The following is a 71,190-nucleotide window of genomic DNA, read 5'->3' as shown; positions in this document are numbered from 1 at the left end:
CGCACGGTATTTATGGCCAATCTGAGAAAGTCGTGGTTTTCATTAAGCAAACTTGATGTTACAATGTACCCAACCTGCAGACATTTACGACAGTATTAGAATTCCTTTGGTTCAATCCATATATTTTCTCCGCTAGGTGAACATGTAAATGAACTGAAACGACAATTCACAAGAATCAAACACACAACACAGTAAGAAATCATTATAAAAAGGTACATCAACGGAAAATAATTAACCTGTTTTTCTGGATACTTTGGAGCAGATATAAGAGAAACAGCTTCCATGTGACCAAAATCCACATCATAGCCAAGCATGTATATGTAAAGCATTTTCCAAACATATTTCTTTTTCTCATACGGAGACAAAGCCTGAAGATATAATAGAAAATTAAAACAAATAACTTAAGAGGCAATACTATAGACAGTTAAGTTTCTTTAACAGCAAGCAACCAAAGAAGTGGATACCAAACGAGCATATATTTTTTATTTGCCACTAACAAAGATATATGTTAGAGATATAAATACAATATTAAAACCGTAAACGGGTTTTCAACTAGCAACTCGAGTTTTTGGATATTCATGATATGATATCGAAGTCTCTATGACCAAGTGGTACAGGCTTTAATTCTTGTTGCCCCTATTGGTCTATTCTGATAAAATCTGAGTTTTAGCACCATGGGTGTATCTCCTCGCTTCACATTCAAAAGATTCCCTCGTAAGGTGCCATGTTACAAATATTGTATAAAAACCATTTACGTGTCTTCACTTACAACTTAAGCTTTTGGGATGATCCGTTCATGGAAAAAAAAAAAAAAAACACACATTACCAGGAAATGTAAAAAAAAAAAAAAATTCAAAAGTCATTAGTTAAAGCTAATTAATTTCCCCAAAGAACTTCCAAATCTCCCCCCTTAAAAAAACCAATAACATAAATAAAAAGTAAAACATATAGAAGAAAAATCAAAGAGACCAACTTGGTTACTAAGTGTTACAATTGTAACAGAAAGAAGGAAAAAAGACCATCCAATTTTTAAAGACGGGAAACTTTTTTTATGCATATATGGGGGGCTGCATTTAATGTCAATTGATGATTCATAACCCTCTCATGTGCATTGTCTGTCTACCATACTACTCCTAGTCCAATCAAAAGAAAGAAAGCAAGCTTTACACTTGAGTAGATATTGCATGCTAGCTGGTTTGTACCCACACGTGTGGACATGAAAAATATCTAAGGCTCACACGTTTAATGCAAAAGGAAGGCAGCAAGGATAGTTCTTTCCAACACACTATGAATCACTTCTCTGCCTATAATAAATACACATGCACACAACAATGGAAAGATACCAAATTTTGAGAAGCAAAAGCATTGCATATCAAATACTCCAAAGCTCCCTTTTTGTTCCTCGTTTAGATTACCAAAGATTGCTCTTTTGTTTTGAGCTCTCTGAGTAAAGCACAAATATTTTATTTGGTCCAAGCAGGAATTTATTTCTTATTTATTATTTGGTCCAACCAAAAATTCCTTCTGATCCTCCTTTACAAACCAAAAATTCACCTTCACCTTCACCCTTTACTTACTCAGAAACCATTGTATCTGATCTTCATCCAAATACTACTTCTCAACATGACTTTCTCTCATAATCCCCACCAAAAAGCACTACTACTTATGCTTCTACCAAAGCCAAGACATTTGAACTATCGTACAAACCTAGAAGAACTCTATCCCTTGAGCCATCACAACTTAGAAAATTCATCAAACTTTTTTTCCAAAACCCAAAACAACAATTCACCTACTTTCTTAACAAATCAAAGCACTGCTTTCTTATCCAAAGTCACACCAATTTTGAAAACACAGATATGTGCATCACAACTTAAAGCAAACTTACAGATGTGTTGCGTCTTATATATGCCAATAGGTATAGCTATACTAGTAATAAGAAAGGATATGCTGTGAAAGTGCACATATCTTTGGGTTTTAATTACTAGAACTTTCGATTCATTTTATTTTATCTTTTGAAGTTTTGAACAAATTAATCTTGTCCTTTTTAGGTGCATTCTATAATATTTTATATTAGAGTATGTGTTTGATAGCATATATGTGCATGCTATTGCTACCTTTGTTCTAGAGCGTTCAGTTATAACTAACTTAACGCTCGAGAACAAGAAGAACAACCAATAGTAGCATACACAATTTTGCTACCAAACTCACATACTTTAATATTTTGGATATTGGACATAGTTTACAGAAAGAAGTATTATCGATTGCGGATGGAGGACCATGGAAAAAAGCAAAAAATTAGCCATTTCAAGCCGCCATACAAAGCGATGGTGTCGCCATCCTTCACAAATTCTCTAAGGCAGTTGTTGAAAAAATCCTCCACCGCAATCTGCTGCGGCTGATATTTGACAACACCGGAAGAAAGAGAAATTAAAACATTTTACTCAAGTCCACTGTCTTATCCAATCCAATGATATACATTCATGGAGAGATCCCTATTGATTTAATCTAAGTTTCTTTGTATTCAATCAAGTCTTCATAAATGTTTTAATCTTTTTAGGAATTGACCAGTTATAAATTTACCTAGTAGAGAGTAAAATTGGAATTTTTTTAAAATAAGAAATCGAAATATGTATGTGTGTAATTAAACTATGTCATAACGTAATCATTAATCGTTGTCATAGTAGTCAATCTCGGATAGCGGCGCGTAGCGGCCGACCTCAAAAGAGGGATAGCGTATGCAGTATGACAAATAGCGGTCACCGATATTTGATTATTTTTTGAACAAATTACGAATAATGCTATAAAGTATAAACAAACTTGTATATTTCTAAAATAAAAAACATATATTTAATATAAAATTAAATATAACATTCAAATCTCACGAGACATTCATAAATCAAAACAACAAAAAACAAAAGATAGAGGAACAAATAAAAAAAACTTATAAAACAAGAGAAACCATAAAACGAAAGAAAACATAGGAAGGAAAAAAAAAAAACAGAGAAACCATACAACAGAGTCAATTTAGAAATTTGGAAACCATACAAAAGGTTTTAAAAATAGGCTCAATTTGGAAATTTCCATCTAAAATCAAATAGCGGCTGCTATCTCATTCTGCGCCGCTACGACGATTAGCGTAGCGGTTCGCCACCGCTATAGTGCTGCAATCGGCCGCTATCGACTGCTATGATCGTTGCAAATGGAAGATGTTTATCAACCAAACATATTGTCAATCCCGTTTTCCATTTGAAACGGACGTTCAACCCTTTAAACGTAAATCCAAACATGCTCTAAATGATCTAAGTTTCATCGTATTCAATCGAATGTTCTATATTTTTTAAAAAATTTGTTAGGAGTTGACCATTTATAAGTTTATCTAGAATGTAATATTGAAATATTTGTGTAACTTAAACTAGGTCATACCGTAATAAATAATTTTCGATGATTGTCGGTTAGCGAGCATGAGGAACTTATTGAGAGCATAAAATAATGTATGTCCCTAAAATAAAAGCTAAGAAATTAATTATTGGGTTTTAGGAACTACAGTCTACCTATCGTTTTTTTAGATATCATAGTATAGCTATCGATGCATTCTTTTATTTCCCGCGGTAAAAATAGATAACTTGAATCTATCTCCAGAACAAAACCATATCACTTGCAATGCATTTAATTTAAATGTACTGAATCTGTTGAAACTAATAAGTGCAATAAGATTTGGAGAAAATCAAAACTATGCTACTAAAAATGTCTCCTCTAAACCCCTCTGAAATCAATTCAGCTAAAGCTTCTTCCACAGAATCATGACTACACAAATTATCACGATTTAGCTTTTTTTTCCCCTCATACCAGTATACCAGCATAAAATCAATGTTCATGTGATAGTTTAACTCATCGTATACGAGTTCAAGTACTATTGAAGGTTCCATCATCGAAAAGCAAGGTCAAAATGTAAGCTAGTTCCATCAATTTTCATAAATCAAAATCTCGAATTTGAAGCATAAGAATGAGACAAAAAGGTTCAATTGAAGTGAAAAATGAAATGAAAAACCCTAACTGACCTTTTCGTTTTTGAAGCGAGTACGAATATTGCCGAGTTCTTTATCAACACGAAGACGCTCTTGTTCTTTGTTCTGGCAATTGCGTATGTCGCTTATAAACACGGAAAGTCCTCTCATCCCCGACATCGCCATCGCCGATGCCGAAACCTTCTTCTTCTTCTTCTTCTTATAGATCCTTCTATTCTATTCTATGTAGATCCCAAATAATAAACTCGATTAGAAAGATTATTACAGATCCAACACCATAGAAATGAATGGTTATGGATCTTTCACTACTCTGAAAATCGAAACGGAAAATCAAAGAGAAAAACGTTGAATTGTGAGAGAAACAAGAGAGTTTGAAGAAAGAGAGAGAATGTGAATGGAGTGAAAAAAATTGAAACAAAAAGCCCTCGCGAGCAAAGCTTCAATTTTCTTTCTTTCTTTATTTTACCATCTGGAAATTCATTTTCATTTATTTCATCATTTCTTCTAATACTTTTCTTTTCTTTCACTAATGATTTTAATGCTAATATTTATATTTATTCATTACTCTTTTTTTTTTTTACTACCTGGTTCATTTTTATTTTTTGCTATTTTTTTATTCTTCAGGTTTGGTGTACAAGTCAATGGGTATGTTGTGGACACACACAGACAGGTCAAAAAGTCATATTTTTCATCCATTGCGTGCTCCTTCCTTTACTACCCATTCACTTCAACCAATCACATGCATTCCATTAGCCATCATTAGGTGTCTTTTACTAACTTATTTCATATTCTAATATTGAATACATGATAAACCAGTTGATTGAAGATGAATTTATAATTGATGGATGAATTTATAATTGATGGATGAATTAGTTTAATGTGTATTATTTGATAAAATCAATGATTAAACTAATTTATAAATATAAAATGACATAAACAAAACATATTTAATTAATATATTTAGTTTTTTTTAAAGTAAGACTACAAATCTGAAATTGAGATAGAAATAATAACATGTAAGCTTTAAGTCATATGCTACTTCATTTAACTTATCAAAAATAATATAAGCTGGCTAAAATAAGTTATAAGCTCGTGAAAAGGTAACAATTACAAAATAGATAGATGAACTTATGAAACATAAACTATAAACTCAAATTTAGAAGGTTGGTTTAGCTTAGATTATCATAATCATATTTTCCTCCGGAAAAAGTCAGATAAATATATGAATTAACTATTTCAGCACAAGATATCCCTAGATAAAAAGATAACTGATACAGAATAAAAGCATCAACCAGCCACAAGCTACAAAATTGGACAACCACAAAAATCAAGATTATGAAACACGCAAACGATTCAAGGATTAAGTCATCGATGCTTCAAATCGTAAACAAAATTAGGTTATTCAACATTTAACCGCCATCATGAGTAGATTTTGGTTCGATCAATAATTTGCGACTTTGTTGGCCACTTATGACCAAAAACCGTGTTAGTTCTTTCTTTTCAAAAACATGTTCTCGTAATCATGTTAAGCCACGGTAGACTTATCAAAAACTATACCTTGTGATTGTTTTAGTGATGGGAAAACCATTAACACATGTTGACTTTGAAGCTGTAATTCGTAGCTTTTATCTTTTTATCTTGAAATACCACGAAAATGCGCGGTAGCGGTGAACATACATATGATCAATCATACACTTTTATACATAAAAATAAAAAAAAAAATAAAAAAAGTTTCTAGAAATGGGATAACCTCCAACAACTTTCATAATTCAGATAGATTTATTTCAATGTAAGAGGTTTAATATGTGTTTTTACATGAAACTTTATATAGCTTTTTTTTAAAATAAATATACGATGTCTAGCAAGTATTAATGGGGCAAATGTTCACTTTCAGCAACAAAAGAATTTATGTCCAAACCCATTGTCTTTTTTTTGGTGTACTCTAGACCCATTGTCAATACAACTTAATTTGAAACATGCGATTTTATCACAAATTTTTTATTTAAAATAAGCACAGATTGATCTATGTCTATCAAAGTCCTCATCGTTGTTTGCAAACATGTAAATATATCAGCGCACATTGGTTGCAATAATTAGAAGCCCTTTTAGAGTGAGATGGAAGTGAAGGTGGCCATTAATCGCAAAATATTGTAGTTATACTTTTGTTTTTCCACTGATATTTTTAAGTAAATAATAGGTAATGTTTTTCATTATACGTAATGTTGAAAAATGTACTTATGCTTACCTGAAAACATGTCCAACTATTGGTGGTTGGTTCTTTAAAAATTGTTGAAGGTAAGCAAACATCGTTGGATAACATGTTATAAGAATGGTGTTTAGAATTCAAGCTGATATGATGAATTTGAAAAGATAAGGGGGAAGGACATGATCCAAGTTACACATTTGTAGCAGTGTGCTTAAGAGAAACATTAAATGAATTTATACAATGAAATTTTTAATTTATTGCAAATAATGTTAGGACAATTCATTAAGAAAAAAGTATTCAACAAAAAAGAATTTGAGTCATTAACTACAATATAAATTAGTCTCTAAGTTGTAACTATCAATTGACAAATGTAAATATTGTTAGGTAAAATATTTGTGTTGTCCCTCGTTCGAAGCAAATTAATATGTTCTGTAAGTATATTGTTTTTATTTTAATAAAAATGTTGTTTTGTATTTAACACTAAACAATCTTTTTCAAAAGAATTTAGCACTAAACATGTTAAACATAACGTGCATCCTTTGTATATACTGAAGATTAAATAATGGAACTAGAAATAATCATATTACATTTTAATAAAAAAAATATTGTAAAAGGAATTAAGATGAATAATTATTAAATTTTTTAACTAAAAACAAAAGCTAATCGTCATTACCACCATAGAGAATTTTGAAAATGTTCATTGATTTCGTGAAGCCGCACAAAGCTTCAAACATTGTAATAAAGAGTTTTTTATTGTTTTGTCAATGGTTGAATTTAAAATATATCATCATTTATATTCATACTTCGGTGCTACTATGTTTTTCCTTAATGCAACAAATTCTCCTTTATTTATATTCATAAATATTAACCGTAATGTATACTCCCTCCGGTCCTATTTACAAAAGAAATTTGGGTCAACAAAAGTTAATGTATCTAGTTAAAAATTCAGTCCAAATACATTCATTTTTATTGACTTAACTTTCTCTTATAAATAGGACCGGAGGGAGTATTACATTAATGCAATTTTATTTTATGATTTCGTTCAACCTCTTATTTATCTTGTTAACCATCTGTTTATTCAAATTCATTCCTCCAATTAGTCAATAGTTTCACTCTATAAATTGTTTTAAGTTTTGACATAATCAGAATGTATTTATAAACATTCACAATAATAATGACAGATGCATGAGAAAGTCTCAATTGAATTTATTATATTCGATTATACTTCACTTTGAGTATATCAGCCATAGTGTTATTGATACAACCATATCTATTTGTACTAATGTTATTGTATATTCTTTATTTTTGTTAATATAAGAAGGATATTCAAAATCTCGACTTTGAGGTTATTCAAATAAATTATTTTCATATTTTGATGGTTGAGTAACACTTCATGTATCTAACGTGATGGTTAGGTAACGCTTAATTATAAAATTTATTTGGTTGACAAACAATATGTTCTTTTAAATTTTGTATATAATAATATAAAATACCAATTACACAAGACAATTAAGTATTGTTTGTAGAGCGGTTGCGTATGTTTTATATATTTATAACAGAATAACATTTATCCATTTCTTTCAACATCAAGTATCAATTGATAAAAGTTAGTTAAAGTTTGTTAGATATTTCTCTATATGTTTCTTCAAATTTAACACAAAAAAATTAATTTAAACAGCGTTGAAAAATATATTTATATTAGCTGATTTTTTTTAACAAGGTGTCACGAACGTTTCGAACAAGTCTTGCCTCTAATTGCAACCCAATATTTAATTTTTAAAGTTTATCGATCATAACTGTCAACTCCTCTACTTTTTCCAACCATCTGTTCACCTTTAGATCCAAATTTCTTTTTCAATTAGGTTCCTTACTCGATTCACTTAGAATATCGAAAGATTCCCATTTTTAGAAGTGGTTTCAGTTCTGTATCTAGCTTCTTTACCTGTTTTCTTTTATTATACTCAACAATCTTGTCATTCTCAAATTTGAGTACATCTAAACATTTGCATAATAGATCGACACTTTCATCCTCAACATGCTTAGATGAAAATCATTCGACCATTGAAATCGTCTTCCCAATTTTGTCTAGAATAAACAGTTCCATTTACATATTTGCTTCTTCCAATTCATTTTCAAATAATTGCTCACAGAGTTATGCATCTTTATCTTTGAATCCAAATCAGAAAATATTGGACACCTTTTAGGCTACCATTCATCTAAACCACATCCAATTAAAAAGGGGCGGTGATCTGACGTTGATCAGTCGAGGCCCCACACTTTTATATCATTAAAGTAATCCAACTGTTCAACGTCAACAAACACTATGTCTATGTAACTTGTTGAATCGTGAGAATATTAGTTTCCATTGCAGAAATCAACTGCATACATACTACTTGTGTATTTCTCGAAGTCCATCATACCTCTTGTATTGCGTCTATTGCTCGTTCCCTTTCTTTGAACATTTTTTAAAATCTGGTTAAAGTCACCAAATAACATCAGCGGATGACGTGACGACGCTAACTTCTACACAATACATCTTCTTTTTTTCATGCTTAGATTGTGGCCCATAAACCAACATAAATGTAACATCCAAAAGTTTTTCACCTTGCAACACACCTTCAACAAAAATCCATTGATTTATGTTATCCCTCCTCGATGCATTGAAAAAGGATAAAACACTATTGAATGTTTCAATCAATCCAAATTCAACATGCTTAACTTTAGACAAAACACTTTGGATTGTATAGGATTTGTCTTATTTATTAATCCCCTAACATTCCAGAAGAGAAACATCATATCTGCAACAAACATCAATCACAACTTTTAAAAAAAAAACTCATGTTACATCATACAACTAGAAAACATGCTATCATTAATAAAAACAATTTATTTACAATCATCTATTACAGAATAAAACACAAATACAAATTAAAAATCAAATTTATGATAAGATCAGATACACAAACACAATTGTTTTTAGTTTGCGACAAGAACTTCTATATGTATTGTAGGATTAACCATCTGAAACGTATGTTCAATATTAGAAATCTTGAACATACAATCAACCACAAACATAAACACAACTGTTTTAAGGTGAAGTGGTGTCTTATATGGTCTACTCTGACGACTACTCGAACCTTTTTCTTTTTTGAAGAACGACTACTTGAAATTTAAAAAACAATTATAAACATAACTCCAATTGAAAAAACATGGATTTCCATTCGCTGAATTGACAATCATAACATATTAAACCTTATTAACAAAAAATTGTCTTTCTATTCACCTTTTTTAACAAAATCTCATCGAAAAAGGATATATACATGTATTTAAACGGTCATAAAAAAGGATATAGTCCAACACAAAATCCATGACTATTTTAATTCAAGTATAAATGTCCGAAAAGAAGTTTACTTCTTCCATAAAAAACCAAAAAGAAGTTGGCTTCTATCCAAACTTTTCTAATATAAATGTCCAAATTACACTTTGCTTATGTGTCTTTTAATAAAGATTAATAATATCATCAACTTTGCAATTGCTTATGGTGTAACTCTATGCAGACTTTAATCCGTTTATATTCTCATTCATTCACGTTTTGCATCCACTTTCCTGCCCCTCTATATTTCCTTTCTAATGTAACTCCTATACTCATACCTCTCTATATTTCATTACTTATTATCATTATTGTTATAATTGATAATTGATGGTTGCTGATATTATTATTGGGCTCTTAAATTACAATAGTAATAATTGGTGTCTCTCCATATGTAGTAACATCCAATCTTCATAATGTGTATTATTATTTTCCATATTCATAAAGACACTCCTAAAATATATATTAACATACCAATTATCACGCTCCTGCTCAGAAATCACTCTCATCACATGTGGTTTATGGGATAACGCAAACTTGGTGTACACCAGTGATTTCCTCCTTTTACACTTTAAAATATGAATCAAGAACAAGGTATTAATATTCTTCACATTCACACTGTATGGTGCAAATATCTTTATTATCTTAATTTGGGCAACAAATAATAATGTTTAACTATTTACCTTAAGAGTATTTGTTACTCTCTCCGTTTCACGATTCAAATGCCAAAAAACATATAAGTACTATTGATAATTAAATCCCACAATTTTTAACATTGAAAATGATCATGGTACTCTAATAAATTCTTTGCATATACGGTGGAAAAATGCGAAAATAAATGTTTAGCCTTCTAAAAAATCTTGCCATGCATTTTTAGGACATTGGGTGTTTGAGCCATTTAAGTGTCTTTTCGCAAAGAAGATAATTTTCCTTTAGGTTATAGGAGAAGTGAAAGTTTTACACATAGTTTAAGTTTTTTTTATAACTTTCACATGTGCATGAAGAAACACTTTCTGCACTACGAATTTAATTTTTTTCACATGTATCCATATGACACTGACAATTTTAATTAAAGTAAATACATTTTATGATTTAAATATTTAATGTACTTTTTACTTATTAAATAAAATAATTTAATTTGTATTTTTCTTTTAAACTAAAACCGAGCGTAATTAAATCAAAATTTTTAATAGAGTGGATTATATCAACATTTACTGTTTCTATTCAATTGTATAAATGTTGTTATTGTTTTTATTATTAAATTCAAATCTATATAGATTTTTTAGCATAACGTGTCATTGTACAATTTAATTTACAAACAATTCTTCGATTTAATAAATAAATAATGTTCAAGATTTTTAATAATCTTTGTGCGGAAAAAATATATGCATTTGGATGAAATATACACATTTGAAAAAATATACTACTCTTCTTTCTATTTCTATCATTTTTGTTCACAACATATGGATATGCATGTGTAAATGGCGAGCAAAATTACAAGTCAATATCGAGTCGTGATATTACACGTTAAAAGAAAAAGTGAGCAATATGTTGACTTACGTCTTTTATCTTCACTCTTTTAAAAATAAATCCACTCTTATTCGAGACAATAAGTGCAAAACCATTCTTTGTAGTAAAGTAGTCAATGATCTTCTTTTATGAAAATGATTCAGTTTATCACATTCTATTTGTATCGTATAATTTAAATATAGCAAAGATAACGAATATTGCTGTAGCGAAAAATCACAAACAACAAATGTTTTGTTTTAATTGGCTCCTTGTATGGTAATCGTGGGATGACTTTTCAACTCACTCTTCTTTGTATCTGAATACATGTACTATAATGCGTCACGATGCTTCTCATGAATATACGCTTCGCAATAAATAGCACTCCTCTTTAGTTTATCCAACGAATTGGCTTTGAAGTAGTATTAAGTGACATATATTTGAAAGTGTGACTACGATGCAATATTATTCAAAGAATAATGCTAAGTGCAGAAAAAAACAAATTATAAAATTATAGAGAATAATTTCACGCTCTATATATACATTCATTATTCACTTTTTTTTTTTTTTACAAAATGTCACTCCCTTCATAATGCAATAAAATAAAAATAGATATGAACGTGTGATGTGTAACACCCCGTTTTCCCAACATGAAAATTTCATTTAAAATCAGAGTATTTTGATCACAACGGAATGTCACATACTTCAATTAAATCATAAAATGGATAATAATAATTATCCTTCAAATTCAACATCATGAAAAATCTTAAACTATTGCAGCGGAAAATAGTTCAACATTTGAAAGTCTTGGCACGCAGGCCTTATTGAAAAATCTCATAAATTAGTTCATAAAAGAGACACGTAAGGAATAGAAGTAAAAGCAAGCCCCCATCCCGTTACGTATCAGAGCACCTAGACACCAACTGAGAGTCCACTCATGAACGCCTCTAATCTTTATTACCTGCACATTACCCACGGTCGAGGCAACATATACGCAGAAGGGGTGAGATTTCATAATCAATACATTAAGCATATAATCCAATAAAATGCATTTAACAACTTAAACATTAATAACATATCAACAATTAACAATTAGCATAATTTTTCATTACATAACAAATACAATCATCAATACCATTACTAATTCTCATCACAAATCATAATCAACTTAACGCTCAACTTGACGACACAACTCATCCTTGACCATGCAACTCTATCAACTCGACAACATCTTGACAACTTAAACATCATGAACCTCTTGATATGCAAATGCATTTGGTACCAATACAGAGCATCAAGCTCCCAACCAACTTATATGAGCGTAATTAGGCTCTTCAGGGCATCAAGCCCCCAACATAGTGAGCAAAAGCTCCAGGGCATCAAGCCCTCACCGATCATGTGAATGACTAAGCATCCCAGGGCATCAAGCCCTCAACCAACTTATATGAGTATGCAATGGACTCAACTTCCAACAACTTAGACAACGACGTGTACAACTCATACGACTCATAATCATGGACAACTTCTTAAATTCCAACAACATAGACCGACTCATGCAACCTCAAGACACTAACAGTCGACAACAGAAAAACAGCAGCAACATACAACAATTAACAACGCTTGAATGTGTTAACATTCACATAAGGAATTAATTACATCAATATAAATATCATAAAACATCATCATAGCATTCATGCAGCAACACTTCTAATTTTCAGTCACCATAACAGACTTCTGGAGCTTATGAAAGCATCCTAAACAGCTCTCTAACTTACTTCTAAGGTCATCTCAAGACTACACGTGCGAAAGGATCGCATCGGGACAATTTTGGGCAACTAACAGCTTAACTCGCAGTGGCGAGTAACTTCACTCGCACTGGCGAGCAAAGTGTGCATTCTGGGTTCCTACGTATTTACTCGCAGTGGCGAGTTATTCTGCTCGCAGTTGCGAGCTCACAGGTCACTCGCAGTTGCGAGTTGCATTGCTCGCAGTTGCGAGTTCTGGGTTCTAGCTCGCAGATGCGAGTGTTCTTGCTCGCAGGTGCGAGCGATGAATGTCAGTACGGCCAGAAACCTAAAAAATCACAACTTTTCACCTATATTCATGATTCCTTCATCCAAATAGCATCTAATTATCATCTTAAGTCATATCTAAGGTCTGTATACTAATTTTGCATCAATCTAACATCTGTTCTTGATTTATTCATCAAAATTGATCCTAAACCTAATTCTCAATTCTCACCAAAACTTAACCTAAACATGCTAAATTCATCCTATAGAATTATACCCTTAATAATATTGGAAATTAGTCTCACCCTTACCTGGTTATGATGAAATCGCAGCTCTCCCTCTGGTTCTCCTCTTTTCTGACTTTTCTCCCTTTTTTCTCCAAAAACGTACGTATTATGTTTTCTAACTTTTGTTGTCTATTTATCTCTCCTAATTACTCTTATCACTACTAATTGCTCATCTCACAACACAGCCCAATTTTTAATATTTTTATTTTATTTATCAAATCTTATTTTATTTAATAATAAAATAAGTCATAACAACATAACAACTTCATCACAACAAAATATCCCTCATAATTCAGTTATAAATCATATAACCCATTCAACTTCATAAACCATAAAATTCACACATATCAGTCATGAAAATCACGTAAATCATATATATATAATATATTTTTAAATAATCGAATAATTAAGACGGGCGTTACAACTCTCCCCAACTTATAGAATTTTCGTCCTCGAAAATTTACCTCAGATCAACGATCCTCACCCTCCGTCTGAGTACCAGATAAAGCAAACACCTTCCCACTAGCTTGAGCCTTCTTAGGTTTCTTGCACTGTGAACCCATGTGACCTTCTTCATTGCAATTAAAACACACCACATCATCATGCTTACACTCTGTAATAGTATGTCCCTTTCTACCACAACGAAAGCATCGTTTCACCTCTCCAGTACAAGCATTACGCTTATGGCCCTTCTCACCACATGTGTAGCAAACAACCTCAGCATTAGTATCTTTCCTTCCCGGTTTCCTTTCATCATTCACCCTTTGACTATCCTTATCAGCAGGGGCATTGTAAGGCTTATAACGATTTTGTTGGTTCTTACTCTTCCGCTCATTCCTGATCTTGTAATGGGTTATAGTATCTTCTTCATAAATTCTGCAACTGCTCACCAGCTCGGAAAAATTACGGATCTGCTGATATCCAATGGCCCGCTTGATCTCAGGACGTAAGCCATTCTCAAACTTAATACACTTAGAAAATTCAGCAGTCTCAGCAGTGTAGTGTGGATAAAACTTAGCTAATTCCACGAACTTAGCAGCATACTCAGTCACCAACATTTCACCTTGCTTCAGCTCAAGAAACTCAATCTCTTTCTTCCCGCGAACATCCTCCGGAAAGTACCTGTTTAGGAACTCCCTCCTAAACACAGCCCAAGTAACGACCGTATCATCTTGCTCTAAGTTAGGTAGAAGACTAACCCACCAGTCATCAGCTTCCTCAGATAGCATGTGCGTACCAAAACGCACCTTCTGATCATCAGTACATTGCATAACTCTGAAAATTCTTTCAACCTCCTTGAGCCACGTCTGTGCTCCATCAGGGTCGTACCTTCCTTTGAAAGTAGGAGGATGATTCCTCAGAAAAGTCTCCAACATTCTCACATCAGCATTAACACCAGCACCAGCATTTGGTTGTTGTCCTATAGCTTGAGCCACGGCTTCCAAGGCAGCAGCCATCGCAGCATCATTTCTTCCAGCCATTCTAGTTCTCTTATAACAGATAAGATTTGCAGCTTCCAGTTTTCTTCACTGCGCAACACACAACAATTAGAATAACACAATAAGGGTATCCTAACTGTTAAAACGACACAACTTGACTCACTACTTGGCCGGACGGACCGACCTGCTCTGATACCAATTGTAACACCCCGTTTTCCCAACATGAAAATTTCATTTAAAATCAGAGTATTTTGATCACAACGGAATGTCACATACTTCAATTAAATCATAAAATGGATAATAATAATTATCCTTCAAATTCAACATCATGAAAAATCTTAAACTATTGCAGCGGAAAATAGTTCAACATTTGAAAGTCTTGGCACGCAGGCCTTATTGAAAAATCTCATAAATTAGTTCATAAAAGAGACACGTAAGGAATAGAAGTAAAAGCAAGCCCCCATCCCGTTACGTATCAGAGCACCTAGACACCAACTGAGAGTCCACTCATGAACGCCTCTAATCTTTATTACCTGCACATTACCCACGGTCGAGGCAACATATACGCAGAAGGGGTGAGATTTCATAATCAATACATTAAGCATATAATCCAATAAAATGCATTTAACAACTTAAACATTAATAACATATCAACAATTAACAATTAGCATAATTTTTCATTACATAACAAATACAATCATCAATACCATTACTAATTCTCATCACAAATCATAATCAACTTAACGCTCAACTTGACGACACAACTCATCCTTGACCATGCAACTCTATCAACTCGACAACATCTTGACAACTTAAACATCATGAACCTCTTGATATGCAAATGCATTTGGTACCAATACAGAGCATCAAGCTCCCAACCAACTTATATGAGCGTAATTAGGCTCTTCAGGGCATCAAGCCCCCAACATAGTGAGCAAAAGCTCCAGGGCATCAAGCCCTCACCGATCATGTGAATGACTAAGCATCCCATGGCATCAAGCCCTCAACCAACTTATATGAGTATGCAATGGACTCAACTTCCAACAACTTAGACAACGACGTGTACAACTCATACGACTCATAATCATGGACAACTTCTTAAATTCCAACAACATAGACCGACTCATGCAACCTCAAGACACTAACAGTCGACAACAGAAAAACAGCAGCAACATACAACAATTAACAACGCTTGAATGTGTTAACATTCACATAAGGAATTAATTACATCAATATAAATATCATAAAACATCATCATAGCATTCATGCAGCAACACTTCTAATTTTCAGTCACCATAACAGACTTCTGGAGCTTATGAAAGCATCCTAAACAGCTCTCTAACTTACTTCTAAGGTCATCTCAAGACTACACGTGCGAAAGGATCGCATCGGGACAATTTTGGGCAACTAACAGCTTAACTCGCAGTGGCGAGTAACTTCACTCGCACTGGCGAGCAAAGTGTGCATTCTGGGTTCCTACGTATTTACTCGCAGTGGCGAGTTATTCTGCTCGCAGTTGCGAGCTCACAGGTCACTCGCAGTTGCGAGTTGCATTGCTCGCAGTTGCGAGTTCTGGGTTCTAGCTCGCAGATGCGAGTGTTCTTGCTCGCAGGTGCGAGCGATGAATGTCAGTACGGCCAGAAACCTAAAAAATCACAACTTTTCACCTATATTCATGATTCCTTCATCCAAATAGCATCTAATTATCATCTTAAGTCATATCTAAGGTCTGTATACTAATTTTGCATCAATCTAACATCTGTTCTTGATTTATTCATCAAAATTGATCCTAAACCTAATTCTCAATTCTCACCAAAACTTAACCTAAACATGCTAAATTCATCCTATAGAATTATACCCTTAATAATATTGGAAATTAGTCTCACCCTTACCTGGTTATGATGAAATCGCAGCTCTCCCTCTGGTTCTCCTCTTTTCTGACTTTTCTCCCTTTTTTCTCCAAAAACGTACGTATTATGTTTTCTAACTTTTGTTGTCTATTTATCTCTCCTAATTACTCTTATCACTACTAATTGCTCATCTCACAACACAGCCCAATTTTTAATATTTTTATTTTATTTATCAAATCTTATTTTATTTAATAATAAAATAAGTCATAACAACATAACAACTTCATCACAACAAAATATCCCTCATAATTCAGTTATAAATCATATAACCCATTCAACTTCATAAACCATAAAATTCACACACATCAGTCATGAAAATCACGTAAATCATATATATATAATATATTTTTAAATAATCGAATAATTAAGACGGGCGTTACATGATGCGTTGTCATTATAGTTTTTATATATACCAAAATTATAAACATGTCATCAAGTGTTTAATTAGTTAGTATTTTGATCCTCCAATATGTCTTTAGTGTCTATTTAGTTGGTTATTTTGATGCTCTAATATGTCTTTTTTTGGTCATTGTGGTCTTCATTGTGTTTTTAGTTAGTCAATTAAATCCATAAATTTACAAACAAAAGAAACACCAAAGATGTACTTACAATTTTGATACATTGAGAAAGTAGAATGAATTCGACTCAACATTCAAAGACCATCCAAATAAAACGAAAAACAATATCTTAAAAAGAACATGAATGTGATCTTGATCTTACAACGGTGACATACTTACAATTTTGATACATTGAGAAAGTAGAATGAATTCGACTCAACATTCAAAGACCATCCAAATAAAACGAAAAACAATATCTTAAAAAGAACAGGAATGATCTTGACCTTACAACGGTGACATGATATTGTTGTAGAAACGTTGTGGATGTGAACGTGGCTAAATTGATTAGTTGTAGTGTAACATATGTTGAATTGCTTATTAGTAACTCAAAAAAGAAAAATGTGTGTGTGATGTTTGTGCACTCGTGACAGTTCGCGGGATATATCCTCATTATATATTGCACTACTACTTAAATGGTGTATAAGGTTTTCATGTAAAAAAAAAAAGTACCCACGAATTGCATGACACCGTGTAATTTTCAGCAATCAACGGTGTTCGTAAAATCATAAAACATTGTTTGAATTTTAACCACGTTACATTGAAAATGGAAAAAAGAAACATGTTTGTAAATTTTACAAATTATGTTGTGTTGATTTTTTTTTGAGAGTGTAATGTGTTGATTCTCAATATTACTCCCTCCGTCTCTAAATTATTCTCAATATTTTTTTAAATTATACTTGTTCGTTCTTGAATTTTCATCAATCAATCAATTTCTCTTTGAACTAATTGAAATAGGTAGAACATTCCTTAATGTTTTAATGTTCGAACAATTTAGTCCTCCGTCAAGTTGGCCATAAACTATGCTGACATGTGATGTTAACTTATAACATTATAACATTGAATGACATTCAAGCTATTGTGATTAATTCAAAAAAAAATTGATCGATTGGTCAAAATTCGAGGATCAACAAATATATTCACTCGAAAAAGATGTATTGATGCTAAGTTCTTCATTCTTGAAGATGATACCAGAGAGGTAAACTAATTTGAGTTAATTATTTTTTGACAAAACTATTTTTTGTTAATTATTGTACATTTATTATGTATATACTGATGTATCCAAATGCAATGGAGCTTATTCCAACTTCCAAGTAGCAAATTCTGAAGTGAAACAACACTGTTATTTTATTTATCCCACCAGTGCAAGCAGCAACTAAAAAATGGTAAATAAATAAATTGATGGTAAAATAATTAGTAATTACACCAAATAATTAGCCTTTTTGTATGAGTATTTATTTAGTGTTAATAAGTTGAGAGACAGCTGTGTGGGATCATAATAATCATAGAAGCATCGTGTTCACAGCTAGACTAGACTAGACTAGACTGGCCCCCTCTACTTGCCTTTATTCCTTAATTAATTTTTCTCCTGCTTACATTTAAACACTTCCCCTGTGGTGTGCTTCTGAATAGTAGAAGCATTAAAAACGACCAATTGCTAGTACTTGACACACCACCAGCATGTAGGATTATTGAAGTGGAAACTTCCTAAAATGCCACTAATTCCTTACTTATACTATTTGAAAATACCACTAAATGAAAGATAAACTACCTAATATGGGTTACTTAGATTATTTCCATTAAAAATGCTGTGATTATAGGATCCATTTTGTCTTTCAGGGGAAATTATTCGAAAGTGTATTTTCAAACATTATAAAACTAACTGTTTTTCTATAATATATACACTCAAGTTTTTTGTTGATAGACTATATACACTCAGGTTACGCAGTGCACTAAAATATATGGGCATTAACACCAAGAAGAGCTGATGGAATTCTGCTCTTCTCCCAACACGTTTTGCTCACTCTCAACCAAACTTCCCAAAATACTTATGCGTAAGTTAACTCACGCTGGGTATAACACCCGCTTGAGTTAAAACATGAAAAAAAAATACATGCGTGAGTTAACTCACGTTGAGTATAACACCCGCTTGAGTTAACTCACGCAGGTGTTAAACATGAAAATACCCCTGTGTGAGTTAACTCACATTGAGTATAACACGTGTGTGAGTTAACTCACGCAGGAGCATTTTCGGAAGTTTGGTTGGGAATGAGCAAAACGTGTTGGGAGAAGAGCAGAATTCGAACTGATGAAGCTTTCAAAACTCAAAAGTCAATTTCTAACGTTTTATCTACGAGAACTTCTTTTCCGACCCCAACATGTATTCCAGAAAACTGTGTTTCATCCGTTTGACAATGTACTTGCAAATATGTGGTTTTCAAGAAAGAGTAATGATATTTATACAACAATTTTATGGAGGATAAAAGTAGCTCCATGTACCTATAATGCAACGGTCCCGAATTCCTTTGCGGTAAGAAATCATGGACGTAGTCACACTACCATAGTATCAGACAAAATGAATTCTCCTAGTCAAATGCTTCTTCAAAAAAAAAAGATTACTAAAATGAATTCTCAACAATAAGATATTAAATATCAGACAATTTCAAGATAGCACCACTCTTGATAATTTATGTCAGTTTATGAGAGTAATTGCTAATTAACTAATATATGAGCAAAGTAACAAAACTTAGTTGATCATACCACTTTCCTTGTCAATAGAATATAATTATGTCTAGAAGTCCTAACTCAACTGGAAAATACCGAAATTGCAAGGTCGGACGTCATGACCCGGGTTTGAACCCGAGACCTCACAGTTGTGTGTGAGTTTATTTTAGTGGATTACCACTTCATCTAAGACAAAAAAAAAAAAAAAAAAAGAATATAATTATACATTACATTGAATGATACTGAACAAAAAGCCACATGAGTGAAGGGCTATGGTCCTATTCTAATCCCAATAAAGGCTGCCCAACAGATGAAAAAAATGATGGGAGCTTCACTTCTTGGGTAAGAATCTTCCATTTTGGACAAGAATGAGCAAAACCAACTTTGGATATAACTTTCAAAAAGGCGCAAATCGGTAGTGCAGAGAAAGGTGCTTATTGTACGCCGCTCAACTTGGCCCAATCTACGAACTGCATACCACCATAGATGTTGTTACCAAATCGCACACCGACAGTGAAAGCCATTGCAACAAGTGGGACCTTCTTTGCAACTGGAGATGCTTCAACGAGGCTTTCCAGTCCATTGATAATTTGATACCGAGTGTTGGATGACACAGCGAGGAAGAAACCTGATAAAGAGAAGGAAAATCAATTAGGCAAATTAAGCATACATCACAATAAGTTTATACTCTATAACATTGTTTCCTAATCCACCATTTGTTTCCTAATCCCCCATCGGATCAGTAAATACTAAAAACAAAGCATAAAAGACTGGAGATAGAGATTTTGTATGACAGTGCAAGACATACCCCAAAGAGCAGCACTTTGTAGAAGAGGAGGAATAGGTATGTCATCTTCAGATTTACTAATGCTCCTGTATTTTTTATATGAAGATTTACATTAATATTTTACAAAAGGAAAAATTATCCACGATAATAGAAATAAAAGCATATTTATATTTCATTCCACAATTTTATATAACAAAAAGAAAATTTCAGAATTGATGAGAAAATAATGCAGCCAAAACCGTCAATAAGACATATTTGTAATAAAATCATACCTTTTGGCGTTCATGATCATATTTGCAATTCCTTGACCAATAATACCACATCCAAAGCCAACAGATCCATACAATGCACCCTGAACACACAAATGTCAATAAACTACTGCTGGAAAACCAAAGATGGCACCATAGCCAAAATCAAAGCAAATGAAAGCTTCTATCAGATGCAATCAAAGTTTTATCCTACTATTGTTGGATTTTTCACATGACCAATATTTCATCACACAATTAAATACTTATTTATCAATTTTAAGATTTATAACATAAGGCACCTTGTAGAAGTATGTGGCAACGCGCTGCATCGCAGAGAATTTGCATCCTGGTCTTTCAGCTTCGAAAACACTGCATTCAAGTTATAACTTAGTATCACATTGATAATATTGAGTCAACTAAAAATTTTGCTAGACACAAATGAAGGGAAAGAGAAACTATTCCTAGGAATTCCCCAACAATTATAAGAATACAAGAAATTTGTTAGGATATAGAACATTGGATAATTAGAGTAGTTAATAGTTAGTTAGTAAGTTGATAAGTTTGTTAGGTAATTGCTAAGAGTCGTTATTTTGATTATTCTTGGAAAGTCTTTAAACAACCCTTAATTGGTAAAGGAGAGGGATAGCTTTGACTAATAAAATCTTGTGACTAGAGAATTAACTAGAGTGAAAGGAGAGTGCTCCTTTGGAGTAGCCTTGTGTGCAAGGTTATCATCTTCATTAATTGTATAGCTTTTGTATCTTCCTTTTGAATCTTTCTACACCAATAAGAAATCCTTCATTTGGTGACGTTGACGTTGCCCAGAAAAATAATTCAGCGTAGATGCAGCAAATTTACAAATCTTGAACGCTAAATATTGTTGACATTGCTAAACAATACACTCTGAATTGAATTCACCATATTTTCTCCCTTTCTAGAAATTGATCATCTGGTTGCAGAAGCAAAACATGCATTTGAAATACGGTATGTCAATCGACTAACCAGCTAGCTCTCACAGAAACTTGACATCGTTCACTCTAAACCACCCAATCAACAAACCACAAATATCAATTGAAACGAGCTCTAATGTATCCAGGTGGTTGAGACTTAAGATATTGCACCAACTTCACCATGACACCTTTTAAGTTTAGGGAAAAAGAAAGAAAATATAGATGAAGTGTGTGGATTGGATTAGAATAACCGACTGAGTCCAGAACAGGGTATCAAGACCATTTGGAAGACCAACAAAATGATAAAATAATATCTGAATATGTGGCCTCTTTATCAACATAGCCTTAGATACAATGCCCATTTGGAAGCTCATTAGCCTCCGATATAATGAGTATCCTCCACCCTATTTGAGGTATCTATAATCCTTTAAACTTGACTACTATAGTACACTGCTAAGACTGACTTTGGCATCAAAGTGTCTTTTGCAGGTACTTCCCCCTCCAATCGGCACCACCATTGCAGTGGAGACGACCAGAACCAGCGAATCCATAACCCCCTCAACCTTTACCGAGTAATAGAATATGACATGTTTTCTGATGAGAAAAATGTGTATCAAATCACGAGTCTTTCTAGCTTTATTATCAAAAAGGAAAGGGCAAGTGTAAAAACATTGCAATAAAAATTAAAAAGGAACGACATCATCCTTATTCGACACAAATAAATGCAGACACTAACCTGCTAGGAAGAGCAGCACAAGCGTGTTGAATGCGTCCAAGTAAACCTTTTGACAAAGAAGGCTTGCCGATTCGTGCATAAGGTGCCAACAGACCCACCAAAGCAATGTCAACAACCACACCAACAAGAAGATCAGCAGCATACAACTCAAATTCAGCCCAAAAATCCTTGCCTCTTTTCTGAACCTCCGCAAAGGTTGCACAACAAGAGTCTATAACAATCTGCACATGCCAAGTCAAGGAAAATCAATTTGGTCACCATGTCTAGGTCCTGTTTCAAATATGATATATATTGCTTTCATACGCTATCCTAGAGAACTTATGAAAGTAAGCTAAAAATAAGCAGATCCAAATGGACCCTGAGTGTGTATTTGATTTTACAATGAATATCATCAGAACTGTTTTTCTCTGTCAAACTTGATTTTAACATAAGATACATATATGTTTGGCTGGTGTCAGTTAAAACTGATTTTGCCTCAGAATCCCGGTTTAACAATATGTGATAAAAATCAACTTTTGCATTGATTTAAACATTTTAAGTAAAACATCAAAGCTTTCAAGAGTATAAACATCTACACATAAATCAATTGTTTCCAAACTCAATTTTAACCAGATAAAATTTACAAAATGAAATCACAGCTGACAAATGTATTGGTGCATTTGGTTGAGTACATATCATGAGGTGCATTATTGATCCAATTGACAATGCATATGGATTCTTTTCATGTATCCATTTCCCATCCAATGAGGCAGGACATTGTCCTTCAAAGAAAACACATGTTATATATGCAATAATTTCAGTATTAACTTATTCATATTAGTTTTCCAAAAATTTCGCCAAAATATGTACCAAGGCTAAGGTCGGAGTGCATCAACAGTCTATCTCTATAGATCTTGATTCCTAACTCTTTAGGATATCTCGCCTAAGTCTTTCGTTAAGAAACAATTACCTAACCATGTCTCACACGTGTAGACAAATTGTTTTGATGATTAATATGTCATCCACGTCTTATACCAGATTAATATAAATACTCCCACTAACCTCCTTGGGTGCACAATTTTTACATTTGTCCTTTTAGATTGGCTTATTTGAGTTTATCTACTGGGTCTGGGATAGCTTACGAAAACAGCTGTGAGACTGTTTGGGAGAGCTTATGAAAGCATCACATAGCTTAAAATATGAAAACAATTTGACTATATTTTATCTTTGTCATAGAAATCACTTATACATAAGCATTTATATGATAAGCGCTGATAGCAGTCCTTTATCAAAAAGCGGCTTATTCTCATTCAGCAAAAAAGCTAAAAAGCGTATGATCGTAGATTCATAGAATCATAAGCATAACCATATTGTGACATGAATGCAACAAACAATTTAGACAGAAAGAAAGCAATCAAGCAACAAACCTCAGTTCCAACTTTAAAGAGAAAAGAAGGATCCGCCAACATTCGATTTCTCAACATAGAACAATTCTTCATCAGAAAAGACAATGGCCAAGCAGAACCCTACAAAAAACCAAAATCCAATAAAATAATCAAAATTCAACAATAAAAAAACTTAGAACTTCAAAATTAAAAATGAAAACTTTTCGTAAAACCCACTTGTAATTCCAAGTAACGAAGAAGAAACATTTGACGAATGCCAGTGACTCTAGCAGCTTCTTCCATATCAGAAGGTAATTTAACACCGCGTGCTTCAACTTCTTTCATCACAGCTTCAAAATTCAACAATGGTCCAAACTCTTCATCACCATCTTCTTCTTCTCCTTTCCCTCCACCATCGCCGCTTCCTCCTCCGTTGAAATTGTCTCCGCCACCATCATCATCTCCGCCGTCGTTGCCACCAATTTGGGGATGATCGGATTTGGAGAGTTGTAAAGGGGAAAGAGGGTCTTGATTGATGCAATGGATTCTGAAATGATGGGTTTTATTGAAGAAATTGTTGTTGAGGGTGATGGAACAGAATGTGTTAAGAGAAGGAATAGTGTTGGTGTTTTGGATTGTGTTGGAAATGGTGAAACTGAGTGAAGAAGAAGAAGAAGAAAGTGTCATGTTTTTTGTTTGTGCCGTCAGAGGTAAGAACAGTGTTTGTTTCTGTGAGGGAATGAAACAGAAGAAGAAGAAGAACAAAATGAAAGTGAAAAGTGGTTTGTTTTTGAAAGACACTAACATAGGAAAAAAGACAACTACGTTCCAAAATATTGAGAAAAAAATAAAAAGAAATTCGTCGCCTGAGAGATTCGAACTCTCGCGGGGAAACCCCATGTACTTAGCAGGCACACGCCTTAACCACTCGGCCAAAGCGACTTTGTTGTCTATGGCTCTCTTTTAACAAAATATATTATCTTTTATTGGTATATTTTTAAATTAAAGAAATAAATTTAAATCAATTCGTTGATACTTTAAAAATACAAGTGAAAAATACATGGTTGTAAGTAATCAATAATTTGGTGAGTGGTTCAAGAAAGAGATGCTCTTGTAGATATTTGTACAATAATATTTGTTTGATTGTATAAATGTAAATATTTAATTGAGAGAGTTTGGATTGAAATAGATAAGGATACTTTATTTATTGATGATTAAGTTAAATTTGGAGACTTTTGTTTTTGAAATTTCTCTCTATCCATTGAAAATCTAATTCGAAAATCACACTACTAAAACTCAAGTTACACAGAATCAAATTTCCAACATGAAATGTGTGACATATTTTTTTTAAGAAGCCAAACTAGACCACCAAAATTGACACTAAAAAAAAAAAAATTGAATTTGAGACCTTAATAGGAGCACACTCCAAATTCTCAAGTCAACACCATCAGACCATATGTATGACATAGCTATTGTGATTTGTTTCGTTCCAACCTCAAGTACGCCATACCACCTTCCGAGGTATTGTATGTTTTGGGTGTAATCCCTTTACAAATATGTCCTTTATGAAAATGCGCCTTGTAGGGTTGAAGGTGTTGTTTATAAACAATCATTAATCTCAATTCTCATGCAATATGAGACTCTTAGATGAACATGATTAGTCGCCCTCCAATCGAGGCTAAGGGAGAGTTTGTAGGTCCGATTCTCACAGACGGCACCACTAATCCTTTCAAACCTAAGAACTTTGTCCTGAGAAGGTGTTGGAGGATTAGAGATTGTGGATGCTGATCTCTAGTTCTATTGAGGGAATGTTGTACTTGTAAACACCCTGATGATCAATGATGTGATCATAGACCATGAGTTAGGTTTTCTAGTGGGAGGATTAGGGTTTTAAGACCCTAAAACCTTGATTGGACAACTGTTTCAGAGGACAGCCGTAAACAAATCATGGTGTGATCCTGATATGACGATCATGGTTTGATTAGTGGCCCTATTTGAGACTGCCTTTAGTGCAAGTTCATATTGTGGTCTATTCGAGAGCTAGTGGCTTAGAGCAACACGCTCTATTAATGGATTGAGCTCAGACTCAGTTTCAAACAATTATCAATTTCAATTGTCCAATCTAAATCAATGAAAAAATATATTTTAAAATACTTTAATGAATGCATAGTTTAAGTTATCTAATTTAATGGTCGAGGCTATCTACTATGTACACAGTACAACTGTGTAATACAATTGCAACGGTACAACTAGTCATCTAGATCCAAGTTACACTTCCGGTACAAAGCAACCAAGATATTGAATGCTTATTCTTCACAACATTGAACAATATGAATGAACAAGTACGTATACGCTATGATGAAAGTTCCATCCTCGTCCCTGAAATATTTAGTACCTTAGTACAAGTTCATTTTTTTTTTAATAGAACAAATTCACATTTTTTAATACAAAAGCCTAAATTATTAACCTTTGTAAAAATAAACTCTTAATTTTATCTAAAAATGTAATCTCTCTTGTCACGGTTATAACTTATAAGCATAAGTACATAACATCACACTTATTTGAAAAATTAGTTCAATGCAATTTATCTTTTTGGTCTCGAAAAAATATGTGTATTTTCAAAACATCACTCACGAGAACTTGTTCCATAAGAACAAAACAAGTCATTTGAAAATAAAACATACAGTGATTTTTTGGAGATATCACCAAATATAGTGAAAGTTAAATTTGATTATATCTCAAATCATTCAATCATAAATATATTTTTTTCTTTATACTCAACTTCTGAGAGAGTATTTCTGGACCACCAATTATTCTAGAACGATGCAAAAATCTGGGAGTATCAGTACAAATGTTATCCACTAACCAAAGTTTAATTAATAAATAAATACGAGAATCAACTAACATCATAAGCTCAAAATGCCGACCCTAACATGGCCAAGCAGAAAGACCAATTGCCAACTAGCATACTACATTTGCTTTTGTCATTTACAAAGAAATTAAACTTGGGTCACAATTATACATATAAATTATAATAATGCAATATCTTTCATACATATGTATGATTGTAATTTGTTGAGCGTGTAAAACTTTTTATACTAATAACACTATCAAAATCAAACTCTAGAAGAAAAACTAGTATCAGAAAATTACATTCATTTAGGAGCTACATGTGAAAATACATGGTTGTAAGTAATCAATAATTTGGTGAGTGGTTCAAGAAAGAGATGCTCTTGTAGATATTTGTACAATAACATTTGTTTGATTGTATAAATGTAAATATTTAATTGAGAAAGTTTGGATTGAAATAGATAACAGGATACTTTATTTATTGATGATTAAGTTAAATTTGGAGACTTTTGTTTTTGAAATTTCTCTCTATCCATTGAAAATCTAATTCGAAAATCACACTACTAAAACTCAAGTTACAGAGAATCAAATTTCCAAAATGAAATGTGTGACATATTTTTTTTAAGAAGCCAAACTAGACCACTAAAATTGACACTAAAAAAAAAAATTGAATTTGAGACCTTAATAGGAGCACACTCCAAATTCTCAAGTCAACACCATCAGACCATATGTATGACATAGCTATTGTGATTTGTTTCGTTCCAACCTCAAGTACGCCATACCACCTTCCGAGGTATTGTATGTTTTGGGTGTAATCCCTTTACAAATATGTCCTTTATGAAAATGCGCCTTGTAGGGTTGAAGGTGTTGTTTATAAACAATCATTGATCTCAATTCTCATGCAATATGAGACTCTTAGATGAACATGATTAGTCGCCCTCCAATCGAGGCTAAGGGAGAGTTTGTAGGTCCGATTCTCACAGACGGCACCACTAATCCTTTCAAACCTAAGAACTTTGTCCTGAGAAGGTGTTGGAGGATTAAAGATTGTGGATGCTGATCTCTAGTTCTATTGAGGGAATGTTGTACTTGTAAACACCCTGATGATCAATGATGTGATCATAGACCATGAGTTAGGTTTTCTAGTGGGAGGATTAGGGTTTTAAGACCCTAAAACCTTGATTGGACAACTGTTTCAGAGGACAGCCGTAAACAAATCATGGTGTGATCCTGATATGACGATCATGGTTTGATTAGTGGCCCTATTTGAGACTGCCTTTAGTGCAAGTTCATATTGTGGTCTATTCGAGAGCTAGTGGCTTAGAGCAACACGCTCTATTAATGGATTGAGCTCAGACTCAGTTTCAAACAATTATCAATTTCAATTGTCCAATCTAAATCAATGAAAAAATATATTTTAAAATGCTTTAATGAATGCATAGTTTAGGTTATCTAATTTAATGGTCGAGGCTATCTACTATGTACACAGTACAACTGTGTAATACAATTGCAACGGTACAACTAGCCATCTAGATCCAAGTTACACTTCCGGTACAAAGCAACCAAGATATTGAATGCTTATTCTTCACAACATTGAACAATATGAATGAACAAGTACGTATACGCTATGATGAAAGTTCCATCCTCGTCCCTGAAATATTTAGCACCTTAGTACAAATTCATTTTTTTTTTAATAGAACAAATTCACATTTTTTAATACAAAAGCCTAAATTATTAACCTTTGTAAAAATAAACTCTTAATTTTATCTAAAAATGTAATCTCTCTTGTCACGGTTATAACTTATAAGCATGAGTACATAACATCACACTTATTTAAAAAATTAGTTCAATGCAATTTATCTTTTTGGTCTCGAAAAAATATGTGTATTTTCAAAACATCACTCACGAGAACTTGTTCCATAAGAACAAAACAAGTCATTTGAAAATAAAACATACAGTGATTTTTTGGAGATATCACCAAGGTGGCATTTCACGAAATATAGTGAAAGTTAAATTTGATTATATCTCAAATCATTCAATCATAAATATATTTTTTTCTTTATACTCAACTTCTGAGAGAGTATTTCTGGACCACCAATTATTCTAGAACGATGCAAAAATCTGGGAGTATCAGTACAAATGTTATCCACTAACCAAAGTTTAATTAATAAATAAATACGAGAATCAACTAACATCATAAGCTCAAAATGCCGACCCTAACATGGCCAAGCAGAAAGACCAATTGCCAACTAGCATACTACATTTGCTTTTGTCATTTACAAAGAAATTAAACTTGGGTCACAATTATACATATAAATTATAATAATGCAATATCTTTCATACATATGTATGATTGTAATTTGTTGAGCGTGTAAAACTTTTTATACTAATAACACTATCAAAATCAAACTCTAGAAGAAAAACTAGTATCAGAAAATTACATTCATTTAGGAGCTCCAAACTTTGCATCTCCAATATTCTTTCTTTTGATCACAACAATGACCTTCACAATTGATGTCTAAAATTAACAATTTACACTGCCAGTATGTCAAAATGAAGAATGAACCTATGTGTTGATAAATACAAGGGCTAATCCCCACACAAACAAAACAAGACAATATGTGAAATTGCCAATGAAAAATGTACAAAGAAAAAACCAACTTTACATGAGGGAAAGAAATGGAAAATGTTCACATATGCAAATTGCTTAAATAAAAATGCATAATGGATCATGAAATTAACATTTTCCTTCTCTTTCCCACGTACAAAAAAATTTAAACCACACAACACTTTCATGTGTATATATGAATAAATGAAAATAAAGAGGAAATATGGTTTCTTGATTCTCAAGAAAAACTTTCTGTGTGTCTGGACTTATGGGAACGGCGTGCCCGCTCGACTGATGCTCTTGGTGTGGATACAGAACGATCAAGGGGTTCAGGTTGAGCATCTGAAAATCTAGGAACAAGCTTGCACCCGAGTTTTCTTGCAAGTAACCGAGGAGAACCGCGTGCACTGTGAGATTTGGTCACGGTTTTCATTTCCTTTTTTATTTTACTGAATTCTTCTTCAAGTTCTCCGACTCTAGTACTCATTCTATCCATATCCACCTTCAAACCCTGATTTTCGCGCACAACAGCAACCCATCCGTTTCTTTGTACAATTTCTCCAGCCGTACCACCTCGAGCAGTCGATCGAGCAGGAACTGCTGGAGCGCTTTCGCCATCCAAAGCATTGACACATCCGGCTAATGCTGTTCTCAAATGCAGCTGTTCAAAGAATAAGACTTGAAGAACAACTCTGAGGGGTAACCTATCATTTTGAGATGCATGAGCACATGCATGGATTGAGAGTTTTTGGTAATCAATGATGTTACATATTTCTTCTTTCTCGTTATCAGAGAGCCAAGGATGAGCCTGCAAAGTGTCGTAAGCATTCATCAAACTAACAATTCATGATCACAAATAAGCAATCGATCGAGAATGTAGCTCAGGAAAATCAAACCTTGAAATATATGTCTAGTGCTCGGTAGAGTCCGTCATGCAATGATCTCGATGACTCAGGAAGGGCTTGTGCAAGAGCACGTAACTTTTCTGGTTTTAAATTAACATCAGACGCAATTTCGCCAATATAGCTATCTATCAACTTCGCAACTTTCCTTAACGATTCAGACGACGATGATGCTTGCGGATCAAGCGATGAAGGAGAAAAGGCAGTTAAATTTGATTCCATAAGAACAAAATGATGGACAATATGTTCAATACAATCTGTGTTATACAATGCATCAGAATCTGCATAAGCAGGAATGAGAAGACTATCTAATGTTGCAAGTTCCAGTTGCATCCCTATTCTTCTCTCCAAAGATTCCTGGCAAGCTTGATCAACATTCAATATCGAAGCTACACGAAGAAGTCCGAGTAAGAAACGGCAAAAAGATTTTCCCTTCTTTTGAGGAAGAAGTTTCTCAATGCTTTCCAAAAGAACCCTCTGATCAACGGCAGCACTAGCAGGCGTCAAACTAAAGCTTGCAACTGTTCTTGTTTTGCCACCTTGTCCACCCTGCCACCGACCAAGACCTGGCAAGTGCTTCCTAGAATAATACATTATGGCACCTGCAAGGCTTTCGGGTCTCATACCTCTCGCTCGCATCGTTTTAATAAGGCTCTCAAACAATCTCACACTGAGATATGAGATGTCTTCAAACCACCACTCGGATTCTGAGGTCCGAATCCTAGCGCCGGTATTTATACCATTCCAAAGAATGCTTCCACCAGGGCTTTGAAAACTTCCATACATCATCATCGGCCATCCAAATAAACTCGGGTCCGTGCAAGCCATCATAGATAGAGCGTTTAAACACTTATCCACTAAATGAAGATTTTCAGCTCTTGATAGAATAGGCTCGGAGCTTTGGAGAGCCAAAATACAATCTTTCCAGTTGCGCAATATATTTTTATGGAAAAAGCTCTCTGACTTTGTCAACAAGTTGCCTTCTTCGTATTCGTCCGTCATTTCAAGGTATTCTGCAGCACAGTGGACTAATACTACATTTTTTGCTGTCAACTCTACACGAAACCCGTAACAGAATTTGGCCACAATCAAGAATGTTTCAGGACCCCCAGGAAATTCTTCCAGCACCACTGTCAGGTTCTTCTCATAGGTATTCTTGGAATCTTCATAGGTACGGGATATTTTTCCACATCTTGAAACAAGAGGAAACTGCAGTTTCACGGCATATCTTATTCAGACTCCAAGACAACATTTCACGTAATTTATCATATCAAAGGCATAACAGTACAACTATCGCATACAAAAGATCTGTTTTGCGAAAATTCCCCTTATTTGACCGTGCAAATATGCGGGAATTCAAAATCGAAATAAAGAGAAAACCAGCCTCCAAATAAATTTTCTCCAATATCTCAAAATATTCTTTTCCTTTTAATTGTAGCCACATAACTTCCAAAACAGTAGATCAAGTGAACTAAATGCATTTAAAATGTTGGCTTCATCATTAACTAGACAATTAAGAACTAGCAATAACATAACTGCAATGAAGTAGAGAAACTTAATTGTGATCTCTAGTTAATGAGGGATTCATAGTCTCTACAATTAAATACGTATTTAATTCATATACACAGCAAATGTAAAGAGTCAAAAACATTTAACTTTAATCATAACTGTTTATAAAGTCACACGTATGATTGGTTGTGATGTGCAGACAATATAAAACTTTTTTACATCAATAGGGTTAGAACAAATCAAAATAACAGTAAAATAGGTCCCAAAGTAGGAGCAGATTAATTGGTTTGAATCAAACTAAAAACAAAAGAACAAAAATGAATAGGTTAAACTAGAAGCACAAAAGAAAAAAAATCCCAACAACTACTCCACTATCAAATTATCAATAGATTATTAGTGAAAGAAAAGGAACAAGAATGATGAAATGAAAGTGCATACCTTGTGAAGATGGAAATTGACACCATCAATTGACACAGTAATATCACTTGGCAACCCAGAATCACTAAACCTACCAAAACAAAATTCCAAAAAAACAGGAAAAAAAAAATCACATAAAAATCTATTTTAAAACTATAAAGTTGCATGTATGACTTGGATTCCACTAAAAAAAATGTCATTTTCTTACAAATTCAAACTGATCATCACAGAAAATGCAACTGAAAAAACCAATAAATAATTCATGTAACAAAAAAATAATAAAAAAAGTTTAGAGAAAGAAAGAAAATACCAGTGATGACCTTGAAGATGAAACCCAGAAAGCTTCCCAGGTGGAGCCATTTTGAAGCAAAGGAAATAAATACCCTCCTTTTTCTTTTTTTTAACCAAATTTTTGAAATTCAGTTAAATACGAATCATTTTTCTTGACCAGACTTTACTTACTTTCCGACCGAATACTCTCAGTTACTCTATCATCATGGTTGCTTACAAATTATTATGTATTTTTTTTAAATAAAAAAGGATAAAAAAAAAGTATGAATGAAGGGAAGGGAAGGGAAGGGAGAAGAAAGGAATAAGAAGGAGAAGAAGAAGAGAGACAAACAGCGACGTGAGGGTTACTATGTGTTATGTCTTTATACGAAGAAAGAAAAAAACACACAAAGTGTGGTAGTAGTTGTAGAATACAAAGAAATTAAAAATATAAGAAATTGAAGAAATTGGAAAATGACAGAGTGATCACGACGACAGAAGTGGTCGTGGTAAAGTAAAGCAACGTTGGATTAAAACAGGAGCACCACTGTCTTAAACCAAACCCGCTTTTTAGACTCACTATAATTATAATGCAAACGTGGCTCATTTGAAGTTTGATCTATACATTTTACTAATGTTTTTAAACGGCCATTATAACTACTAACTATTTAAAATTTGTTCCCTGAACGCAGTTAATTACTGTCACGTCACTAATTAGAGATGAATGGTTAGTGATTTTACCTTAACTATAGGATACATAAGAAAGATGTTTGTTAGTGAGTTATGAATGAATATAAATGGGGGGCAGATAAGAAAGAGAACATAGAGGAGCTTCACTAACATTAATGACATTTGTATTGAGAGTGTGATATCATTTGTTGTCCCCCTTGCCATCTCATTCATTCTCCACTAGCTCCTTAACCCTAACTAAAGGTTGTTTGGTTATTCTTTTGGTTTGTGCACAACAACTTTGCTTCTTTAAATTCTAGAGAATCATGGTCCAACCATAAACACGCGTGGTTTTGATCCTCCTTAAAGAAGAGTACCTTCCAATATGGGCCATGGGGTCTTGTTTTGTGGTTACCGTTGTTAGGTGGGTGTTGGACCCACTTACTACTCATAAACTAAGGTAGCATTTGTCCTTTGAGAAATTCTTAACTTTAAAAGGGAGAGGTTAAAATTTAATAAACAACTTCTAGTTATGGGTCATTCATTTTACGTATGTAAAAAGTTACTCAAAAAGTTACATTTGTTTCGACCTCATTAATATTGCTTTATTATTAAGTGTCATGCCAACAAATATACTAATAGCATTCTTTACAAAATATACTTTATAAAATGAAACTTTGCTATTCTGTGAATATAACTTAGTTGATAAGATCATTATAGTATGTGTGAAATGAACAAAAACTCATTTATAATAGGATAGAGGAAGTAGTTGGGTGATCACAAACTATTTTTTTTTAAGACAAATGAGATTTGTGTGATAGAGAAGACGACTTTACCTTAAAATGTCGGAACAATACTTGTTGTAATAATTTTTATTTTGACTGAATACTTGTCGTAATAATTAAACCTTCAATTAAGTGCAAACTTACTACATGAAAACATTCTCATTGGCGCACTTGAAGAGAGAGTAACTAGATCAATGAATCACTACACAAACACGGGAATCACACATAATGACACTTGCACTTAAAAAATTCTAATAATTTACGAAAATATTTTTTTTTTAAATGTAATCATCTGCATTGTGTCGGTGTAGTATGACAGTAACGCGTGTCAAATACTTGACACATTTTTTATCTGAAGTGTGGGTAGACATAGAAGTGGATAAACGATATTAGCTATAGCTTATATTTTTTTACTTAATTACATTTTAAGTATGTTGTTAGACAAGAAAACCGATACACTAAAACAACAATTATGATCAAAATGTGAAAGACTACATTGAGCTAGTTAGATATGACATTGGAATGGCAGGTGAAAGATGATGATTAGGTATGATGGAAGGGAATACATATGCAAGAGTAAAATAGAATATTTAGAAAAAGAATATATGGAATAGAAGGTAAAATAGATGGGTGGGGGTGGGTTGGGGGATAAATATAAATCAATTTATAAGTGTTTCTTTAACCCCAAAAATATTCTCTATTTTGTAATGAGATATCATCCCCTCTCCCTAAAATTTTAAAATAAAAAAATAGTAAAATAGATAAGGTCACTGCACTAGCAATTTCTTATGAGATTGCTCCACACTATATTTGTTAGTACTATTTTAAAAACGTTTTTTTTAAAAGAAATTGTATTAGTGTTTCTTAAAGGAGAAAGTGTGGAGACTCGGTTGGATCCCTAACAATTTTCTCGATGACCAATTTAATACCCGACAGAAAATAATTTTTAAATTAATCTTTAACATTTTTATACAAAAGGTAAACTAGCATCCACTCCACCTTATTACAACAGAGAGACTAATTTATCTCTAATTTAAAAATATCATTGACTAATCTGATATTATTTTTTTATTGAAGATTAAATTAAGTCGTAGGAAAATTGCCAATAAATTGGTCCTTCATTCAAAGAGAAAAGAGGATGTGTATTGTTGGTGTAAAATAAAAATTTAGTACTTTGAATTGTGTGTGCAAAGTGGACTGACATAAACAAATTTATGGGTCTAAATGGAATCCCAACATAAATTCTATGCAATTAGATATACTAATTGGAATCCCAAAATAAATTCTATGCAATTAGATATACAAGTAATATAAGATTGATCTCCTTCCTCTAAAAAAAAAAAAGAAGGATGGTCTCCTTCAAAAAAAAAAATTGTAATAAAAGTTACTATACTATTAATTTTTTTATAAAGAATATTTTATTTATATGTTAACAAGATCATTATGCTAAAATTATTTTATTATCGATAATTCTATATGGAAGTTTTTTTTTTTTAAGAAAATTTTATATGGAAGTTAGTAATGGTAATTTCATCAATTTTTGGCTTGACTTTTTAATTCGTGGTTAGTCTTCCCGATATTCCTGAGAATATTCATGCTAATTTGACAACTAATTTTTTTTCTTTTGTCCAAGATAGTTGTTAGCATTTCTTAGGAAAAAAAAATAGTTGTTAGCATATCCATTTAATCTAATCTAATCCAAGAAATTCCTACAATTTTGGATGAATTGAAGCGTGTTCATATCTCTCCTTCTCCGACTTTGAATTATAAAATATGGACTCGCTCTAAATCAGTTTTTTTTCTTTCTTTTCTAAAACTCGGTATCCAGTCCAACAACCGACTAATTCGAGGGGACCAATTCCCCCGTCCACTTGTGGGGCCCATTTAAAGCCAAAGCAAAGTTTTGTATGAACTTGTCCACCGAAATTGGCAGCGAAATCGAAGCTGAGACCTTGAGATGAGCAAACTGCAAGATCTCAAACCAAACACTAGGCCAACCCCAAATGAGTTTTAAATTGGAATTCTTAATTTTGAAGATCCTTATGTATCCTTTTGTCGTTCAACAATTGAAACTATGGATCATCTATTTTTCTCATGTCCGTTTGGTTACCATATTTGGAACCGATAAATGGTTGTGATGGAATGAAATTTTGCCTCGAATACGAGTGAAAAGCTTTCTAACTTTAGACTTGATTTGGATTCTACGCATTTTACAACATTTTAAGAAGCTGCAATTGAAGTTTCCTACAGCTAAATAATTTAAATAAAAATTATAAATAACTCATTCTTTGTCTATTTCATTTGTCGACACACTATACATGTCTCTTAGAGGCATCCAATGTAAATGTATATAACACATCAAGGAAAGAAACAAACAAGAAAATGGATGACTAGAAATTTTGGAATTACAATGGTGGAGCCAAGTGCTTAGGAATCCAGATTGTGGCTTACAACCATCCATAATCACTATACTAAGAGTTCTATTAGCCAGAAGCATATGCACTTGTATATAAACATTTGTTGCATTGTTTATGTATCTACATTTAATTAACATTACAATTATAATAATTAAAAAAGTAATTGAAAAAGTGAACAGCAAGAAGCACCCGTGGCCTAATGGATAAGGCGTCTGACTTCTAATCAGGCGATTGTGGGTTCGAGTCCCACCGGGTGTGTGTCTTTTGCTTCTTTTTTCTTTTATATATTGAACTTTGCCAAGGGAAAATAGTGGGTTCGAGTCCCACCGGGTGTGTGTCTTTTGCTTCTTTTTTCTTTTATATATTGAACTTTGCCAAGGGAAAATACGACAGTGAAATTTGAAGTTAGATTTTAGAATACATGTTTGTTATTTCTTCATTCAGTTTTGATAAGTGTAATTGCTATTAACTAAACTGGATTTATGTTTTGAAATTTCACTATATTATTTGTCACATGACTCACACCAACTATCACATTTTGGATCACAAGTCAAACGAACAAAAGGACACAAAATGAAAGGAATGGAAAACAAGACTTAAACATGGAACAAAGACAACAATGACTATTTATAAAGCTAACGAAAAGAAATAGAAAAACAATTTCAAAACCCACGGACTTAAAATTAGGACCGACAATGAATCGAATCAACTCGAATATAGTTTGAAGTTTGACTCGACAGTTAATCCATTGAACTTGGTTAATCTAACAAGTTGAACTTGAGCTGAAATTAAGATTGTTAAGATTCATGAGTTGACTCGATTATATATATAATTGATTTTACATATTTAAAGACTCCTCTAATGCTTTACAGGCGTTTAAGAATGCAGTTGCGGTCTCAATTTGTCTTCGTAACCGTTGGCACAACTGTTTTCAGTCAGGTATCCAAGTTGTGTCCTCTCATATTTTTCGTGAATGCAATGATTGCTTTGATAAGCTTGCAAATCACGGACCCTCGATTCAGGGTGCTTGGTGATCGACTAACCTTTCTTTAGAGACCGTTTTGGTTGGCCTACCTATCAATTTCCCTAGTTTTTTTTCTTTTTCTTGTGACTTTGAGGGTCAGGACTAACCCCCCCTCTTTTGCAGATATTTTTCCTCCTTTTTAATAATATTTATTTTATGAGGTCGGCGGCAGATGAGGGGGGATTCTCAGGGGTGCCAACCTATTGGGATGTTTGAGAGTTTCCTGGATGCATGTCCCCCTTGATTCAGCTAAAAAAATTAATCGCTTTTAGTTAATTTTTTAATCTTTTATATTTATCAAATTAATTAAATATTAAAAAAGGTTTCCGTTATGTGAATTACTTCATTTAATCTTTTTTATAAGAGACAAATGAGTCCAACATGTATTCAGGGTGTTTGGTGATCGACTAACCTTTCTTTAGAGACCGTTTTGGTTGGCCTACCTATCGATTTCCCTAGTTTTTTTTTCTTTCTTTTTCTTGTGACTTTGAGGGTCAGGACTAACCCCCCCTCTTTTGCAGATATTTTTCCTCCTTTTTAATAATATTTATTTTATGAGGTCGGCGGCAGATGAGGGGGGATTCTCAGGGGTGCCAACCTAATTGAATGCCCTTTAGAAAGGCTTAGGCGTCCTTCAGAAGGGCTCATGAGGCCTAGGTGCGTCGCCTCTACTAGCTTCTAGAAGCATCTAGAGCTTAGTAAAAAGACTTAAGGCCCAGCTTGCTTGGGGCTTAAGTCACGTAAAAACAAGCCCACAAAGGGCTATAAATACCCCTCTTGGGATCATTCTCAAGACATCAGATAAACAGTCTAAACCCTAGATTCTAATATTGTACTCACTGCAAGTACATTTATATTTTTATTAAAATTAGTACTTATGCATTATTCCTTTATGGAATATTATGTATTTCTCTTTGATTTAATTTAAGGCGACGAATAAATTAAATTTGTAATATTTAAAAAAAAGTATGATTTTTTATCTATTATTTAAAAGTCAAAATCAAGATATACATATACATATACATATATATATATATATATATATATATATATATATACTAATTATTAGAAAAATAGGATATATATATATATATATATATATATTAAAAAGAAAATAAATATGTGGTCAATTGTTAGATCCTAAAAAGTAATATAAGAACACAAAAATGGTTCTTACATTGGAGTAGAAATGAGTTATGGTTCTTAAATCCTATCTGACATCTACAGACCCACAAAAAATAATTCAAGAAATTTTTTTTGGTTTTAGCATTGTAGATGCTCTTAGATCTCTTCTTCCATCCTTATCATGGTTCAAAACTACATCTATCTTTATTTTTAACCTTAATTTATTTATTAAATTAAAAAAAAATATTTATTAGCACGGAGACAAAGTTGAAAGAGAATTTCTACCATATTTTTATTTTCAAATTCACAAATGACAACGAAATAACAATTACTTCATATTTCCTTAAAGAGAAATGATATTTGAACAATTATTTTTTACAATTTTTGTAACAACTTTCTCTCTTATACTCACATTATGTTTTTATTTGCTCTCTCTATTGTTTGATTTTTGTGTCAATATCTCATTTTCTTTATAAAATTTTGATTGTCTCAAAAAATTATTATATAAATGGATGTTAAAATAACACAACTCTTCCTTATATATAAGAAAATATGGTTCCTAAAATCTCATTTGTATACTACATGGTTAGGAGCAAAAAGAGCACGTGGTTAAAACCTAAAGTAACAAGAAACAGTAAGCAGTTGCCCATAAGTTAGGCACCTATTGTTCTCACAAAAGACTTGAGAATAAAACTGGAAAAATGTCAAATTTTGTTAACTGCTGCCAATTATAATACTGTAGAACTATTGTAAAATATAGACCGAATTTCTATTATTATATGAATACAAAGGGGAAAAAAAAAGGCATTGAAGCTGAGATGTAAATTCATGACTGCCTCCATTTTAAATCTCTTGATGTTTTAGCTTTTCAATTTTGTTTAAAATCTTCTTTTAAAAAAATTGTTTAAAAACTATTGATGTTTTGAAATTTAAATGCTTTATTCTATTCTTCAACTATACACCTTTAGTTGAAGAGAAAATTAAAATATTGCAATGCAATTAGAGAATAAAATATAGATATTTGAGTCTAAACACATATCAACTTATAATTTCTTAATTTATGTCACTCAACCTTAAATTTAAGAGATATGAAATAAAATAAGTGCTGAACTAATTTGTGGATACAATTGTAATTGTAACTAATCGTATATTAAGAGATTTTTTAATGTAAAAGATTGATTTATAGAACTAAAATTGATTCATTTTATTATAAGTGTTAGTTAATTTTATAACTTACTAGTATATAATAAACCGTGCTTGTTGATGAAGCTGGGACAGCTTAGTACAATGCGTGCAAGAGTATAGTTAGCAACCACCATCATTTTGTTACTAGTATATAAATGTTGGTCAATTTTTTAGTTATGGGAAATTTATTGAATAATCCAAGAACATTGTATTTATTTGCTTCTCAAATTAGAGTAAGCTTATTGTATGATGAAAACTACACTCACCCATACCATTTAACTTCATTCTTCTAGCTTTCTCAAATCATGCTTTCATGGGTATGGTATCTTGCATCTAAAGACATTATAGTAAATTCCCTTTGAGTTACTACCATTTCCACAAAATTGAGTGGCATTAATAAGATTATAGCTAAGATTGTTTATTACTCCAAACTAAAATTGGTTGGATGCTTGAAAAAAAATATAAAAAATAAAATAAATATTGGTTGGATACACTACAAAAATAAGAGTTTAAATTTTGCCAGCGATATAAGAATCTTATTGTTGCACATAAGTGTTCTTTCAACCTTGAGATATTCACGGTCATGTTAACAAGTGCCTCCGGGGCACTGGTTAAGGAACTTAAAAAAAGGAAGTTTTAAAATGAAAAAAACACTTTTTATGCTTTTGAAAAGTTGACAGCACAAGTACCAATGCAATACTTACTACATTTGATTCCTTAACCAGTGCTCCGGGAGCACGGGTTAACATTACCCTTACCCTCAATTTATATGCATTGGCGGTGTATACAAATTGATCTCTTAAATAAAATACACTAGAAAAATTATTGTTTGTTACCAGAAAAAGGTTGTTTATTAGCACATCCACTTGTCAATTTATAGTTACATAGAATAATGTAAAGCATGCAATCTCTATTCAAAATTTGCCAAACGTAATTAAACAAATCATCATTGATTGGTTTTTCAATTTTGACTTATGCACCATTTAGCAGTAGTAAGGTTGAAGTTTTAACAGTGAAGTTGAAGCATTTATAAGACTCTGGAAACTGCAACCTTTGCTACACACTGCAGGCTACAGCTTTAATGCACAAGACCACCTTTTCCTCAGATCATCACTTCCCAATACTTTAAACCAATCTACAAAACCTCTCTTTCTCTCACTTTCTCTCTGAAAAAACTCATTGTTGAAAAAGATTTGAAAGAGAAAAAAATGGAGCATTCAACTTATAATTTCTTGACATTTTTGCTTCTGTTTGTAGTGTTCAATGTGGTTAAAGGACAGCCTCTTGTTCCTGCATTGTTCATATTTGGAGATTCTGTTGTTGATGCAGGAAATAACAATAACTTATACACAATTGTTAAATCAAATTTCCCTCCTTATGGAAGAGACTTCAACAATCAAATGGCAACAGGAAGGTTTTGTAATGGAAAACTTGCAGCAGATTTTACAGGTAATTTTTTTCTCCTTCTTTGCATGCATGTAGTTACGTTCAATTTTTTTCATATTATAAAACAATAATGACCTAAATAAGGATATGATTTTTGATGAGTTTTTTTCATCCATTACTGCAGCTGAAAACCTTGGATTTACTACTTATCCACCAGCTTACCTCAACTTACAGGAAAAAGGAAAAAACCTGTTAAATGGTGCTAACTTTGCTTCTGGTGCTTCTGGCTACTTTGATCCTACAGCCAAGCTATATGTAAATATATATTTTCATGTTATTTTTTCTACTTAACTTTGATCATATTGGTTAATCCTAATTTGTTTTCTTCTTTTATTTGTTCCATTTGGGTCTAGCATGCAATCTCATTGGAGCAGCAGCTGGAACACTATAAAGAATGCCAGAATATATTGGTAGGAGTAGCAGGGAAATCAAATGCTTCATCAATTATTTCTGGTGCTATATATCTTGTTAGTGCTGGAAGCAGTGACTTTGTTCAAAACTATTACATAAATCCTCTACTTTACAAGGTTTTTACTGCTGATCAATTTTCAGATATTCTCATGCAACACTATACCATTTTCATTCAGGTATGTATTTCTTAACCTAGTACCATTAAATCAAATATTTAGTTTTTAAGTAGGCCACCAAACCAAATAAAATGTAAATCAGTATTTGAATTTGTCAAAAATATTTAATTTGATCTCTTAACTATTTTTTTATTTGAGTCCCTAAACTTTTAAATGAAATCCTAAATTTAACTATTTGGGTCTCTAAATTTAAGGACTTGATTACAAATTATTTAAGAGTTTAGCCACCCAATTAAAAAAAATAATAGTTTAAGAACTTCATTGATTTTAATTTGACATTTCTAAATTCCAAAAATGGATGTGACAGAATTTGTATGCACTTGGGGCAAGGAAAATTGGTGTGACAACATTACCTCCATTGGGTTGCCTGCCAGCAGCCATCACTCTCTTTGGCTCTCACAGCAATGAATGTGTGGACAGGCTAAACAATGATGCTCTTAACTTCAACACTAAGCTAAACACCACATCACAGAACTTGCAAAAAGTGCTGAGTAACCTCACATTGGCTGTCCTTGATATCTACCAACCTCTCCATGACCTTGTCACTAAGCCTACAGAAAATGGTAAACTACTTCATAAGTGTCTGTTTGATTTTTTTATATAATATAATATTACTTGTTATGGCTCATGAGCAAGGACTATGAATAATTTTCCTTCTGTTGCATACACTACTTTTTTCTCACAGGGTTTTATGAAGCAAGGAAGGCTTGTTGTGGAACTGGCTTGATAGAAACGTCTATATTGTGCAATAAGGACTCCATAGGAACGTGTGCCAATGCAACTGAATATGTATTTTGGGACGGTTTTCATCCCTCTGAGGCTGCAAATAAGGTTTTGGCTGATGATTTGCTAATTTCTGGCATCTCTCTCATATCCTAATCCAACATTTTTTGGGTTCATAGCAACTTTATTATTATTATTATTTTACTTTTAAGTGTTGTGTGTGGCTGCTGCTGTTGTTAAATGTGTTTGGCTCATGTATAAGGAGCTTGAATATGATTAATTACAAAGTTCACTAGGTGTTCCATTATTGTAATAAGACCAATGTTCTTGAGAGCTTTCTGTAAATTTTCTGTTTTGAGTGTTCAACCCTGTTCCTGCTGGATTTGCCTTCATTACTTTACTTAAAGAATTTAGTTTTATAAGGGATGATTTGTATAAATTAAAAAACTAAAAATAACAGTAACTATAGTAAACATATTTAAGTGGGGTCGTTGAGGCTGCTCTCAGGTTATGTTGAACTTCCTAAGATTGTGGTATGTTCATATCACTATTTTTTTAACATGAAGTACTATCCTAAAGAAATGTACTAACAAAAGGTGCCTTGTGCTCGTTCATAATTAAACACAGGGCGTCCTCGTGAGCTTATCTCAGTTGGCAAGGACAGTGCATAATATATGCAAGGTTCGGGGTTCAAACCCCGGCCAGCACCAAAATAATAATAATTAAACACAGGGCAATCTTACATAAATACATATTTTTTTTCCCACCACTTATCCTTAAAAATAGTAACAGAAATTAATTGAGCACCAAAACGACGATTTCATGTGTAGCAAAAGTGTTTTATAGAGCACCAAAAAGTAACAGACTTAAACTAAAAAACGATGACTTCCATGTGTAGCAACAGTGATTAATAGAGCACCAAAAAGTAACAAACTTGGAATAAAAATAACGGTGACTTCATGTGTTGTAACAATGACTAAAAAGAGCATCAAAAAGTAAATCAAATCTTGCTCACCAGTTTCATACGAGGGATAAGAAGGGAAAATAGGAAGATAGCACTGGTGGCAGCGACTGCCGGAATTTCAGACGGGATGCAATAAAATCGGCATGAAATGAGGGAGGGAGTGGGAAGGTGTATTTAGGGGGAAAAAAGTGTTGGATAGTGCAATAATAAAAAAGAATGGTGTATGTAACACTACCCTTAAACACAAGCATCAACCTAGAATATAGTGATCCCAACGTTGACACCTCTATGCCTAACAATCATTTGCCGCACACCCCAAAGTATCATCAAAATAAAGAAATAGATAATACTTCATCATCTAGAAACGTATATCACAATATAGACAAGTTATTTAAAGAGTACCTCTTATTGTGGAGGGGATGCAAATCAACTTTGGAACAACTGCTTGAATAAATCTATCATCATTTCTTTGTTGTGTAATTTGAAGACATCTTTTCTCGCGCTTTAAGCGATCAAACCAACGATAATATACTTCCTGTTTTACTCTTAAAACAAAATAAAACAAGACCATTCAAGCCACTAAACTTAATAAACACTCTATATTGAGAATTTTTAACTCTTTGACGGCTTAACTAGTTGAGGCTTCAGGAGTGAGTTAAAAAATACATGTCAAACCTCCAAAGATTGGTCTGGACAACTGTAATTTACAACATAATAAAGAAATTCTACTTGGAGAATTTGTAACAACAATCCAACAACTTTTTTACATCTATCTCACTGACAAGACCTTCAGCATTCCCATTATTCTCAGCATCCTCCTTTACAGCAATCCACTGATTCACAATGCTTGTTATTCTCATGAGCTATTATTCCAAAGGTAAAGGGAAACAAATAATAGACAAAACACACGTCAACATAAATAAGCATGTCAATCTAAATAACAATACATGTGGCTGGCCATTTATAATCAGATGCGCTGGGCTGGCTAGTAACAAGATGGAAGTCAAAAAGGTATATGATGCTTCAGAATAAAAGACTAGTAACCTAAATACATAAAGATCATTAGTGTTTTCATTGCTCTGCTCAAGAATTTCCCTTTAGTAACCAGTAACCAACATTGACAATAATTAAATGACGGGGACTTATAAATGTAATGAATGGAATCTATGAAATTTGTAAATAGCAACAGCCACACAATCATAGTTGGTTGCAGTAGAAACCAAATGTGCAGTGGACTATAACAACAATACTAGGGAAACGGAGTCACATCTCTGGGAAAGCTTTACCTAACCATCACTACAATTATGCTTATGGACATTCTCAGTCAAAGACGGTGAAAAAAATGAGTAACAGCCATTAAATTATGAGGATTTCTGCCACACATGTTCCTTATCATGTGTAAAATCTTTTGTAACATACAATATCATTAATTTTGTCAAAAAACAATGATATATTGATAAATGAAAAAAAAATCCATATATGCAAGGCTGTAAGACAGAATTAATAGAAAGTAGAAACTAGTAGCTCTTGTAAATGATTTTGTGCTGGGTTGACTTTTATGCATTAATCTTCTGCTAACACCTCATAACGGGTTTATTTTTCTAACAACTAATGAAATGCCAAACTTCTTAAATTATGTATCAAGTACTAACATATTTATTAATGTGAAGTCTATTAAAATTAAATTAAATTCAATAGAAGTATTGCCAAACTTAGTTACTACTAATAACTACTTCTGGCCAAAACAATTTAGTGCAACAAGAATTAAGATGGATTTCTAATCATATAATCATGACATCATGCAAACTAATGCAACATCATATTTCTAAGAAACTGAAACCTAATTCCAAGAAACGTGATTCTTCATAAATTTCAATTCCTGCCATCCAAAGGGGGCCTCAGAATCGCAAACAATAAATACAAATAAATAAATGAAGGATACAGATGTGTTTCTAGCATCTGCTGTTGAACCAGAACTGGAGTCAACCCATTGTTGGTTCAGAAGCTCATCTTCAATCAGATCAATTCTTCTGACAAGAACCGAAACAAGGTGGAATAAACTTGATGAGTTAATTTCAGTTTCATGTATTCTGACCAATATTCTAGCAAGTACGTTCCAGACTGCATTTCTTGCTTCCAAATCATCCGAAGCAAAAGGAAATATATCAATCAGACCACCTAAGAGGCACGAATCTGGAAGGCACAATGTCATTTAACATTATACAACTAATCGAGATACATCGAAAACAAACAAATAAATATCACATTGAAGTCTATGGATGAATGAAATAGATATATATTTACCATGTGATATTTCGGAAGCACAGTCAGCCACATCAGACAAAATATTTGCAATAAGAACTGCGGCAGTAACACAGCAGTTCCCGACCTACAAGAGATATGACCAATTCACCATTGTTTTTCAGTTGTCCAAACCATTTTCATTTCATGTCATTCTATGAGAAGCACATATTAAATAACAAGAGGAAAGTGTTAACTACAATAATTTGGTACCTCAACTTTATCTGGAAACTTGACCATGTCACATACAAGATGAAAAAGCTCTTTATTTGAACATATTTCCTCAGAATGTTCATCTATAACTGAAAGACCTTCAATAGCACGAAGAATTAAATCAAGAACTGAGTACCTGAAATTTTAAGATATTCAGTTGTCAAATCAATTCCACCAGACCGATGGATGAATAGTTACAAAAATGTGTCAATAATGTTGTCATAATTGGTATTAGAAGATAATAGGAACTGTCTAATTTCATTGATGCAAAATGGAGGGTTGTGGATCATGGTACCTTTCAGGTATTCTTTCATCACTCTTTAACTTGCTTATCTCAAAAGTTAAGAGATTGATCAATATACTTGCCAAACCAAGCTTCAGCATGGGTGGAAGAAGCTCATCCAAAGCTTTCTGCCGACTTTCTAATATAGCTAATATAAGCCCTACACTCTGTTAAAAATTAAAATATGATTATCAATTGATTAGCTGGAACTTGTAGTCTGACTCAGAAAAAAGGCCAAAAAAAATAAAAAACAAGCAAAATGGTTGTATTACTTTTCCTCCCAAGATTGTTTTTGTTACAGAATTACAACATATTCATTACCTTCTCTAAAAGCTGAAGGTTCAAAGTATTTTCTGCAATCCATAATATTTGACATAATACATGTTCGGATTGCAATGCCTCAGCCCATCTAATAGACTCACCACTTTGAAGGCCCAAGGTTAACAATCTGTTCTCATAACACAAGAAAAATTATTAAAATAAAGATAATTAAGAAAAATAAAGTAGTATGATACCTAGTTTGCAGCACAACACGCATAAAATTTTACGGATGGATAAATAAATAAATTATACCCTATTCCTATATATTCAGGCTGGTATATCTGTGTGCAGGCTCTTCTTTTATGGAAATAAATTGAATCATGTAGCAAAACATGCCAATATTTCTGCATGACTCAGAAAGAACCAGTTCTAAAAACACCATGAGCAGAACGCCAAAAGGTGGCTAAAATAACAACCCTGTGCAAAATGGGATCGGGTATGCTCCATTTACCTCATGCTCCATTTAGTCCATTTAAGTCATGGATGCAAGACACGTGGCAAACAAATATCTAAGGGTTGAGATTAAAATTGAGGATTACATATTTGTTAAAAAGAAAAACACGCTACTGCTCCCCTTTCTGTGCAGTACGCTTCTTCTTTCTATTGTCACCGCTCGCTGCCGTTTAGAATAAAGCAACAATTAATTCTTCAGTTTGCAGAAATTGAGCATCCATGATTTGCTAATCGATTTTAACAATTCTTCATGAGTATGAATATACTCTTCATATGAATAAATTAACGATTCTTTTCTTGACCAAAAAAAAAAATTAACGATTCTTCACATGACAGATTCAAAAATTCTTCATATCAATAAATTCACATTCATGGTGGAGACGTTATACTAATATATTTACTAATCTATTGGTATAAAATCAAAACAAATTCAACATCCATGGTGGAGACGTTATAATTGAGAGAAAGGGGAGAGGAAACATGTTATGAGGGGTGAGTGACAATAGAAAGAAGTGTATTGCATAGAAAGGGCAGCAGGAGCGTGTTTTTAATCTCAACCCTTGGATATTTGTTTGCCACGTGTCATGCATCCATGACTTAAATTGACTAAATGGAGCATGAGGTAAATGGAGCATACCCGAACTCGTGCAAAATAAGTCTAGAGCAAAACAAGAGCCCTTTGAAATTATACAAAATCCACTCCAGACATATACAAAAAAGAAATGCAGAGACAGAGCTTTGCCACAAAATATTAGCTTTCTATGTGAACAAATCCTCCGAAATCAAGAGAGAGAAATTAAAGCATATCCGTAGGACAAAACCTACTATCCTCCATAAATCCCGCACAGCTTACTCTGTGAAAAAGTAGCCATAAAACAATGCAAAACGAGATAAACCCTGGTTGATGGACAAGAATTACATAATAGACATTCTGGGAGACAGCAATGAGATTCTATGCTTCAGTAACATGTCATCAATGTTGCTGTTAGTTATGTAAAACAATAGCCCAAACATAAGGTTTGAGCTTAGATGGAGCTTTAGAAACTTTGTTAGGAGGATGGGAAAGGAACTGAAGATTTTCAAGAGAAAACTCTTCAATAGTAAAGAGCTCAAAGTCTATCATAGAGGAAGATGAATTTGAGACTATAACTCAGTAACCTCTTGAACAGGCAAGTTCATCAAGGAAATAAAGAATTCAAAAGGAAATGTACAGAATAGATAATGCATAATTGGATCAGCATGAAATATATACACATTTTTTAATATGAAAAGAAAAGAGTCAAAACATTTGATATAGCAGGTGTTTCTTTCCAACGAAAATAATGTATAATAGAATCAGAAGATAAAACGAAAAAAACAGGGATAACAATACGGAAATAGTAACCAAACAGGTAATTTAATCCTCAACAAAAATGAAAGAGAAAAGAACTACATTTGCATGTGTCAAAAAAGTATCATACCGACATGTTTCACATAGGCATTGAGGATCATCTAGAAACAATTTTTCCACAATTATCTCAATCAGTCCTTTTGTCGACACTATTTGATTCAGTGGAACTTCATGGCAAGCAAGGTTCCCAATAATTCCTATACTAATCTCCTGTAGCATGTAATTAATACAAAAATATGTAATAAAGTATCATTAGATCATCTCATCGCCTGATAATATTTTAGTTTCACAAGCCATAAAAAGAATGCAGTCTGAACCATGGTCGTATTTATATCTTAACATAGACTTACAGTAACACGCTCGGATTTGCAAGCAATGAGATTTGCATAAAGAACTTCAAGTATTAGATTCTCCACCTGGGGGATTAGATCACAGAACAGAACCATCTAATTTCAGTTTATACAATCAAAACGGTTGAAAGACGTAAAGAAATGAGAAAGTGGCCATGATATTGCTATAAAAATGACTCGAAGCTTGATTATGATGGGTAGAGTGGTCAAGGTCGAAAAATATACACCACAATACATTCAAACAATCATCTATCATCTTACAAAGCCCACACAAGTGACATTTTGGAGAGACCACTACGAGGTTATAGCATTTTGTATTTGGGTGAACATATGATAAAAATGATTTTGATTGGTTTTGTAAATTTGATTTGTTTACAATCGAGTTTCAACTAAACTGACTTACGTGTAAATATTTTAACTCCAAAAGTAACTGAGTGAAACTCAATTTAAATTCTTCAACTAAACGCAAAAGATACTTTTTTAATGAGTTCTACTCAAAACCGAAATTTGATGGTGTAATTAACTGACTCATCAACTTTTCTAGAGACACAATCAATTTTACACTTTTCACCATGAACATACAAAAGAACTCAACTAAACAAAAGTGAGATTAATTTCTAGGCACAGACGGTGTAAAACTTCTTTATACATGCATGTGCATCCAAGCAAATCACATTTAAGAGCCGTTTTCTTAAGTTAGTTCCTAAAATATCTCCACAAATATCTACATAGCCCAATTTGTTGGATGCATGTGTAAAACTATTTTACAGTGTCAATGTATACAAATTAAAACCCAACAAAAGTAGAGCAGTACCATGAGTTCCGCATGTGTTTTACCGGCAGCTAGATCCCACAAAATACAACCATATTCTTCCCATACATCCTCACCAACCGAAGCACCAGAACGTTCAACTCCATCACCCGTATCCTGACATTCTCTTCGTGTGTGAGATGATTCAAAGGAAACATCAACATCCATATTTTCAGATGTACTCTTAGATAACTCGATGTGTTCATCGTTACAAATTGATGCAGATGGTGGTTCCTCTTCCTTATCGTCTGTAACCGATCCTTGGTTAGGGTTATTTGAAACAACTTCGTTAACCGAGGCGGAATCCAAAGGTAAGAGCTTCCTTATCAAGGAGATTATATAACTGGGATCAACAGTAGTTGATAAATCAAAAAACTGCATAATGAATAATTCAAAACAATCACTTAATTAGAATTTAAATAAATAAAAAAAATAGCGCCAAATAATGCAATAGTGTTATAATAAAGATTAATGATTAGTTGCAGGTAATTGAAATGAGCATGGAATGAAAATTGAAATGGAAGTGAAATTAGTAAAGTAGAGTTTGTAATTAAGCGGAGATTATGATGATAACCTCGTGTGACGGAGGAGAAGGATGATGTGTGGGACCATCGTGCTCGTGTTCGTGCTCTTCTTCTTCTTCAATGGATGGATTTGTCGGAACCGCCATGGGAATCGTTTCGATTTTGCTTGTTCCCTCCAATTTTAAGCTACGAGAATAGTGAAAACTGAGAAGTGAGAAGTTGAAATGAGACAGCGTTGCCACTTCAGTTTTATGAAAATTGCTTTTATATCAGCTTAAAAACACATTGAAATGACGCTTTTGCCCCCAACGATTGGCGCTTGATCGTTTAGTGTGAGCATATACCGGTTGGTGCTTGATCGTCTAGAGGTTGATGATATCGTCTAGAGGCTATACGAAGACAATAGGGAGGTCCATCCATTTGAGGAGATCTACTATTATTTTGGATGAGTGTTTTGCTGAAAGCGGAGGGTGTACCAAGTTAAAAGGCAGTACATGTTTGTGTAGAACATCCCTAGAGATCCAACATTTGTGCAAACTATTCCCGTAGACCAGATTGTACACGCTTTCCTAGAATTATGTGTGAATGTCGTTCCTCAGGATCGGTTGGGTGAGGTGAAAGATGTTCTATGGCAATACACACCAAGATATGTTGTATGGTATGGTCGGGTGTCTCACCCAAAGTTTCTGCCACCTATTGATGGATCTCCTCTTAGGCTAGCGATTCTAGATATATATGCCCAATTCATTGGTGATCATTAGGTCTTGCGTTCACATTGCAGATGAGGCTTTGGCCCATGATTTGACCAGGGAGGAGATGCTGGAGGCCTTGAGGCAAATTAGTAGCACGAGTCAGCTAGCCTTGACACGAAAACACCAAAATACGGATTGTGATTAATGTTCTTGCTATTAAAATACCAATATACAAAATCATGACATAAAAATATCAACGTCGCATGAAAACATCAAAATACATAACAAACAATAGTTACTAAGTCGTTTGTGTTACAAGTCTTGAGTAGGTCATCCTCCCACATTGTAGTAAATAGTCAATACTAGATGGACGGCTCAGTTCCTTGGGCAATCTACTGCATGGTAGCATATAGATGGACGTATTTCGTACTAGTTTTGTTCCCATATAATGTTGTGGTTTCAACCCACCTGCACATCTCCAAGTATCTATAGTTTCAGTGACATTGTTCTCCTTTATCAAAACCTTCATATTTATGGTTTAGGTGGATCTCTCTCTACATGAGCCAATAACATGGCACGAGAGCCCGTGTAGAATTAGAAAATGGAACCCGTAATGGTTTTCTGACATGTCTCCACAAATAGACTTTGCATGTGTTTAGGTACAACATGCAACAAGTAATCTTCAAATGTCTGGTCCATGTGAATGACATTTAACTCTGGTGCAACAGAGGCTGGAGGCCTAGAATACTGTGAATACGTCCATATTGCCTCAGCACACACTCTGACAAGTGGTGATAACACATCTTGCAGCCTCACTTTATCCATTCAGACAACCAACAATGTCATCACACAGATGCGTCTAACGATGGCTGTCATGGGGGCAGAAGGTAGCATCATCCACCTCTATACAATCGAAGAAGGTCCTGTAGTTATCTGGTGAGTTAATGTCATTTGTAACGCCCGTCTTAATTATTTGATTATTTAGAAATATATATATATATATATATATATATATATATATATATATATATATGATTTAAGTGATTTTCATGATTGATATGTGTGGATTTTATGATTCATGAAGTTGTTATGTTGGTATGACTTATTTTATTATTAAATAAAATAAGATATGATAAAGAAAATAAAAATATTAGAATTTGGGCTGTGTTGTGAGATGAGTAATTTAGTAGTGAGAAGAGTAAAAAGGAGAGATAAATAGACAGACATAAGTTAGAAAAACAGTACGTACGTTTTTGGAGAAAAAGGGAGAAAAGTCAGAAGAGGAGAACAAGAGAGTGAGGGCTGCGATTTCTGCAATTACCAGGTAAGGGTGAGACTAATTTTCAATATTATTAAGAGTATAATTCTGTAGAATGAATTTAGCATGATTAGGTTGAGTCTTGGTGAGAATTGAAAATTAGGTTTAAGACCATTTTGATGATTGAACCATGAAAAGATGTTAGATTGATGCAAAATTAGTGTACAGACCTTAGATATTGCCTAAGATGATAATTAGATGCTATTTGGATGAAAGAATCATGAAGATAGGTGAAAAGTTGTAAATTTTAGGTTTCTGGCCGTACTGACATTCATAGCTCGCAACTGCGAGCAAGAGCACTCGCAACTGCGAGCCAGGACCCAGAGCTCGCCACTGCGAGCAATGCAACTCGCAACTGCGAGTGACCTGTAAGCTCGCCATTGCGAGCAGAATAGCTCGCCATTGCGAGCAAGGACTTAGGGACCCCAGAAATGCACGCTTTGCTCGCCACTGCGAGCAAAGTTACTCGCCACTGCGAGTTAGGCTGTTAGTTGCCCAAAATTGTTCCGATGCGATCCTTTCGCACGTGTAGACATGAGTTGACCTTAGAAGTAAGAAAGAGAGTTGTTTAGGATACTTTCAGAAGCTCCAGAAGTCTGTCCAGGTGACTGAGATTAGTAGTGATGTTGCATGAGTGATATTATGATGCTTTATGATAATTATGTTGATGTAAATCATTCCTTAGATGATGTTAATGCATTCAAGTGTTATTATATGTTGTATCTTGCTGCTGTTTTCTGCTGTTGACTATTAATGTCTTGAAGCTGCATGAGTCGGTTTATGTTGTCAGAATGTAAGAAGTTGTCCATGATTATGAGTTGTCTAAGTTGTCCACGATGTTGTCTAAGTTGTTGGAAGGTTGAGTCCATTGCATACTCATTAAAGTTGGGGGCTTTAGGCTCGGCAGCCTTTGTGCTCATTAAAGTTGGGGGCTTTAGGCCCGACAGCCTTTGTGCTCATTAAAGTTGGGGGCTTTAGGCCCGACAGCCTTTGTGCTCATTTATGTTGATGATTGGTACCACATGCATTTGCATATCAAGAAGTTTCATGATGGTTTAAGTTGTTAAGTTGTTGAGTTGATAGAGTTGCATTGTCAATATGAGTTGTGTTGTCAAGTTAAGAGTTAAGTTAATTATGATTTAGTGATGATATTTAGTAATGGTATTTGATGATTGTATTTGATTATGGAATGAAAATATGCTAAGTGTTAAATGTTGATATGTCAATAATATTTTATGTTGTTTAATGCACTTTATTGAATTATATGCTTAATGTATTGACTGTGAAATCTCACCCCTTCTGCGTATATGTTGCCTCGACCGTGGGTAATGTGCAGGTAATAAAGATTAGAAGTGTTCGTGAGAGGACTCCTCACTTGTGTCTAGGTGCTCTGATACGTAACGGGATGGGGCTTGCTTTCTTATCTATTCCTTACGTGTCTTTATGAACTTTTCACGAATAAGTATTGAACTAATTTACGAGATTTTGATAAGGCCTGCGTGCCAAGACCTTAGTATGCTGAACTATTTTCCGCTGCATGATTTTAGATTTTGATGTTGAATTTGAGAGATAATTATTATTATCCATTTTATGTTTTAAAAGAAGTATGTGACATTCCGTTTGTGATTTAAATACTCTGATTTATGATGAAATTTTTATGTTGGGAAAACGGGGTGTTACATCATTGCCAAGAATGAATCAGGTTGTATGTGGCTTGGTCTCGGTATAGTTGGGGTCAGTTACAAAGGGGTATATCTCAGTGAAATGCTCTATAGCCCAAAGGCTGAAAAAAAATTACAAACACATATTAAATTACAAACATTTAAAATGTTACAAAATAAATATTGCCTACAATTTTACGGGCATGTATCCAGCCAACTACATTATATGGGGCTTAGTCGTCTTAACCATGTGGTGGTAAAGGTAGGCTAGAGCCACATCCCCCGATGACCATTGATTCATTGTAGTGAGGTCCCAGAAGTACTTTAGAAAATACGCAATGACGTAGTGGTGACTCGTGTTAGTAAATATGGTGCATCCAACCAGGGAAAGTATGTAAGCTCGGATACACCTAGCCTTATGCTTATCTCTGACAGCCTCCATCCCTGGTTCACTATTGAGTCACAAGATTTTCGTGTGATGAGCATCAAAGATTCTAGGATGCCGATCGAAGGCACGTGAAAACCTTTAGTTTATCACACTCATTCTAACATTAAGCAACCCATCAATGTCTTATTTGCTTATTGACGCTCGATGGTTCATCAACCTACATAGATAGACAAGTGCAAAAGGCATGACACATCATCGAGTGTGATGGTCAAATCACCAATGAGCAAGTGAAAGATGCTAGTCTCTTAATATCACCGCTTTATGAACACCATACACATGGATGCATTAATTTGACTAAATGGGGAGCGAAGATAGACCGAAAACATCTACTACATCCCAAAACCATCTTAGGTGTTGTGAGAGATTATCCATGTTGATTATTCTATTCACATTGTTGATGCCTTTGAGTGATTTCACACGTCCCACAAAAGAAAAAAAAATGGAAACATAAATACAATCACATTTTACCATACACGTATTTAAAGCGAAGGCCCTAACAGAGATGACATGAACAAACATTTAATTGATGTTTTTTTTTGCCAACATGTCTCCTAAGCAATCATTACCGTTTTTTTTTTAGCTATTACATGCAGACACTTAATATTTCTCTCCAAATGTTCTACTCTTCATTTTATTTCTATATCTCTTTCTATCACATCATAATATATCACATCTATCACATTATTCTTTATGTATGTGTTGAATGAACGTGTTTCAAACTTCGACTCTAATATATTATGTAATGCCTCTAAATTCACACAAACTATTTTATTACCGAAGTGAAACTTAACTAAGTTATAAGAGGAGGAGTCGCATTCTCATTTATCCCTATTGTGTTCTTAATCTCTTGCATGACGCAGATGCTCTAAGTTGATAGGAGGAGGAGTCGCATTCTCCCACTTAAAATTTGAACTGGCAGCCAAATATGAGCCACAAATAATATAATAATATAACCAAATAGAAAAATATACATAAATAAACCTTTCACTTTTTTGCCTTTTTCTGCTTTTTATCCAATAATATCCATATCCAACTTCATCAGAACTTACAAGAATACCGTGAAAAAAAATATAATAAAAAAGAAATAGTGTATAACAATTTTACTATAAAATCCATCAAATAATAATAATAATAATAATAAAACCAAATCCGGATAAATTATTCATGCATTTCTGTTTTAATCGTTACACAACTACCTACCTTATTCCGTTCCCGGCATGCAAAACCACCGTAACCGCCACCGTCGCCACTTCTGAATTAAACTAACATGGCTGTAACTCTAACTTCTCCTCACTTTCGCTTCCAACCTTTCCTCACGCGCACCAACTACCTCTTCTTCTCCGACCTCACCGAACCACAATTCCACGAATCTCTCATTCTTCTTCGCCGGAGCAAAATCTCCGTTACATCATCGCCGGCGCTCAAGCCGGTGAAATGCAGTAGATCCACGGAAGAAAAGCCGTGGAACGACGCTGAAACCGAAACCGTCGCGTCTGATTCCGATGAAGCTGTTGATGATGAATCAAACGGTCAAGCTCCGAGCAAAACTTCTTCAATAGAGTCTCCGAGGATTGCAACCACCTCTTCTGGAGATTCTCTATCGCTCGGAATTCGTGAACCTGTTTATGAAGTTCGTTCTATTATCTTAATTATTCTTAATTACTATGAAATTATGTTGTGGAGTTTAGTAGTGTAGTAGATTTTTTTTTCTTAGTTCAATGAACTAAAACCATAGGATTAGAAAGATAAAACTAATTTTGTTGCATATTAGTTTTATTAATTTTGTTGAATTAATAAAACTAATTTCGTTTTTGAATTTTGTTGCATATTCTTCAGTTTTATTAATTTCGTTTTTTTTTTAATACTCTGTTTCTAAATTTGTGAATCGTGAAGGTTGTAGAAGTGAAATCAGATGGGACAGTATCGACTAGAAAAATCAATAGAAGACAATTATTGAAGTCTAGTGGTGAGTTAAATGTTATTAATTGAGCTAGTATTTTATCATGTTCTATTTTTCATGCAATCCACAACTTAATTGAGCGCTTATTGCATAAACACTTGTTGTATAAGTGTTTATGTATAAGCTATTTCTATAATAAAATAGAAAATAAAGTCAAATTGTTTTCATGTAAGCTATAAGTTGTTTTCTTAAGTTATGAAGAACTTATGAAAGTAAACTAAAAACAAATGCCATATGTTCTTTTCATAAGCTCTCCCAAATAATCACAATGTTTATACTAGTAGATAACATCAAATGAGTCAATTCAAACAAACTCAAAATAATTCAAAATATGTTTTTTATAAACACAATGTAGTCTTCTATTTTATTTTATTTTTGCAATGATACCATCTGCTTTTATTTTTTACGAAACAATGATATCATCTGTTATTGAACCCTGCTAACATATTTATATCATTAATAATTATTGTTGTATGATGAGCGTTCAATTATTCAGGTCTTCGTCCACGGGACGTTAGAAGTGTGGATCCATCATTGTTTTTGACAAATTCAATGCCTTCTTTGCTGGTATAATATCTTTCCCACTCTATCATTTCTTAATACCTTATGGTACTTATAAACAATGGAGACTTAAGTTTCATGAAGATGTCCATAGACTGCTCTTTGTAGTATTATTGTAATTATTTTTTTATGAGAATCTAATCAGTCTATCAACTATCATGAAGGTTGATTAAAAAGTTGTTATTGAACTACACCTATGTTATGCTGCTAATAAAAAGTTAACCAATCCACACTCATAAAAATTAATCTACTCCACATGCACACACACCAGTTTTGTTTCAGGAATACACAACATAAATATCAAGTTCTGTCCCTAATGATTCGATTTCCTTGCTTTGTATTAGGTCCGTGAGTATGCTATACTTCTAAACTTGGGTTCACTACGAGCAATCGCAATGCAAGATTGTGTACTTATATTTGATTATAATCGGTATTGTTTTAATCTGAAATAATTCATATATTATGGAATGCATTATTGTCGTTATTTCTGTGATAAAGGGGCGTTGAACTAAAACAAAACTTCTACCTCTATTGATTTTTCACCAGTAAAGGAGGGCAAGCTTTTCTAGAGTCATTGCTGCCTCGGTTAAACCCCAAGAGCAACAATGGAGGGCCATCAATGCCATTTGAAATCGAGGTCTGTTGGAATTTGCTTCTCCATTTAATACGCTAATTATTGAATCAGGGGGAAAATAGAATAGAATTATATTCATTTCCAACTTCCAAGCATAGTCTGGTTCACTAATGCTTTGTTTCCTAACTCATTTTCTGCTATATCATTATGACAATATGTTGATTTTGGTTCAGTCCTGTCTGACAAAAGAAAAATTTGAAAATGGTTTCTTTTCAAGGGTTGAATTATGATAGTTAGTCTCAGACCTGAATCAACTTAATAGCAGTATCAAAATAAGATCCATTTGTTCTAATGAGACAAAAGAAAAACTGAATTGAATTTGATTTATTTTCATGAGTTGAGATATGATAGTTAGACCCAGGCCTGAAACAACTGAGTAGCAGTATCACTATGAGAATACAGTGATTATCAGTTCTATAAGACAAAAGAAAGAAAATAAAAACTTATTTGAACACGGTTTATTTTCAAGAACTGAAATATGATAGTTACACTCAGGTCTGAATCAACTTAATAGCAGTACTAATATAAAAATTCACTCATTCATAATTTTATTTTGAGGGATGAGGAGAAACAAGAGAAATAGTAAAATTATACTTAAGTATGCATTTATGGCCCAAGGTTTGGAAAGGTAAAGTTGGTGGTTATAGTGAATATCTACAAAGTCAAAAATAATGACACTATTATTATATCAAACAAAATAGTGCTTAAGTGTAAAAGACGACGCAGAAGGATCTAAAGATGGTAACAATTCCATTGCAGAAGGCCAAGAAAAGTGTGGCCTTAAAAGTAAGTCAGGTGCCATTAGAGAAAGTATATAGGAACCCAAAATGGTTATGATTTTTGGGGAGTAGATTTTCAAGTAATTGGGGTGTAAGTCTCGTTCCCTGTGGTTAATACCCTCTTTAAAAAAAAAACTGAAGGTATTTGAATATTACAGTTCATACTAACATTTATATGACCAGTTGGTTACCATGGGTGTAACTGTGTTCTCATTTTGTATGTTAGGGTCATCATCCATCTTGCTTGTCAATGTCATCATGGAATACTATTATGAACTGTCTTCCACTCTTCCCCCTAATTACCATGGTTGAATTTTCAGGTTGTCGAAGCAGCATTGCTTTCAAGAATACAACGTTTGGAGCGGAGACTGATGGACTTAGAACCTCGTGTGAGTATGGAAACACAGTGAGTAACTGAGTATGTTTATGTTCATTCTTTGTGGTATGTGTGTTCTTGCACATGTGTTAATTTGCCTATTTGTTCCTATGGCTTTGATATGTAGTTGTTTCTACACCTGTACATGAGCAAAAACTGGTAAAAATTTATGGACTTTATCAATTACTTTTGTGTGATATTTTCCTGCTACTTCTCCATGTCGACATTCTATAAGATCTTAACAGTATTATCAATGCCATTTCACGATGGTTTATTACATATTTTTATTAGCATGGTTGTTTTCATTTTTTGAAAAAAAATGATTTTAAGATTATGGAAAAAGTGTTTTTTTTTTAGAGCTTTGGCATAGAAGCTATTTTTCATGTGGTTCAAGTTATAAAAAACACTTAAATCTTTATGTGCTTAAAATAAAAAATCTGTTTTATTCAACTTTATTTTTTTACAAGGTAAAACCAAGATCTTAAGAAAATTAGAAGTGATTTTTTTCCCCCCTAAGTAAAAGTAATCTTTCATGAAAAAGCTGAACTCAACTGGCTCTTTCTATAGCATATGTCTAGTGGCAGAGACCTCCTTATTGAAATATTTTAGAGTAGACTGATTTTTTGCCTTCGGTTCATAACAGATTATATGTCTCACCCTTTTCCTGTCTCTGAATCCTGTCCCTGATTTGAATAACTTTTCTCTCCCCCTACCCCCTGGCCCTAGGTTCAAGCTCTTCTTGAGGCCTTACCAAATCGGATAACTGGGGATATACTGGAGCAACTTCGTATTAGCAAACAAACTTTGGTATTTTCTTCTGACTTTTTCTCATTAATCTTCAGCGGTTCTGAGAGCAAACAATTGATTTTATTCACTTCCTGCCAAATTGCTAGGTTGAGTTAGGCTCAAGGGCAGGAGCTCTCAGGCAGATGCTGCTTGATCTTCTGGAGGACCCAGATGAAATACGGAGGATATGTATTATGGGAAGAAATTGTACAATAAATAAAGGAAACCATAATGTGGAATGCTCAGTGCCTTTAGACAAGCAGGTTGCTGAGGGTAAGCTGTGAAATACTGGAGACATCAATACTAATCTTCTCATTCTGCAGATGACTTTAAATTATACATAGTCGCTCATTTGTTTTTTCTCATGATATGTAGAGGAGGAGGAGGAAATTGAGATGCTTCTGGAAAATTATCTCCAAAGGTTATTCTCATTCCAAATTTGTGCATTACGTATCATAATAATTATTTTTTGTGTGCTCATGTGTTGAGGATGTATATATGATAGTTGTAACACACTGCACAACAGTGTTGTATGCCTTCACGGCCTTTCTTATGTCATGTTGAGGAAGGTAATAGTCAAAGCACTAACATGGTGGAAACATGTTGAAAGTGAAACCAAGAATCTTAAGCCTTTACTTACCATTAACATCCTGAAAGCTCTCTTATCCATGTTGCAATACCTGAAAGGAATCTGCATTAAGAAACAACTCTCAGAAAGCTTCTGAACTCAACAATTAGTTGATGATTCTTATAAATGTTAATTACTTTTTCTTTTGTAATAAGTTTAACATTTCTAATGATATTTCATCTTAAAGTTGAACTCTGTGTAAATGCACTTGCAGATGTGAATCTTGTCACGGTCAAGCTGAAAGGCTTCTTGATTCTGCAAGGGAAATGGAAGATTCTATAGCTGTCAGTTTAAGGTTTGAATTTCTTTTTTCTCTCTTCGGCCAGGGGGGGTGTTTAGAATTGTATCAAGTGATTGTGGATTACTGCATTGAAAGAATCACATGATTTGATGATAGGAAGTTATATGATCTCCCAAAGCTGCGTTTTGCTAACCATGGAATTGTTTTTGGACTGTCATCCTTGGTTCCATTGTGAAGTCAAATTAAGGAATTAACCCTTCGTGGTCACATATTGTCATTAAAGTCAAAACCATAGTATAATAGTATAATATTATTACATTCAAGGACTTCAATCACAATTAAGAATGCATGAAATGTTTTAAACTCTTGCAATTAAAATGGACCATCTAAGAATCTAACTCCGTGCATATACTCAAACACCATAGTTCATTAGCTTAGCTTTAACCTCAATGCAAAGAGAAATTTGTCGATGTCCATAGCTCTCTGTCATCAGTAACCTTATTTGTTCTAATAACTTTGGTTCCATTCAACAGCTCACGGAGGCTTGAAGTTAGCAGGGTGGAACTGCTTCTCCAGGTTGGAACATTCTGTGTGGCAGTTGGTGCCCTTGTAGCAGGTACATATTTTGGGTGGTTCTTTGACAAAGTATGTGAAATAGGTTATATAAACCCACCCATAATTTTAACCAAACTTAATTTAAATTATTCACAATCTAGTCTGGATTAAACAGTTAACAAAATCAATTTCACATACCAGTAATTAAAGTGGACTCAAACTTGGTTAATTATAAATTTGTTAGTGGTTTGGATGGCATCAAAACAACCCCTACAGCACTTCTTAAAATCTAATAATTTTATGATCATTTAGTTCTGAAGCTTTGCCTGATAATAACATGCACTGCACCATTTAACCACCTAGGTACATGTTCATTTGTTATGCAAATTTGCTACTACCATCATAATGGCAGAATTTTGTTGTTTAATATACTTTCCATGAAGGACTTTAAAGATCTAGAATCTGGAGTTGCCAATTTGATCTCGAAAGGAACTTGTGGAAAAAATATGAACTTTTGGCTCTGTGGCATATGTGATTACGTTAAATGCACAAGACTGTCTGGTTTATCGCCTGAGAGATTGAGAGAATATTATACATTACCTGATCTATATCAAAATATTCTTTCATGATTTCAGGCATATTTGGCATGAACCTGAAGTCCTATCTTGAGGAACGTGTGGTGAGTTACTGTCTACAATCATATTCCATCTATGACTTACTTGGTTCTTTTTGGAAGTTATTGGCAATCAGTCTTGTTAAATTAACCATATTTGTGGATTTAATGCAGTTTGCATTTTGGTTGACCACATCTGGGATTATTATTGGTGGCATTGTTGTTTTTTTTATTATGTATAACTACCTCAGAGCAAGGAAAATATTTTGATCAGACGAAACTTCAAATATAGGTAAGTTTGTTACCTTCTGGCCTGTTTCCCCAGCAATCCTCCTCTTCTTAATGTATTTTTATTGTTAATCTTGTTAATGTATTTAAATTATAATATAATGTGTTAAAATCATAAACTTATAGAAAAATTTAAATATTTAATTTAAGTATATTGACCTAAATAATAAGATGAATAGATGATAAGCTATTTCAGTAGTAGTCTGTCACGTATTTAAAGATCTTATTACAAAAATAAAATTTAAAGTAAGCTTTCAAGTGGAAGATCTTTAAAAAAACTTAATCTATAAACAATTCAGGCTCAGGCCTCGATAAGCTCTGCCATACGTAACCTATTTTGACCTCTACTTCTAAGGTTTAGTCATCATTATCAATGTAACTATAATCGTATATTAAGTGCTCCGAACCTGAAGGGATTCTGATTCATTTTTCAGGTTATTTTAAAATATGAAGGAAAGTAAGCACCCACAAATGCAGTGATTGTGCACAAAGATCAATCTACGGAAATGGATTTGGAAGTATGCATGATATATTATTACTCACACAAGTGATGCTGTAACAAGCATTAGCTTTTATTCTTATTCCAGAGGGGGGTAGACAGATTCAATTTTTTACTGCTTCACAGGTTCATAATGGCTATGTGAGCTGTCAACTCCATCAAGAGACTCTTCGCTAGGTTGTTGCTTGTGTGGGTGTTGTGTGCAATAAAACATTCGTCAACTTTCACACTGTTTTTAGTGTCAAGGTACTGTTTACATAAGAACTGCATGAAGGTAGTTGAATGCAGACGTCAATCTTCACTTTAGTTGATAATATTGGTGTTGTATGATCAAGTGAATTTTTAGGGTGGTACTGTCTGTGTCCAGAGTCACGCAGTGCATGGATCGGACCAATCCTTACGAAGAAATTAAATAATTGTAAGATTTACACCATAATAAAACAGGTATCTGGCTCCATTAATTGTTGGGTAAAACCTACCGAGTTCTTGTGAAAGTTTGAATGATGGAGAAAGAATACAGACTGGCATCGTTGTTCATTCAAATATATAGCTATAAAGGAAATGCATACTGCACAAATTATACGGGGCTTTCAAAACTCAAAACAATTTTTCAGGATCATGCCTTCCATTGTCAAACGACACTACTTTTACAAACTCCTCCAAGACAGATTTGATTGCATAATTGTCAAACTTGATTAACACTTTTAACTATCCAAAGTCATCACCTGCTGATGTTCCTGTACGACGTTCTTTAAAAATGTTTTGAGACATAATTAAATATCTAAACAACAAAATAAATATAACTAAATATCTAAAAAAAAAAAATAGTGTAAGGCATGTTGGAGCCTATTCAAGTTTGATTTGGGGTTAAGACATTTGTAGATGAAGTTGATAGGCAGTCTTTTTCAGAACAGCGTTGTAAACTGGGGGAAATACTTCAGTGACATTAATGTCACGGTACCATTAAATCCTAGCCATACAAAGGTGACATTAATGTGTGTTGTATGGCCAAGATGCTCCCCATGATGTGTTGTGTGGCCAGGATTCAATGTCATGGTGCCATTAATGGCACCCAAGTGCTGCCCGTAAACTGGAGACTTTACAAACCATCGCATAGATTCCTTACCCACCGTCGACACGTGAAACTCGAGTTTGTGATTGAGTAGCTAAATTGAGATTCAAGAAAGTTGGAAAAACGTCTATTTGTTTTTTTATTTGGTTAGGATTAAATGACACAAAGGTGTTAAAATTAATTTAACACCAAATCATTACAATACATGCAACATTAATATTATTTTTCTTATTATATCCTTAACTATTTATTACATGAAATTAACGGTAATGATTTGGTGTCAAATTAAGTTTGACACTTAGGTGTCATTTGATCCCATCCCTTTTTGTTTATATATATTTTTTTCACTAAGATTTTTATACATTTTGTTTAATGCTGCTTATTTAAAATAATTCACAACACAAGATAGAACAGATAGAACAACAATGACAAACTTCCCTAAAAAACAAATACAAGATAGAACAACAAATGACAAATTTCCCTAAAAAAACAACAAATGACAAACTTTTATGGTATTAAATAATTTTTGGTGAACTATTTTTGTATTTTAGATAACTTGTACGTTGGACAAAAAGTTGTGATGTTGTTTAATGACGGACAAAAATTTCTATTTTTGTCCATGTCCCTTGCCTCCAATTTGTCCTGTCCTAGAAACAGTTTTATACATCAAACATTGTACAAGTGAAGTTGTCATGTCCTTCATTTTTTAGCATATCAAATGAACCTTAAAAGTTACAATAAATAACATAAAAGGACGTAAGTGATTTGAAAAAACTTAAAATAATCAATTTGTTATAATTAAATAACTTAAAACTTTAGCATATTGTTGGGCAAACAAAAAAAAAAAACTAAGACTTCTTCGGTAAATTTAACCTTGCATGTAATAAACTTCATTCATGTACAGCCTGTAGCAGGTCAAAACACAAAGGCATCCATCTCTTTAGTGAGGCACTCAAGAATAGATAAATATTATCAATTATAACATACTGCATGTGTCCCAGTTTTATTCTTGGAAACAAACCATTTTTTAAGGAGCTTAGAACCAAACCTAGGAATTCAAATGTATATAATGAAATGAATTTTGAGCTAAGTTTTAGGTTAAGAAACTCACAAGTGAATTACTAAAAATATACCAAAAATTAAGAAACAAAAGATGTAACGGTAATGTCTACTGCAACAAAATCTGATATAGATACAAAAAAATAAATAAACTCATTCAAATGTACAGTTCAAACTCCTAAAATATAACATTATGGATGATGAGCATCTAATCTAGGGATAAATATTAAACAAACTCCAAAAAACAATAAAATATTCTCGCGATTATGATTCATGAACTAGTGCACTCTATTGAGTGTGAAGGAAGCTACCTTCTACACACTTTTACAAGAAGTGAAAGAAGTGGCATAACTCCATTGTAATAGGCTTCCATCCAGCTTCTCTTGCCCTACCCTATGAAGGGTTTCTCAAACCATAACCTCTTAAGTATGACCCATTTGCACATAATGCTTATAATATAACAGTTACATTGAACATCATGCTCCAAGGACCATCAAAACTTACCATATAAAAAGTAACAGGTTGCATACACAAGCCAATGTGCGGCTACTCCGATGGTTTTGTAGATTGGAAATCTTTGAGTGTCTTTGGAGATCCATCAATGGTCATATTCCCCATACTAACTTCCACAGCCTCCTGCTCGTTCTTTTCCCTTAACTTTCCAGGCTTTTCTCCGTTAATAGCATCAGCATGGATGCTATTCACTGAGGGCTCAAGAGTCCGAGGACCTGCACTCATCCATGGATGAGTAAGACACTGAGCGGCCGTTGGTCTCTTTTCAGGAACAAAGTCAAGTAACGGAACAAGGAAGTCAGACATGTCACTTGCATCTTGCGCACTGAAATCATACTTCTCCGTCAAAACCTTAGTAATAGGCCAGAACCGCAACCGGCGAATGTGTCTCAAATCACCAGATCTATTGAAAAAGTCCCGGGAATAGCGGCCGCCAAGAGCAATCTGAACAAAATAATTGTTCAAGTTTTGAGGATGATAACTAACAGAATGTTGATACTGAATATTCAAAACAAAACAAAAAATCATAGACAGAAAGAGAGTAGATACAATAGGATCAAGGATAATATGTATCTATAATGGAGTAACTGAATAATATGAGGGATAATGAAGCATCAATAATGAATTGAATATTTTTCTCCTTGTGCATATCAACATGCAAATTGATAATATAACAACTTTAACATTATGCAGCATAACACCTAATATGCCTACCTTGCGAGGCATCACCCCAAGAAGCTCCATCATCAATGCCAGATGATCCTGAAGAGTAAATTTTAAAATCTCATCAAAACAAATCAATTAAAGTTGAAGTCGAAATAACCACAGCTGTATTTCAGACTTTTCAGTGGGTATAAAAAAGAAATGTATCAATATGCAATATTTCTAAGGAAATAAGGACTAAAGCCCCCAATAACTTAGAAATAATTGAACTGTACAATGGCAACTGTATGATTTTCGTACCCCCCAATAAAAAAAAAAGTATAGGCCAGATCTTGATAATATTGAGAGTGAATTACAAAGACATGGACCAATTTGGTGGTTTACTCTAGAATTAACCGTACATACTTGAAGAAAATGTGTTTTCTCCCCAAAATTGCTACGTAAGCATGTTAATGTATTACACTTGTCAAACGAGTTATTAATGAAACAATAATATTAATTATTTTTTTAGAAGACAACTAGATATACCTTAACCTTTGTTCCTATCTCCAGTAACAAGGAGTAGACGAAATACATGTTTTTTAATATAATTTTTGGATACCTATAACGAACTTTATCGTGGTTTGTCGTCAGTAGTATAGGGAAGTCTAAGGGTGTGTTTGGATGGAGGGTTTAGGAGGTGAAGGGAGGGGAGGGCTTACTTTTCGTTTTTAAATTACGGACACTATGAAAAGTTTTTTAAAAAAAATAAATTGATGAGTACTCAGAAAACATACAATCGGATATAAAGTAGACTTTAACTGTGTATTTCATTTTACATGGCAGAAGGCCTCTGCCTGGATATATTGAGTTATAAAGCTTGAATAAATAACATAATTAAACATATACTCATTAGTGCTTACAATGTATTAAAAGTTTTTATTCATGAACGAATAATGTGTTCGTAGTTGCTAAAATGAAAAGCGAAAAGTTTTCATGGAGTATTATGTAAACTGAAGATAACCTCTTCTAAAATAACTCAATATGTACTAAACAGCAGACTTTAGAAAAAAAGTCTAAATAGCAGACTTAAAAAAAAGGGGAAATTGCACTCACCTCCCCTAAGGTTTCGTTAAATATCACATACACCCCTTCTAGTTTTACACTTAACACTTACCTCCATTAAAGTTGACACCGTTAATCAAACGTTAAAACACAAACAATAATTTTCCCTGTTCTGCGATTTCTGCCAACTTCATTCAACCATCTTCTAGCTTTGATCTTGTTTTCATGGCTTTGACCATTCCATCCCATCTTTCTATTAACCAACTTTCCATTTTTTATGCCTTTACTTATGTTCCTTGTTATATGCTCTTTTACGACTTACTCCCTCCGTCACTATATGCTCTTTTATTAGAGGACGGAGGGAGTAGTTAGAAAGCCAAGAAATTTTCTTCTAAAAAGCAACTTAAAATTGTGTGAATACAGAATATCCATTTGCAAAAATTAACAATTTATTAATTACTGTACTTTTTCATTCTTGCAATGGCCACATCCACAGGAAACCATATTTCTCCAGAGAGGGAAACCAATTAGGAATTCTCCAAAATAAAAGAAAGACTGATGCTGAATAGTTACGATGTCAAGGAATTCACCAAGCGATTTCAATTTCACTACTGATTTTTATTGTTGTGGATACGATTGCTCGTCACCGTTGTTTCCAAAAGACAATGAACACATGGATCTCACACGTGATTCATTATCTTTGGGAATGAAATTGAGTTTTTCCAGGTTTGGGGATTCAAAAGAAACATTGCAAATGATTCTGCTGAATGTGAAACCAATCAAGTTGGGTTTGTGGTGATGTATTTGAGGGAGTAATTTCATCCGAGAAGAAGACTGTTAAACATGAAAATTGGTTTTCGCTTTTGCTTACAAAGGGAAAGAGAAGAGAAAGCATGGAAGAAAGAAAAGAGAAATTAGAAGGGGATTTCGGAGATAAACATTTTTTGTCCCAGATGATATAAGTGTTAATGTCAATGATATGTGAGTGTTTTTTAACAGGGCAAACGACGTTAAACAAAAAGGGAGGTAAGTGTCAATTGGAAAAATAATTAAGGGAGGTGAGTGTTGAGTGTAAAACTAGAGGGGGTGTATGTGATATTCAATGAAACTTCGAGGGAGGTGAGTGCAATTTCCTCTAAAAAAAAATATTCCAGAAAGATTGTGAAAATTTACTAAAACTCAGACTGGACTTCTAAACACTTATTACATAATATAAGATAAAATCTAATGACCCTTCCAAACACGCTCATAATATTCCAAGAAACAAAAACAAGTTCAAATTCGATTTGAAGTAAACCTAGTCAGTTTGTTTATATAATAATTAAGCTTCCTAAAAAATGTCTTCACTTTATTATAAAACATACACGTCTGTAAATATAAGAAACCATAGATTAAATCACAATGACCAAGTTAAAAGTAGTATTTTTTATAAAAACAATAGTATTAAAGTTATTAGTAAAAAAACGTGGATTTCAATAACCATTAACACAAGACAATTTCTGATTGGCAACACTTCCGCTAGGTTTCTAGACGAACCATAAGATACTTTTCCAAAAGGGCAAAAGATAGAAATTTCAAAAGAATTTTCTAACAAAAATGATAATTCTAAACAGCCTATATAACTCAAAAGCATGAATTTAAAATAAAAAACAATGAAAATAAGCAGTAGAAAATCTAAACACAGTGAATTTAGGCAATCAATTCACCCATCAAAGTCAAATAGCTTCCAAAACATGCCATCACCACAAAAACTTCCCTCATGTTTACTAGATCAAAAAGCAAGGACAAATACCTAACGTCCTTACTAATATCTCAAACTAGTCCCTAACCCAAATTCTAAAATGGTATCAGAGCCTACATGAGATCTGCTGGGTCATCCGCTATCGAGTCACTCATCACGCTTCAGGTGTTCAGTCCTAGACGCGAGGAGGGTGTTAAAAGTACCACATCGGATGAGGTATGGCCTAAAAATATGTCTATAAGTGTGAGTCATTCCCCACCTTACAAGCCGGTTTTGTAGTGTTAAGTTAGGTCCCCAAATTCTAAGACAAACTATTTTGGCCACATAACTTATCAATTTTACCAACTTGATCCAACTTTTTAACAAACAAATGTTCCCTCTAAATGTTTCTTATTTTTCAATGCATTTCAAATTCCTAAGACAACATATATAAACAAAGAAAAATGTATAGAAGAAGTAAAGCCAAAAATTTATTTTGAAGTTCAAAACAGGCTACCTCATCCCTGTCATAGTTATCACCACTGTGAGGATCAAAAAGAACATCGCCAGTGGCAAGCTCAAAGCATATGCAAGCAAAGGACCACATATCTGCCGGAGTCGAGTATTTAGAACCTAGAAGAACCTCAGGACATCTATACTGCCTAGTCTGGATATCATTTGTAAATTGTTTATACGTCCAACAAGCATTTCCAAAATCCACAAGCTTGCACTTAAGATCAGCAGCTGCGAGCAACTTCTTTCTCGTAGAGCAACTACCTCTCCTAGAAACCTGACTTCCTTGTGGAACATCCTTAGTTTCAGAAGTCATTGCTGATTCATCTTTACTTGTGGGACTATTAGGTTTACCTTCACCATTTTCTACAATTGGTTTCACATCATTACTACAATCATCTTGTTCAGGTGCTTCAGAATCCTCCTCTGCTGCCTCGGGACTTTCCTTCTGAGCTGCTTTTTTAGCCTTTTTCCGCATCTTCTTTTTCTGGTTCTTGGTTAAATCTCCATTCGAGCTTTTATCATGTTTTGTGGTCCCGTTCTTGGATACAGTCTTGACTTTAGTGGTTGGAAGTATAAGTGGGACTCCTGATTTTCTAGGATCTTTAGATGGATCTATTGGAGAGACAAGCAAAACATTTTCTGGCTTCAAATCAGTGTGTATTATAGAAAGCTCACGATGCAAATAATCCAAACCCACCAAAACATGGTAGCAAATTTCTTTGACCATGGGAAGGGGAATACCACGATAATCACTATACTTGATAAGTGTAAGAAGATTGTCCCCAAGGAATTCAAAAACCATACAAACATGCTGACCATTAGGCCCTGAATGCTTAAAGTGGTCCAAAAGCTTCACAACACATTTCTTATCCTCTAGATCCCCTTCAGCAATTTGTTTGAGAATCTTTATTTCATCCATTGCCGCTTCCGTGTAGTGCTGAGCACTTTTCTGAATTTTTAAGGCAACATATCGCTACAAACAAATAGTTCCCCATTGTTAGTAGAGTTTTCAATGAAATATCAGAGCATGTTTGTTACCTAGGCTTTCAACAAACATAGTCACAAAGTTAATTGTCATCCAATGAAAAGAACTCCAATAACACACAATATATATGACCACCAACTAAAGAAACTAGAAAGAGAATCAAGGGAACAAAAATATAAATAACTATTTAAAAATTCAAAATTTTGTACCAAACTAAACACACACAACCTATGTAGCACCAATGAAGCACGGCCACTTCTCGGATTATGCGTGTCCCAGTGTTGGACACGTGTCGTGTCTGACACCGACACAACACCGACACTTGTAATTACACTGAATGATGTAATTTTCTCAAATTATTAGTGGTGTCGGTGTGTCAGTGTCTGTGTCGTGTCCGGTGTCCGTATCCATGCTTCATAGGCACCAACACTTCCATCAAAGGTGTGACCAATGTCCAACACATGTCGGACTCTGACATGACACCGAGACTTGTAGTTACATTCAAATATTTGACTTTCTCAAATTATTACATGTGTCGACATGTCATTGTCATATCCGGTGTCCGTGTATATGTCGGTGCATCATAGCAGTTCAAAATCTCCTAATCCTTATATTAGTTTCAATTTGACAATGATAAATTTCAGTTCAAAAATCAATCATTTTCTAACATTGAAAAAAAAAATTAAAATCCATAGAAAACAAGAAAAAAGCATACATTTTGTTCAAAGTACTCTATCACATACACAGTGACAACCCTTCATAACCCAAAAACACCAAACTCAATAATCAATAATCAAAAGTCAAAAAGCATAAATTTTTAATCCAATAAATCAAAACAATGAAAAGGGCACTCACCAATTTGAGAGTATCCCAAGCGAGCCAAACAGTTGAAAAATGACCCCAACCAAGCTTACTCTGAACAACATAGCACCCATTTTTGAAAGTGTCACCAATCTGAACCGCATGATAACCACCTCGTTTGTAATCCTCAGTTCCTTCATCTTCCGAACTGTAATCACTCGCATCTTTGCGATCCTCCGCCATTGAAGTCGAAGGATTAAGCTTCAAACTAGTATTGGCGATACACAAAAACTTGAAATTTGAAATAGGATGAATCTATTTGAAGAATAATGGTGGTGGATGAGAAAGATTGGGTTGGAGTGAGATTGAGGGAAAGGAAAACCTCGAATTCAGTGAATGGGAAAATTAGGGTTTTTGAGTTGTGTTTGGTTTGGTACTTCTTGTTTTTGTTGTTGCCGGGAAAACAAACAAATAAAGTATACGATAAATACTTTGTTTGGAAAGTCAATTTTATTGTGTAAAAGTTAGAGAAATTTTACCTTGCGCGCAAATTAGTTTTCTGTATAACCCGATTATGTTTTACAATGTGGAGATTAATTTTTCGAGCTTTGAAGGATTTAAATTGACGACAATTTTTTTTTTGAGAGTTTTAACAATGATGCATACCCGATGTTGAATTTGAATCTAATACCCTG

The 71,190-nt window shown here is 33.6% G+C and overlaps 8 protein-coding genes and 2 non-coding genes across 12 annotated transcripts in view; 3 read left to right on the top strand and 7 right to left on the bottom strand.

Moving 5' to 3' along the window:
* Positions 1-4,415, bottom strand: part of LOC146950133 (AP-2 complex subunit alpha-1-like) — a 13,384-nt gene extending 8,969 nt beyond the window's left edge. Inside the window, exons 1-3 of the mRNA XM_085746082.1 lie at positions 4,059-4,415; positions 237-368; positions 1-74 (exon numbers count right to left, since the gene is read on the bottom strand). The exon at positions 1-74 is cut by the window's left edge and continues 52 nt beyond it. Coding sequence (XP_085602208.1) covers positions 1-74; positions 237-368; positions 4,059-4,190 — 338 coding nt within the window. The 5' untranslated portion in view covers positions 4,191-4,415. The remainder of the gene's footprint in view (positions 75-236; positions 369-4,058) is intronic.
* A 9,399-nt stretch (positions 4,416-13,814) lies between these two features.
* On the bottom strand, positions 13,815-15,480 carry LOC146950132 (uncharacterized). The gene has a single exon (XM_085741546.1). It carries the CDS (start codon positions 14,882-14,884, stop codon positions 13,874-13,876), a length of 1,011 nt encoding a protein of 336 aa, XP_085597672.1. The 5' UTR covers positions 14,885-15,480; the 3' UTR covers positions 13,815-13,873.
* A 4,327-nt stretch (positions 15,481-19,807) lies between these two features.
* RER1 (reticulata-related 1) lies at positions 19,808-24,730 on the bottom strand. Its single transcript, XM_085746081.1, has 7 exons — positions 24,194-24,730; positions 23,999-24,097; positions 22,593-22,813; positions 21,206-21,275; positions 20,931-21,010; positions 20,680-20,744; positions 19,808-20,499 (listed from the first exon to the last, which is right to left on the bottom strand). Exons 1-7 carry the CDS (start codon positions 24,641-24,643, stop codon positions 20,306-20,308), a joined length of 1,179 nt encoding a protein of 392 aa, XP_085602207.1. The 5' UTR covers positions 24,644-24,730; the 3' UTR covers positions 19,808-20,305.
* Positions 24,731-24,816: 86 nt separating this feature from the next.
* On the bottom strand, positions 24,817-24,898 carry TRNAS-GCU (transfer RNA serine (anticodon GCU)). The gene has a single exon. It is a non-coding gene; the product is annotated as a tRNA-Ser (tRNA).
* Positions 24,899-29,235: 4,337 nt separating this feature from the next.
* LOC146950129 (Phototropic-responsive NPH3 family protein) lies at positions 29,236-32,867 on the bottom strand. Of its 2 annotated transcripts, XM_085746065.1 has the most exons (4): positions 32,553-32,867; positions 32,264-32,333; positions 30,311-31,525; positions 29,236-30,222 (listed from the first exon to the last, which is right to left on the bottom strand). In XM_085746065.1, the coding sequence occupies exons 1-4, from the start codon at positions 32,600-32,602 to the stop codon at positions 29,653-29,655; spliced, it is 1,905 nt and encodes a 634-aa protein (XP_085602191.1). In that variant the 5' UTR covers positions 32,603-32,867; the 3' UTR covers positions 29,236-29,652. The 2 variants fall into 2 exon arrangements, with proteins under 2 accessions (XP_085602191.1, XP_085602192.1); XM_085746066.1 differs by lacking the exon at positions 32,264-32,333.
* Positions 32,868-36,568: 3,701 nt separating this feature from the next.
* TRNAR-UCU (transfer RNA arginine (anticodon UCU)) lies at positions 36,569-36,641 on the top strand. The gene has a single exon. It is a non-coding gene; the product is annotated as a tRNA-Arg (tRNA).
* Positions 36,642-40,775: 4,134 nt separating this feature from the next.
* On the top strand, positions 40,776-42,818 carry LOC146950127 (GDSL-like lipase/acylhydrolase superfamily protein). Its single transcript, XM_085746080.1, has 5 exons — positions 40,776-41,166; positions 41,288-41,418; positions 41,517-41,750; positions 42,058-42,313; positions 42,436-42,818. Exons 1-5 carry the CDS (start codon positions 40,926-40,928, stop codon positions 42,627-42,629), a joined length of 1,056 nt encoding a protein of 351 aa, XP_085602206.1. The 5' UTR covers positions 40,776-40,925; the 3' UTR covers positions 42,630-42,818.
* A 1,199-nt stretch (positions 42,819-44,017) lies between these two features.
* On the bottom strand, positions 44,018-50,320 carry LOC146950126 (ARM repeat superfamily protein). The gene is made up of 10 exons (XM_085746079.1): positions 50,134-50,320; positions 49,563-49,934; positions 48,749-48,814; positions 48,469-48,608; positions 46,556-46,682; positions 46,247-46,401; positions 45,952-46,087; positions 45,742-45,826; positions 45,380-45,630; positions 44,018-44,300 (listed from the first exon to the last, which is right to left on the bottom strand). The coding sequence occupies exons 1-10, from the start codon at positions 50,227-50,229 to the stop codon at positions 44,163-44,165; spliced, it is 1,566 nt and encodes a 521-aa protein (XP_085602205.1). The 5' UTR covers positions 50,230-50,320; the 3' UTR covers positions 44,018-44,162.
* A 5,027-nt stretch (positions 50,321-55,347) lies between these two features.
* MGT10 (magnesium (Mg) transporter 10) lies at positions 55,348-62,596 on the top strand. 2 transcript variants are annotated; one of them, XR_015027438.1, is made up of 15 exons: positions 55,348-55,832; positions 56,096-56,168; positions 56,659-56,729; positions 57,068-57,153; positions 57,270-57,360; positions 58,457-58,525; positions 59,239-59,319; positions 59,406-59,571; positions 59,674-59,719; positions 60,141-60,221; positions 60,701-60,783; positions 61,358-61,401; positions 61,510-61,627; positions 62,058-62,141; positions 62,249-62,596. XR_015027438.1 is itself a non-coding variant. In XM_085746078.1 (14 exons), exons 1-13 carry the CDS (start codon positions 55,470-55,472, stop codon positions 61,603-61,605), a joined length of 1,350 nt encoding a protein of 449 aa, XP_085602204.1. In that variant the 5' UTR covers positions 55,348-55,469; the 3' UTR covers positions 61,606-61,627; positions 62,058-62,596. The 2 variants fall into 2 exon arrangements, 1 of the variants encoding a protein (XP_085602204.1); XM_085746078.1 differs by having other exon boundaries at positions 62,058-62,596.
* A 1,754-nt stretch (positions 62,597-64,350) lies between these two features.
* On the bottom strand, positions 64,351-70,916 carry LOC146950124 (uncharacterized). Its single transcript, XM_085746064.1, has 4 exons — positions 70,550-70,916; positions 68,711-69,682; positions 65,481-65,528; positions 64,351-65,210 (listed from the first exon to the last, which is right to left on the bottom strand). The coding sequence occupies exons 1-4, from the start codon at positions 70,736-70,738 to the stop codon at positions 64,800-64,802; spliced, it is 1,620 nt and encodes a 539-aa protein (XP_085602190.1). The 5' UTR covers positions 70,739-70,916; the 3' UTR covers positions 64,351-64,799.
* Between the last annotated feature and the right edge of the window lie 274 nt (positions 70,917-71,190).

Source organism: Medicago sativa, chromosome 2 (assembly GCF_051527215.1).
Source record: "Medicago sativa cultivar Bolivia chromosome 2, Bolivia_mono, whole genome shotgun sequence".
Classification (NCBI taxonomy): domain Eukaryota; kingdom Viridiplantae; phylum Streptophyta; class Magnoliopsida; order Fabales; family Fabaceae; genus Medicago; species Medicago sativa.
The sequence above is the reverse complement of the archived record's forward strand: the minus strand, read 5'-3'. Positions and strand labels throughout refer to the sequence as shown.

Bases quoted from the DNA above. Each gene is read 5' to 3' on its own strand.
- RER1 (XM_085746081.1), bottom strand. From the start codon at position 24,643: ATGACACTTTCTTCTTCTTCTTCTTCACTCAGTTTCACCATTTCCAAC. The intron at 24,098-24,193 runs GTGGGTTTTACG...GGTTTTTTGTAG, and splicing joins TTCGTTACTTGGAATTACAA to GGTTCTGCTTGGCCATTGTC. The intron at 21,276-22,592 runs GTTAGTGTCTGC...ACTTGAATGCAG, and splicing joins TGTGCTGCTCTTCCTAGCAG to TGTTTTCGAAGCTGAAAGAC.
- LOC146950124 (XM_085746064.1), bottom strand. From the start codon at position 70,738: ATGGCGGAGGATCGCAAAGATGCGAGTGATTACAGTTCGGAAGATGAA. The intron at 69,683-70,549 runs GTGAGTGCCCTT...ATTTGTTTGTAG, and splicing joins CTTGGGATACTCTCAAATTG to CGATATGTTGCCTTAAAAAT. The intron at 65,211-65,480 runs GTAGGCATATTA...TATTTTGTTCAG, and splicing joins TTGGGGTGATGCCTCGCAAG to ATTGCTCTTGGCGGCCGCTA.
- LOC146950126 (XM_085746079.1), bottom strand. From the start codon at position 50,229: ATGGCGGTTCCGACAAATCCATCCATTGAAGAAGAAGAAGAGCACGAA. The intron at 46,402-46,555 runs GTAATGAATATG...AATTTTTAACAG, and splicing joins ACCTTCAGCTTTTAGAGAAG to AGTGTAGGGCTTATATTAGC. The intron at 45,827-45,951 runs GTACCAAATTAT...TATCTCTTGTAG, and splicing joins AGTTTCCAGATAAAGTTGAG to GTCGGGAACTGCTGTGTTAC.
- LOC146950132 (XM_085741546.1), bottom strand. From the start codon at position 14,884: ATGGCTGGAAGAAATGATGCTGCGATGGCTGCTGCCTTGGAAGCCGTG.
- LOC146950127 (XM_085746080.1), top strand. From the start codon at position 40,926: ATGGAGCATTCAACTTATAATTTCTTGACATTTTTGCTTCTGTTTGTA. The intron at 41,167-41,287 runs GTAATTTTTTTC...CCATTACTGCAG, and splicing joins ACTTGCAGCAGATTTTACAG to CTGAAAACCTTGGATTTACT. The intron at 41,419-41,516 runs GTAAATATATAT...ATTTGGGTCTAG, and splicing joins ATCCTACAGCCAAGCTATAT to CATGCAATCTCATTGGAGCA.
- MGT10 (XM_085746078.1), top strand. From the start codon at position 55,470: ATGGCTGTAACTCTAACTTCTCCTCACTTTCGCTTCCAACCTTTCCTC. The intron at 60,222-60,700 runs GTTTGAATTTCT...TCCATTCAACAG, and splicing joins TCTATAGCTGTCAGTTTAAG to CTCACGGAGGCTTGAAGTTA. The intron at 61,402-61,509 runs GTGAGTTACTGT...GATTTAATGCAG, and splicing joins CCTATCTTGAGGAACGTGTG to TTTGCATTTTGGTTGACCAC.
- LOC146950129 (XM_085746065.1), bottom strand. From the start codon at position 32,602: ATGGCTCCACCTGGGAAGCTTTCTGGGTTTCATCTTCAAGGTCATCAC. The intron at 31,526-32,263 runs GTATGCACTTTC...GTGAAACTGCAG, and splicing joins TCAATTTCCATCTTCACAAG to TTTCCTCTTGTTTCAAGATG. The intron at 30,223-30,310 runs GTTTGATTTTCC...GACACTTTGCAG, and splicing joins CACTAGACATATATTTCAAG to GCTCATCCTTGGCTCTCTGA.